We start from the raw sequence: 72,089 nt of genomic DNA on the forward strand, positions 1-72,089 counted from the left end.
TATAATATGTTTTAACCCATTGCATGGCCGGCCACTATCTAAAACTTGGGTAATTTGACATGCAAACCCATCATTTATACAACATGCATTAATAGGTCCTTATAGATTAACCTATCACATTACAAAAGTGTCACACATAAGTCCTATTAACTAAATTCACATGCAATCGACTAAATCGAAGCTTAAAACTTTCACACATTCATATTCACATATTTTAGACAATAAATATCATATTCAAATACTTTGGTGACTCGGTTTAGCGGTCCCGAAACCGCTTTCCGACTAGGGTCAATTTAGGGCTGTCACAAAATTTTTCTTCAAACAAGGGATACACGCCTGTGTGAGCAGGCCGTGTGTCTCACACATCCACTAGACACACTTGTGTCATCAGTCGTGTGAAAATATGGGGAACAAATTGACTAGGGTCATACGGCCAACCACACGCCCTTGTCTCTAGCCCGTGTGCCATTTAAAATGTCCATCACGCCCGTGTGTCAGGCTATGTGCTAGGTTATGTTAAACTAGTAGGGTATACTGACTTATGCCACACGACCAAGTTACACGCCCGTGTGTGAGGCCGTGTAGAGCATACTAACTTGCTTCCAATTGCAACACCAGGGGGTACATGGCCATGTACTATGACCGTGTGTCACACACAGTTGAGCCACAGGCCCGTGTGCTCTGCCCGTGTGGACTAAAATGGGCTAGTTACAAGCCACCTTTCTCGCCCAAAGGAAACACACCTATACAAGTGAAAATGATACCATTTCCATACACAATTAAACAGCCAAATCAATCTCAAATCATCACGTTATAAACCATTTCAATACAAATCTGTTCAAAGCTTGTATCACAATCATTTACTTAACTAAATCACATACCAAACAACAAGAGTCATAAGCTAAAATTCACATATATATCATATACTAAATCAACATACTTTATTAACCAATTTGGCATTCAAATACCAAACCAAAACCAAGCACATCTCAAGCTATTATACAACACATACCAAATGGTCTTGTGAATATCTTAAACCAACATTAAGCTTACCAAAATAACCCATATCGCATGGAAATATATATACTTTAAACTACATAACTTAATCATGCCATTTCAAATTACCAAAAACACTTCCAACAACCAAACCAGAGTAACCATAGCCTATACTTATCAAACCTTACATCATTATTAGGCCAAATCTCGTGGCTAAATACATATCAAGCACATATGCATCAATCACCAAAATTACTTATACTCAACAAATAACCACAAAACCTATACATGCCATATAACCAATATCACAAAGCTTATAAATACCAAATCTTAGTTGGATAGTATGATATGATCTCCGATGACTTCCAACCTGAACGAGCCTCCGAATCACTATAAACATAGAAAAGATAAGTAAGTTATAAAGCTTAGTAAGCTCGTATGATAATAACTCATCTCATCAAATTAGCACATTTTAAGCCATTATAAATACTATAATATAACTTGTATAATTCCACCTTTATGTCATGAATCCATTTACATAGTTAACCAAGAATTTCACAGGTTTATTCATTTCAATGCTTATACGGTTTGAATACTTCTTATCAATTCATTCACATTTACATAAGCTTAAGCAAATAGAACTAAACTATATTCAATTCAATAGCCATCACATTTATATATATAATCAATTAAACCATATTAATTCTCATAATTTTCCACTTACTCCTCATATGAAATTCATTTTTAACACTTACTTGTCAATTTCTGTCACGAGTACCTCGACTGAGTTATACAATCACTTGCAACCACTTTTCGTCAACATTTTCTGTTGAACCGCATGGAATAATTTTGGTAACTCAAGAATCTCGCACACTAAGTTCCAATACGTACCCGAAGCTATCTCAATTACACACACTAAGTGCCAACTCATAGTCGAAGCTATCTTAATCTCACACACTAAGTGCCATATATAGCTGAAGCTATGTAAAACCGCACACTAAGTGCCACAAATAGTCAATTTCTTATCGAACATAACTGTAATCTCGTATATACTATTTATGCAATATCAAAGCATTAAAAACATAATTATAATAATGCTTATTACATACGAACTTACCTTATTCGCTGTAATGATGAATTAGGTCGACTAATCTGATACTTTATTTTCCCCCATTCCAAATCCAAATCTCGTTTATCTCAATTTATATAATATCAAAATTTACTTATTTTTTCATCATTTCATTTAATTTAGCGCAATTTACACATTTTGGCAAAATTACATTTTTGCCCATTTATTTTATATTTTTGCAATTTAGTCATTCTCATATAAAATCAAAATTTATTCAATTTAATACAAATTCATGCTGGCTGAATATTACCCATTCTCATATCAGTCCATTGGTCGTAAAACTAACTACAAAATTTGACTTAAGCCAAGCGCACCTATCGAACAGTAGTATAGTTATGGTGAGACCGAAAATATCGTATCTACGAGGACTAAAAGTACTAGTAATTACTATTTTTTTATTATCTAGCCTAAAATTTAAGAGAATGTTTTTAAACTAAACTAATTATCTAATTAACTAAGATTACGACAGAGATGAAAGTTAGAAAATACTTTAGGAAAATTAATGGAGAAGACAATACCGAAGGAAGAATCCACCTAGACTTCACTTATTACCTTTGACTTAGACGATTTATTCGCTTGACTTATTCCGTAGAAATCCCTTATTTATGTTAATATCCCTTTCAAGACTAAAAACAACTGACTCTAGGTTGATTAATTGAAATCTCTTTCTAATTAAAACCCTTATTGTCGCATTAACTCGATCTATGGATTCCCTTATTAGATTTGACTCTAATCCGGTAGATTTATGTCATCCTATCTCTAGGATTGCATGCAACTCTGCTTAATTATCAATGATCTACTCTTAAATAGGGACTTTTCCTCCACTGAATAAGCACATCAAAAACCTGAATTAATATCCTGGAATATTAAAGCAAGGATTAAAATTCACAATTAAGAATAAGAACAAATATTTATCATATAAATCAAAGAGTAATGAGATTCGTCTTAGGTTTCATCTCCCCTAAGTATTTAGGGAGTTTAGTTCATAATAATAATGGAAAACATCTCAAAGTTTGGAGAGCAACAAAACATAAAGAAACCCAAAGAACTTTTAGGAAATTGGATGGAAATATTCAGTCTTGATGTAGATCCTGGCTCCGAGGTGATTCTGATGGTTGTTCTTGAGTATATTCTGCCTCCAACTCCTCGTGTCCCCCCTCATCCTCTTCTAGGGTGTTTATATAGGTTTTAGAATGTTTCCAAACCCTCAAAAGTGGCCTTTTTCAAGAAGAACTAGACTTGGGCTCAACAAGGACACGGTCGTGTGCCACGCCCGTGTGCAAGTGCTCAAATCCTGTGCAATTCTGACTTGGATTAATATTGACATGGCCATGGTACACGAGCGTGTGGCCTGCCCGTGTACCTCACACAAGCGTGTGGTTTACCCGTGTAGACGTGCTTAGGCTATGTGAAACACTAATTTAGGCCCAATTTGTCTGTTTTTGGCTCGTTTTTGGCTCGTTTCTTGCTCTTTTTGCTATCCTAAGCTCTCCTGAGTATAAAACATGAAATTAAAGGTTTAGGAGCATCGAGTTCACTAAAATCAAAGAAAAATCATTCATAAAAATGCCAAGCATGGGGTAAAAATATGTATAAATTACAGTTTATCAAATATCCCCACACTTAAGCATTTGCTTGTCCTCAAGCAAAATTCTCAACTCACAATCAAAATAAATTCTTCTCAACTTATAATTCTCATCACTAATGTTCTAAATAATTCACAAGTAATCATACATTAAAAATTTAACTAAAAGAACATTAAAGTTTCAAATAGTCAAAGTTGAGCATTTTAATCATAAAATTATCTTTAATTCCAAATTGACAAGGGTTGACATCCTCACTAAAGATTCACTCAAATCACTCAATGTGTTTAAGGTTCAATGATTAAGCACTCATTAGTCAAACATGGAAAGTTATTACCATAGGCTTGCATGAAAATCAAATCTCCACCACTATAAATGAGATGATACACAAATCAAAACGTCTTTGAAAGGTTGTAACGGGGCTTTGGGTTAAAGGTGTGGATAAAAGCTAAAAAAGACAGTTAGAATCGAGATTAAATTGATAAATTACCTAACTGAAAAAAATAACTGACTTCAATTGAATAAACATGAGCTTCTTTTCAGAATATAGATTTAAATACTAAAGTTCAAAAATAAAGAATTAATACCAATATGTACGTATGTATGTTTTTTTTAAGAACAAAATTTGTATAAGAGAGAATAATATGATTCAAATGAAAGAACATAGTCAGGCAATTAACCGAATCAAATCTCAACAAAAAGGGAATCAATAAAATGAGAAAAATTCTCAACGAATCAAAAAGTATGATATAAGGGTTAAAATTTAGGGTAAATTAAAAAATAGTTTTTTAAGCTTAAAAGGGTTTACTAAGGGTTAATTATGAGGGTAAGCTTTTTATAGGGTAAATGGGTTAAAACCTAAGTGCCTTTATCATTTTCGTATATCAAATCAAAGGTGTGGTCTCGACATGTATAATCCATGTAAGTTCTAGAATAACAAATCAATGTTGGCACGCTCACAACCAATAAAATCAGTGAGCAAGAAAGATATATGCTCTAAAAGGCTCAAAATCTCACGAAAATTATGGGTATTTGATGTCAATCCTGTAAATTCACGACTTCAAGATAATATCCCAATTCAGGGAAACAACCTAGAAATTTTACTTCTCAAAAGTTTCAACTTATCATACTTGATTCTTTAATGTCTTAAAGTTTAAACAATCAATGCACAGTTACCTATGATTTAATTTAAAAACATATCAATCAAAATTATAAATCAATCAAAATTTACCCTAATAATGATATGAGAAAATTATTTAAGAACAAGATAAAAATTTAGGGATTTCTGATAATCACATAAATAACCTCCCCACACTTAAGATGTACATTGTCCTCAATGTACAAGGATAAATAATAACAATATAAGCATAATATCAGAAGAGAGGGAGAGAAGGGAAACTTCTCTGAATATTTGGATGAAATCCTTGAAGGAGCGGAAACAGGTTTAGAGAAAATGATGTGTAAGTGACATGTAGATAGAGGTGAAAGTGGTGGTAGAGGTTAGGTTCCACAATCACAGTGCCCAGGGAAGAGGTAATCGTGGTGGTCAATGTCGTGGTGGCTATGGTCATGATCGAACAGGACAAAGCAGTCGTGGAGGATTGTTTGTTTATTCCTGAGTAGTACCCATTGACTGAACCTTTTGAAACTGCGATGCCATCAGTAATATTTTAGGGAGTTATATTGATAAGGTAGTTATGGTGAGTAATAATGAAATAACTAGATAAAAGAATATTCAAATTATACTACTAAGAGTTTTTTAAGACAATTAAAATTAAAAACCAAAAGGAATGCAAAAATAAAAATAAACTTAAAAAGAAAACAAATTGAAAATTAAATGGACTTAAAAGTCCTCGACGACAGCTAGATCGTGAGGTGGTGGTGCTGTGAAAATCTTGGCAAATTTGTTGTAGAGTCGCCTCGATGCTGTCGAATCACTGAGTGCAATATTGCTCAAAGCGATGAAGGTGATCTGAAACTTCAGACAATGAAGCAACCGCATGAACTGGTCGGTGACTCAGTGGTGGCTAAGAAGGTGGGTCCTCCTGAAATGCAGAGTTATCGTCAGGAACACCCTCGGCGTCATCCTCATCGGTAGCTCATGCAAGTCGGTACTGAGGAGGGTTGAACCCACGATGACACTCAATCATCCTCATATGGAGCATACTTTGGATGCCGTAAGGGGACATCTGGCCAATGAGAGTGATCGATGAAGACTATGCCACTGTATTTAGGAGCCCGAAGTAGCGTGCTAGACGAGTCATATATGGGCTTAGGCTGATGACTCCCTTCCGGTGTCGCTCGGTTTAATGGAAAAAGGCAAGGGCAATGAAGTAGGCAAGGTCAAAAATGTGCCCCTGTCGCATGCTCCACAGGAAGTATGCATTGTGAGTGTTCACTACACCAACGCTCTCTCGTCTCCCTTTTAATGTGTGTGCCAAAAAAGTGTGGAGATATCGCAGAGCTGGAGCTAGCGCCGATGCCTTGGAACGGTTGGGGTCATAGATGCTGGAAGTAGGCATCATGGTGTTCCAACATGATGAAAGTGCATAGTGGATGTGGCGGTGAAGGTCAGGAAAATTTTTGGCCTCTATGAACTCGTCCGTAAATAGTCTCAAGGCGACTCCAAATTCTGGGACACTCAGCTACCGTACTAGACTGCCAAGGCGGAATTGGACTGTTCCTGGGTTGTCATGCTCCACCATAACTATTTGCATCTAAAATGTCGACCATAGTTCCAACGTGAGCTCTAGGTATGTCGGCTCGACGATGTTAAAGAATCGGTCCCATGGGGCGGTGGCTAAGAGGGCTTGAACCGAACCAGCTAGATGGACCTACTCTAGTGCGGTCCAATCAATGCAACAGCCCACGCCTAGGGGTCGGGCCCATAGGATCTGGAATAGTTCCTCCTAGGGTCCCGGTGGAAATTGGAGGAATGGGTGTTGTATCTCAATGGTGGGACCCGAGAAAGATGTCACTCTTTTTCATTTCCTTGAGGTAGGAACCGCAGTTTTCTTGCCTTTTAGGTTTGTCATGATATCTGCAAATACGAGTTTTAATCATCAAAATAATCCCCAAATCAAGCAATCATCTTAATAGTCCAAAATAATAATCTTGCTCGTAAGATAATATGAACAAATATTCAAGTATGTCAAAACCAAGTGGTGATACTGTATATGAAACAAAGAGCCAAAGAAATAGAAACTAACTAATGAATCACTCAATATATAAGCTACTATGAATCTTATTTAAAACACATGGTCCTAATATCTATATAGTATATTCCTAAGTTCTACTTGAACCAATGACAAAGAAGGAACCTCAAAAATATTAAAGCAAGAGTAGTAGTAATAATAATAATACAGTCATATAGAACTTGAAATAAAGGATTGACAATGAACTAAGAAAATCAACATCAATATGGAAGATTAAAATAGTAAAACGGAGCTAAAAATGCAAGAAAGAAAATCGAGAGTGGTGGTCGATGATGGGGTGTGATGGTGCGCGGCATTGCGTGCGTGGTGGTCGGAGGGGGGGAAGAGGGGGAAAGAATAAAAATAAAGAAAAGTGGAGAAGGAGGATGGGGGTGAAGAAAATGGGAGAGTAGTGGAAAGAAATAGGGAATAGAAAAAAAGGAAAGAAGAATGAAGAAGGAGAAGGAGGGTGGCTGGTTGGAGAAGATGATGAATAGTGAAAGGGAGATTTAAATAGGAAAAGGAGAATTTAGGGTTACAGGAGTTTGAAATTAGGGACAACGGTCGTGTAAGCCTCTGTTTTGGGCCACACACCCGTGTGGTGTGTTCCTATCCCATGTTTATCGTGAAATCATAGTCAAGATCACACACGACTGCTTCGACATACCCGTGTCCCCAAGACGTGTGGTGCGCACTGCCATGTTATACGGCCGTGTGCATGTTCGTTCGCTTCTTCGACGCCCGTGTTCTATCTGACATGCATGTGTTCATGGCTCATGCTTATGGGTTGATGTTTTAAGTCAGTATCACACACGGCATTCAGACACGCCCGTGTGTCAAGACCGTGTCACCCACACGGCCACATCGTATGGCCATGTGGTGCTCTCTTCATTTCTCCCACGACCGTGTCCATCCAACACGCCCGTGTCACTTAATTAGGATTGCGCACGGCCTTTAAGCATGGTCGTGGCCTAAGCCCATGTTCTATTCTGATTTCAGTTTTTATTTTGATTTTGGGCGAGTTTTCACACAGCCTTAAGAACATCCATGTGACAGACTGTGTGCATCCCACAGCCGCCTCGCACGACCGTAGTGATTTATCGTAGCCCGTGTGTCATCCTATCTTGGGAAAAATGTTTGTCTTATTTTAGCACGATCATAGCCACGCCCATGTTTACTACCCGTGGGGAGCCCACAGCCTAAGGCACGCCCATGTTCTAGGCCGTGTGTGTCAAAAATACCTGTAATCAGATTATAAAGCAAACAAAAGAAAAAAAAACAACTACGTTATTTAGTGGGCTTAGTGCTCAGGTTGCCTCCCGAGAAGTGCTTGTTTAGAGTCTAAGCTTGACTCTTCTCTGTAGGAATGTTTAGGAGAGTTCATGGAGCCATAGCTCCTCTCTATCGTCTTTAAAATTCTCACCGTTATAAAGTTTGAGACGATGTCTATTTACCTTGAAAGTGCCTTGTGATGGGTGACTTACCTCTACTGTGCCATATGGAAATACAGTTTGGACTACGAAAGGACCTGACCATCGTGATTTAAGCTCCCAGGAAATAATTTGAGCCTCGAGTTATATAATAGAACAAGATTTCTAACTTCGAATTGTTTGCGTTGCTTTAAACGAGCATCATGGCGGTGCTTCGTTACTTCCTTGTACAATCGTGAGTTCTCATAGGCATTAACTCGCCATTCATCTAACTCGTTTAGCTGCATCAATCTCTTTTCACCTGTGAGGTTGGAATCAAAGTTCAGAAATTTTATAGCCCAGAATGCTTTATGTTCTAATCCAAACGGTAAATGACAACTCTTCCCAAAAATGAGTCTGTAAAGAGATGTTCCTATAGGAGCCTTAAAGGCGGTTCTATAGGCCCATAAAGAATCATCTAGTTTCTTTGCCCAATCCTTCCGATTTGACTCTACATTCTTTTCTAGAATCCGCTTAATCTCTCGGTTAGAAAATTTGACTTGTCCACTAGTTTGAGGATGGTAAGGGGTAGTTGTTCTGTGGTAAACTCTATATTTCTTAAGGGTTTTATCAAGTTGGGTATTGCAGAAACGGGTACCCCTATCACTGATAATTGATCTAGGTGCTCCAAATCGAGAGAAAAGTTTCCTTAGGAACTTCACCGCTACTCTAGCATCATTAGTAGGTAAGGCTTGGGCTTCCACCCATTTAGACATATAATCAATGGCTACTAATATGTATTTATTCCCAAACGAGCTAGGGAATGGACCCATGAAATCGATACCCCATACATCAAATATCTCACATGAAAGCATGTATGTTTGGGCTATTTCATCACGTTTAGAGATATTACCTTTGCATTGGCATTTATCACAAGTATCAACATACCTATTGGCATCTTTGAATAGTATGGGCCAGTAAAAACCTGATTCGAGTATTTTGTGTGCGATCCTAGTCCCACTGTAATGTCCTCCAGTTGGTTCTGAGTGGCAATGTTCCAAAATTTTTATTGCTTCTGTTTTTGTAATGCATCTTCTAATTACTTGATCTGCACATATACGAAAAAGAAAATATTTTTCCCAAAAATATTTTTTCACATCAGTGAAGAATTGATTCTTTTGCTGATGTGTCAACCGTTTCGGTATAATGTCAGCGGCTAAGTAATTCACAATGTCAGCAAACCAAGGTTCTTCAGAGACAGAGACAGCAAAAAATTGTTCGTCAGGGAACGAGTCATTTATCTCCTTTTCGTCAAACCCCTTGAGATGTGGGTTTTCTAATCTAGATAGATGATCTACTATAAGATTTTCTACTCCTTTCCTATCTTGAATTTCTAAATCGAATTCCTGCAACAGTAAAATCCATCTTATTAGTCGAGGTTTTGTATCTGTTTTAGTAAGGAGGTATCAAAGAGCTAAATGGTCAGTGTAAACGAAAACTTTAGATAATATTAAATATGGTCTAAATTTATCAAATGCAAAAACCACAGCCAACAATTCTTTCTCTGTCGTTGTATAATTTTCTTAAGCAGCTGTCAAAGTTTTACTAGCATAATAGATCGGTTGAAAGTGCTTGTCTTTCCGCTGCCCAAGAACCGCACCTACTGTAAAATCACTCGCATCACACATTAATTCAAAGGGTAAATTTCAATCAGGTGCAACTACAATCGGAGCATTAATTAATTTATCCTTAAGAGTATTGAACGCTTCTAAACAATCCTGACTAAAATTGAAAGGCACATCTTTTTCTAGCAAATTTGTTAAAGGCTTAGCTATTTTAGAAAAGTCTTTAATAAATCTCCTATAAAATCCAGCATGACCTAAAAAACTTCGAATAGCCTTAACTGAATTAGGGGGAGGCAGTTTCTCAATGGTTTCAACTTTTGCTTTATCAACCTCGATTCCCTTGCTAGAAATTTTGTGACCTAACACAAACCCCTCACGAACCATGAAATGACATTTTTCCCAATTCAGTACAAGGTTTGTTTCTTCACATCTCATTAAAACTCATTTTAAATTTTTAAGGCAAAGATGGAAAGAGTTACCAAATACCGAGAAATCATCCATAAATACCTCCATAATGTCTTCCACGAGTTCATCAAAGATGGCTAACATGCATCGCTGAAAAGTAGCAAGAGCATTACATAATCCAAAAGGCATTCGTTGATAAGCAAATGTACTATATGGACATGTAAACATCGTTTTCTCTTGGTCTTCAAGAGCTATTAGGATTTGGAAATAACCAGAAAGTCCATCTAAAAAGCAATAATACATATGCCTAGATAACCTCTCCAACATCTGATCAATGAATGGTAAGGGAAAGTGATCTTTCCTTCTGGCATCGTTCAATTTCCTATAATCAATGCAAACTCTTCATTCCGTGACTATTCGCATTGGAATTAATTCGTTCTTCTCATTGGCTACAACAGTCATGCCCCCTTTCTTAGGAATAACCTGCACAGGACTCACCCAAGAGCTGTCAAAAATAGGATAAATAATTCTGGCATTTAGAAGTTTAATTACCTCGGCTTTTACGACTTCTTTCATATTAGGATTTAAACGTCTTTGAGCTTGCACACAGGGTTTGTATTCATCTTCCATTAAAATTTTATGTGTGTAAAAAGAAGGGTTGATCCCTCTTATGTCAGAAATCTTCCAAGCTATGGCTCTTTTATATTCCTTTAATACTTGAAGTAATTCTTCCTTTTCTGTTGGCTGTAAGTCCAAACCAATAATTACTGGTAATATGGAATTATCTCCAAGAAGCGCATATTCTAGGTGATTTGGTAGTTGCTTTAATTCCAACTTAGGTGGTTCTTCAATAGAGGGCTTTAATTTTAATTCATTGTTTACCTCAATACCCTCATAGCTCTTCTGTCTCAATGAAGGCTCATTGGAATTCATTTCAGCTTCTATTTACCTATCGTAGAATCATCATCATTTACCTTCTCTCCTTGAGCAAGACACAGTTCCAACATGTCCTTATGTACGATTTCCTGCAAAGGATCTTGAGTAATATGATCAATAGAGTTAATAAAATAACAAGAATCATCTTGTTCCCTAGAAAATTTCATGGCATCATAAATTTTAAAAATAATCTCTTCGTCACCCACTCTAAGTACAAGTTTACCATCACCCACATCAATAACAGCCCTAGCCGTGGCTAAAAATGGACAACCTAAAATTAAAGGTACCTCAACATCTTCATCCATGTCGAGCACAACAAAACCAACAGGGAATATAAATTTATCTACTTTAACGAGTACATCCTCAATAATTCCCCTAATATATTTAACAGATTATTAGCTAGTTGGATGCTCATCCTAGTAGGTTTTGGTTCCCCAAGACCAAGTTGCTTGAACATTTTATAAAGCATTAAATTAATGCTAGCGTCTAAGTCAGCTAGTGCCTTTTCAACATTTAAACTACCAATTAAGCAAGGAATAGTCAAACTTCCTGGATCTTTTAGTTTGGTTGGCAGTTTATTTTGGAGTATTGCTGAGCATTCCTCGTTTAGTTCTACCGTAGACAATTCTTAAAATTTCCTCTTATTTATTAAAGCTCCTTCAAAAATTTTGCGTATGTAGGCATCTGCGAGATAGCTTCAACAAAAGGTAAATTAATATGTAATTGTTTAAAAATTTTGTGAAATTTACCGAATTGTGCATCCATGCGGTCTTTCTTCAACTTTGCTGGGTATGGGATTGGTGGTTTATATTCCCTCAACATAGGTTTTTCATTGTTTTTGGGTTCTTCTTCCTCACCTTTCATTCTATCAGGTTCTGGTTGAAGCTTCTTTTCAAATTCAGCTAGCACCTTCCCACTCTTTAATGTAGCTGCTTTTACATGTTCCTTTGGGTGGGGTTTGGTATTTCTAGGTAAGCTCCCTGGTAGTCTCTCTGAAATCATCTTAGCTAGCTATCCTATTTGATTCTTGAGTCCTTGAATTGATGCTTGCTGATTTTTAAGTGCGATTTCGGTATTCTGAAAACGAGTTTCTGCTACTGAGATAAATTTTGTCATCATCTCCTCAAGGTTCAATTTTTTCTCTAACTGGTATGGTTGTTGTTGGAAGCTGACGGGGGTGGTGGTCTTTGATTTCCTTGGCCTCCCCATGAAAATTTGGGTGGTTCCTCCAACCTATATTATAAGTGTTATTATAAAGATTATTTTGGGGTTGAGGATTATTATCCATATAGTTCATTTACTCATTCTCCATGTTAGAGCCGTAGGATGGATAGTCTAAATTGCTCGTTCCACCTCCATTTGCATTGCACTGCATTACTGGATGAACCTATGAAGAGCCAAGTAAACTATCAATTTTTCTATTCAAAAGTTCTACCTGGTTAGATAGCATAGTAACTGAATCGACGTTAAAAACGCCGGCTTCTTTTGTTTTCTTTGTCCTCATGACTTGCCATTGATAATTATTCAGTGACATCTCTTCTATAAACTCATAAGCCTCTTCAGGTGTCTTATTATTAATAGTCCCACCAGCAGCTACGTTAATCATCTGTCTAGTTGAGGGATTCAAACCGTTATGGAAAGTGTAAACTCGTCCTGCAAACCATCAAACTGAACAAACTGTTGTATCATCTGAATTGTGTTAGGTTTCAGTTCAAAATTATTTGCAGCGACAGCAGGTCTAACTATACTCGATTCAGTTCCTGTTAAAGTAGGTTTAGCATAATCATACATAGTACGAGGAGTAGGATCCTGATTTACTGGGTTTGCAGCAACCACAAGAGGTAACAGACTATTTTGATTATCAGCCATCTCCTCGGTTGTGATTAGAATACCGTCCTCTTGCCCTTCCTCTATGTATCGTAGGCTTTGCCTTATTTCTCTTCGATTTCTGCGAGCTGTGCTTTCGATCTCACTATCAAAAAGTAGAGGTCCCGACAGGTTTCTTCTAGTCATAAACTATAAAAACCTGCCAGAAGTAAATAAAAGAAAATTTAATAATTTAAGCAAAATTAAAAATAAAAGTAATTTGCAATAAAAATAAAAAATGGCTAAAGTAATAAAAATTAAGCATTCCTAATATCTTATTCCCCAGCAACGGCGCCAAAAACTTGATGGTCGTAAAAGTAACTACAAAATTTGACTTAATGCAAGCGCACCTATCGAACAATAGTATAGTTATGGTGAGACCGAAAATATCGTATCCACGAGGACTAAAAGTACTAGTAATTACTATCTTTTTATTATCTAGCCTAAAATTTAAGAGAATGTTTTTAAACTAAACTAATTATCTAATTAACTAAGATTACGACAGAGATGAAAGTTGGAAAATACTTTAGGAAAACCAATGGAGAAGACAATACCGAAGGAAGAATCCACCTAGACTTCACTTATTACCTTTGACTTAGACGATTTATTCACTTGACTTATTCCGTAAAAATCCCTGATTTATGTTAATATCCCTTTTGAGACTAAAAACAACTGACTCTAGGTTGATTAATTGAAATCTCTTTCTAATTAAAACCCCTATTGTCGCATTAACTCGATCTATGGATTCCCTTATTAGATTTGACTCTAATCCGATAGATTTATGTCATCCTATCTCTAGGATTGCATGCAACTCCGCTTAATTATGAATGATCTACTCTTAAACAGGGACTTTTCCTCCACTGAATAAGCACATCAAAAACCTGAATTAATATCCTGGAATATTAAAGCAAGGATTAAAATTCACAATTGAGAATAAGAACAAATATTTATCATATAAATCAAAGAGTAATGAGATTCGTCTTAGGTTTTATCTCCTTTAGGTATTTAGGGACTTTAGTTCATAATAATAATGGAAAACATCTCAAAGTTTGCAGAACAACAAAACATAAAGAAACCCAAAGAACTTCTAGGAAATTGGATGGAAATCTTCAGTCTTGATGTAGGTCCTGGCTCTGAGGTGATTCCGATGGTTGTTCTTGAATATATTCTGCCTCCAACTCCGCGTGTCCCCCCTCATCCTTTTCTAGGGTGTTTATATAGGTTTTAGAATGCTTTCAAACCCTAAAAAGTGGCCTTTTTCGAGTAGAACTAGACTTGGGCTCGACAGGAACACGGCCGTGTGTCACGCCCGTGTGCAAGTGCTCAAACCGTATGCAATTCTGACTTGGATTAATGTTGACACGGCCATGACACACAGGCATGTGGCCTGCCTGTGTGCCTCACACGGGCATGTAGTTTACCCGTGTGGACGTGCCTAAGCCATGTGAAACATTGATTTAGGCCCAATTTGTCCGTTTTTGGCCCGTTTCTTGCTCTTTTTGCTATCCTAAGCTCTCCTGAGTATAAAACATGAAATTAAAGGTTTAGGAGCATCGAATTCACTAAAACCAAGGAAAATCATTCATAAATATGCCAAGCATGGAGTAAAAATATGTATAAACTATAGTTTATCATCCATATTTTTCATTTATTTTAAAATTCAACCACTAAATTTTCATATTTCACAATTTAATCTAAAACTGACATTTTTACCAAAATTTACTTTACAAAACTTGTACATCTAACAACGACTTATTTTCCATCATTAACTAACAAAATACTCATGCATTTAACAATTTCAACATTCAAATACTTTAACAATTTTGAAATCAGAGATATGGGCTAGCTAGATTAAGTTGTAACGATCACAAAAACATAGAAATCATTAAAAACTGAGCAAAAATGGACCTACAATTTGGCTTAAAAGTTCTGAATGCCTCAAACCCTAAAATGGTTTCTGCCAACTTCAAATTTCAGTAGTTTAAAAAGATGGAAGCAACTAAAATTTGTTTGTTTTATTATAATTAACCTTTATTAATAATTTACATTTTTAACCTTAATAAACTTTAACAACTACTCCAAATGCCACGCCACTAACTTCCACTATCTTATAAATGGGTTAATAACCATATAAGGACCTTAACTTTAAGGTTCTATAGCTATTTAATACCTTTAACTAATAGAACACTACTTTTGCACTTTACACGATTTAGTCCTTTTTACCGAATTAAGCATTTAAACAACAAAATTTGTGACAGCCTTAAAACGACCCTAGTCGAAATGTGGTTTCGGGACCACAAAACCAAGGCATAAAAATAATTTAATATTTATTTTATTGCCTATAATGTGTGTTAACTCATGTGTGATATTTTTTATGCTTTGATTTAGAATTATAGATGTGAATTTCACTAGAAAGGACCTAGTAATAAACTTTGAAAGTATGAGGGGAAATGTGTGATGACTAATTAAAGGATGCATGCAAAACAATGGACTTGCATGTCAAATTTCCCCCCCCATAGCTAGTGGCCGGCCATGACAAGGATTTATGGGCAAAAATCATGTCATGAAACATGTTTGGTAAATGGGTTATGATGGAAAGAATAAAATAAGGGTTATGGAATAAACAATTAATGTTAGTAGATGAGAAACAAAAAAAAGTGTCCATCTTCCTCCATAGCTTGGCCGAATGTCCTAAAGGAAGAAAGAAAAATTTTGTTCATCTCTTTTCACTCTCTTGTTGGCCGAAAATACTAAGGTTAAGGAAGGAGTTTTGCTTCATACTTGGTTTGGAAGAGGATTAGGAAGAGGTTGGCTAAACTTGCATCAAGATTAAGGTATGTTTGAGGTTCATGCATGTTTTAGTTGCTAGCTTAATGTTCTTGTTAGCCCATGGTTCAAATCCTTGTTATGTCATGGGAATGAAATTCGCCAAAGTGAATGTGGTGTTAATGCCATTGCATGTTAAATAACAAGCTTGAAAGTGATACATGTGATGGAGGATTGAAGATTCTTAGATTTTCTTTTAGCATTTTTTTGAATGAGATACTAAGTTCTTTGTTTCACCATGACCAAATTGAAATGGTGTGGTGTTGTGGTATTCGCCATGATATATCCATAAGTATAATTCATGCATGTTGCATGGTAAGTAAGATTTAAGCTTTGGAAATGTGTATATATTTGGATATAAGCCACTTGAGAATTCGCCCTTGCACCTACATGAATATATGTTTGCACATGATGGATTGGTATGACATATATACTAATTCAAAGTGTATATTTGCTTGTGATGATGTGTTGATTATGAAGTAAATAAGAGATGTGCAATGAATTACGATATGTAATGTGTTAGTAGTAAAATGTATGCTGTTTTTTTTTTTGTGTGGTATTAAGTGTATATTCGCCACATGAGGGGTAATTAGTGTGCATGCATTCGGTTTGAGGCAAGCATATTGATGCCTATTCTTGGCTTAGAAAATTCGCTAAGAGGAATATTAACTAATGTGTTGAGTTCGATTTATGATTTCGTACATATACAACTTTGATGCCTAATGTATATAAGGGCCAAGTACTTTGAACTTCACGTTGATGTTTGAATGTATTGAATTGCTTGTTGTGATGTAAAATGTGCATGACCATTGTGTATTTGAGCTAAAGGATGGCCATATGACCATTTACACTCCTTGTCATATTCGCCATAAGCTATCATGATGAGATTTTAATAAGTTAAATTTGTGTAAATTAGCTCAAGAGCAAAGGGAGCTAAATCCGATAAAGGGAAGGAAAAGTAGTTGAATAGCCGTCGAAATCGCTCGACAACATCCAAGGTAAGTCTTCGAGTGATGACCCTACTTGAATTATATCAAAATTATGCTCCTTGTTTGTGTGGCCATTGAGCCGAAATAGTAAAGGTTGATAGATATTTTGTGTTAGAGCTTTAGTAACGAAAATGAACTATGGACGTGTCTTGAATATTGATATATATGTAAGTGAACATTGGAAATATATCCGGCTAAGACCAAGGCATTCGTATGAGTTGATATATCCGGCTAAGACCAAGGCATTCGTATGAAGTTGATATATCCGGCTAAGACCCAAGGCCTTTGTGCAAGTCACCAAACCGGGTTATGACCAAGGCAATCGTATGAGTCGCTATATCCGGTTAAATCCGAAAGTATGTGATTCGAAGTGAGCAATCTTGCTGTGAAAATTTCAGCTTATACACTTGTGAAAATTCCAGCAATGAGGTATGTTTGTATGTGCTTGTACTAATTGAATTCTTACAAGTAAGTATGCGCTAAGTTGATAAACGAGCTACCGGCCTTGGGCTAAGTTGTTCTTTTGTGTATGAACATAAGGGTCGGTGATGTGAAATAAGTATGAGTATGGGAATGTGAATTAGTAAAGTGGTTTAATTAGCCATGTGAATAAAATACCTTAGTCAAAGCTGATTTCATTGCTTGAGACTTACTAAGCATTAAAATGCTTACCCGCTGCTTTGGCTCTCTGTTTTATAGGTTTCGCTCGTTAGCTATCGGATTCGGGATCAAAGAAGTCAAGTCATCCACACTATCGAAGCCCCATTTTGGTACAAATTTTGGTTGAACTTTGAAATGGCATGTATAGGACCATCCTTTGTTGAAGGTCATGTACCTTCCGGTTTGTGTAAACTTGGATAGCCATGCGAAAATGGCTTATATCGCTTTTAGCATAGAACTATAATCGTTTGTATGTTGACCCTTATGAGGTATGGAATTATTTTGAAACGATTAGCCATTGGAATGGTTAATCATGATCACGCTTTGTGCTATGTATGTAAAAAGGGCCAATTGAATCATGGAAAGTATGAAATAGGTAAAGCCTACTAAAGGCAGATGCTGACAGCAGCAGTGACGTGGATGTGAAAAATCACTAAAAATAGTAGGAATGGTATTAAATAGCAAATAAATTATGTAAGTGTACCTTGATGAATCTACTTTCATATGGAAGAAACGAAATGGTCATATGAGTTATAAGTTAACAGATTTTAAAGTTCTTGTGAAATAGGGCCAGAACGGTTTCTGGATCCCCTGTTCCAACTTTGGAAAATCATTGTAAATTAACCAGAGATAATTAGGAGTCATTCCATATATGTGTAGATTCCTCTCTGAGTCTAGTTTCTATAGAAACAAACGGCACTAGTATTGAAGCCCTGTACAGGGAGATATCCAATTCGTAACGCACAAAGGTCAGTGTAGTCGATCCCTACAACAGGCGAGACTTTAACTAATAAACTGTACTAATTGGCTCGACCAAAAATTCTAGAAAAAAATATGTAGATGGACATATGAGTCTAGTTTCAGGAAAAATTTACGGAACTGATTTTCGAGTTGTAAAACTCAAGTTATGAATTTTAGAGCGACTAGTACTCAGATTGGCAGCTTGTCTGAAAATTGTCAATAAGTGGGTTGAAGTTCGTTAACACCTCGCGTTCGACTCGCGACGGTCTCGGGTTCGGGTGTTACAATTTTATTGGTATCGAGCTACGGTTTAGTCGATTCTAGGACTACCGTAATGCGTTTGGGGTCTAGCTATACATGCCATTTTATGTGATTATATGATAGTGTGGTGATTTCGACGTTTGAACTTGTGTTTATTTATAGTAATGGATCCCGATCCCAACCGAAAGCGATAGCTGATGATGTGGAGAGTGTGGCGCCTGCTCCAAGACAAGGGACAGCGCCGGCGGACTCTCAACCTGTTGCTAGCAATCCGAATGACGAGGCTAGACAAGCCTTTTATAGCGTGATGAATGATTGGTTCAACCAATACATTCGAACTAATACTACTGTTCCACAACCTCCATTCCCAACAAACACATTTCGCACCTACAATGCCTCCGTAATTGACCAAATAGGTCGAATAAGCCCCAGTTGATAGAATACGAAAACATGGGGCTACTGAATTTAAAGCTACGGATAGTGATGATGCCGAGCAAGCCGAATTTTGGTTGGACAACACGATCCGCACTCGATGAGCTATCTTGTACACCCGATGAATGCCTAAAGTGTACCATCTCCTTGCTACGTGATTACGCCTACTATTGGTGGAGTACTCGACTTGTTGTGCCCGCGAACAAGTAACTTGGGAGTTCTTCCAAACCGAGTTTCGGAAAAAGTATATCATCGAGATTTATGGACCAAAACGAAAGGAATTTCTCGAACCTAAACAAGGTTCCATGTCGGTTATCGACTATGAACGAAAATTCGTGAGGCTTAGCCGACACGCTGAGAATGCATTTCTTCGTAAGTCGTGATGTAAACGCTCAAGATGGATGAATGATGAGATAAAGTCGTATGTTGGCATTTTGGAAATGAGAGTTTGTGACTCTCGTCGAGCGAGCGATGCAAAGCCGAGGAGTTTAGTATGGAGAAAAGGAAAGCGAAGCGGGAGCAAGGGAGTTTCAGAAGAGGTATTCGGGAAGCCCTTCCAACAATCATCAAAGAAACTTAGAGATGGCTTAGGCCGATCTAGAGACACCGGGCTTTTCTAGACGAGATCGCGATCGACCCCTGTGACCACGAATCACTTGATCGCCAGAGTGGGAATGATCGACGAGAGAGGACGGAGTGCCAGATTGTGGCAAATGGCATTTTGAAGTCTGTAGATTCCGTGACCGCCTCTGTTACAAGTGTGGATCAGTTGACCACTTCATTAAAGATTGCCCGAGGTTGTCTCGAATGAATGTAGATCGAGTGGGAAACCGGTACTACCACCGCCGAGGTAGACCATCCGGAAATACGGCAAGGCTAGTGGTGGTCGAGAGGATCTAGAGATGTCTGCGACCAGATCCGAGGCTCGGCGCCAGCTAGGACTTATGCTATACGCAAGACGCGAGGATGCCTCCTCGCCGGATGTTATTACGGTACTTTCACTCTCTTTGATACTAATGTGATTGCTTTGATTGACCCCGGTTCTACTCATTCTTATATATGCGAAACCTTAGCATCCAAGAAGACTTTGCCTATTGAGTCTATCGAGTTCGTAATTCGGTGTCAAATCCTTTGGGTCGTTATGTGCTGGTCGACAAAGTGTGTAAGAAATGCCCCTAGTAATTGAGGTACTGTTTTCCGCGGACTTGATGCTTTTGCCGCTCGATGAATTTGATGTTATTCTTGGGTTGGATTGGTTGACCGTGCATGATGCGGTTGTGAATTGCAAAAGCAAGACTATTGATTTGAGATGCGCAAACAACGAGATGATCCGAGTTGAGTCTATGAACTTGAAGGGTTGCCGGTGTAATATCATCAATGTTGGCCCGTAAATATGTAAGAAAAGGTGTGAAGCATACCTTGCGTATGTACTTGATGATAAGGAGTTAGAATAGAACCCAAATCTGCGCTTGGTTTGTGAATACCCGGACGTTTTTCCCAAGAATTGCCGGGTTTGCCACTGTTCGGAGATAGAGTTTGGCATTGAGCTTGTACCAGGACCACACCGATTTCGATAGCTCCATATCGTATGGCACCAACGGAATTAAAGGAGTTGAAAGCTCAGTTGCAAGAGTTGATGGATAGAGGTTTTGCTCGCCCGAGTTTTTCACCTTGGGGTGCACCAGTGTTGTTTGTGAAAAGAAGGACGGAACCATGAGGTTGTGCATCGACTATCGCCGCCTTAATAAAGTGACAATAAAGAACAAGTATCCGCTACCACGATCGATGATTTGTTCGATCAACTGAAGGAGCCTCGGTGTTCTCAAAAATAGATTTGAGATCGGGCTATTATCGCTTGCGATCCGAGATTCGGACATACCCAAAACCGCCTTGAACGAGATATGGTCACTACGAGTTCTTAGTGATGCCGCTTGGGCTCACTAATGCCCTCGCGGTATTTATGGATTTGATGAATCGGATCTTCGATCATATTTGGATCGGTTCAGTAGTTGTGTTCATCAACGACATCTTGGTCTATTCAAGAGATGAGACCGAACATGCGGAGCACCGAGATTAGTGTTGCAAATTTTACGGGATAAGCGGTTATATGCTAAGTTTAGCAAGTGTGAGTTCGGTTAAGAGAGGTTAGCTTCTTGGGTCACGTGGTATCTCGTGATCGGGTATTCGAGTCGACCAAGCAAAATTTCAGCCATACTTAACCGGAAACCTCCAAGAAATATTACCGAGGTTCGAGCTTTTTGGGACTTGCGGTTACATTACCGACGGTTTGTAAAAGGATTCTCGATGATAGCCACACCCATGACTTAAACCGCTTCGTAAAGATGTCAAGTTTGAATGGACGGAAAAGTGTCGAAAAGTTTTGACCAATTGAAAACTCATTTGACGGAAGCTCCAAGATTAGTACGGCCCGAATCGGCAAAGAGTTTGTCATCTATAGTGACCTCCCTACTTGGGTTAGGTTGCGTATTGATGCAAGAAGGTCGAGTTGTGGCCTATGCGTCGAGACAATTAAAGCCACATGAGAAAAATTATCCACCCATGATCTCGAATTGGTCGCCATCGTATTCGCCTTTAAAGATATGGCGACATTACTTATTTGGTGAGAAGTGCCATGTGTATTCGGATCACAAAAGTCTCAAATATTTGATGACTCAAAGAGACTTAAATCTGCGACAAAGACGTTGGCTCGAGTGTTAAAGGATTATGAGCTGGTCATTGACTATCACCCGGAAAGGCTAATGTGGTTGTGGATGCCTTAAGCCGGAAATCACCGCTTGTTTTCTGAGCGATGAATGTACACTTGTCTATCCTACCCGACAATGTGTTAGTAGCAATTAATAGCCAAACCATTGTTGACTCATCAAATTCGTGAAGCTCGTAAAGTTGATGAGGAGTTGCGTGCAAAACGGGCTGAGTGTGTTCGAACAAGGAATCGGAGTTTCAAATTGATGATGACGATTGTTTGAGGTTCGAAGTCGTTTGTGTGTTCCAAAGAATTGAACTTATTTCGATAATTCGAACGAAGCTCATTGTAGCCGAATGGCAATCCACCCGGGAGTACGAAGATGTACAATGAGTTGAAACGCGTCGGTTTTGGTGGCATGGTATGAAACGAGACATCTCCGACTTTGTTGCAAGATGTTTAATATGTCAACAAGTGAAAGCGAGCACCAAGTGCCTTGTGGTTACTTCACCGATCACGATACCCGAGTGGAAATGGGATCGAGTCACAATGGACTTTGTGTCCCGACCGCCGTTGTCGCAAGTAAGAAGGATGCAATTTGGGTTATTATTGATAGATCGACTAAGTCGGCTCACTTTATCCCTCGCGTATGGATTTTTCATTGGATAAACTAGTGAATCGACGTTTCTCAGTTGTGAGATTACACGGGTACCGATTTACATTGTGTCGGATAGAGATCCGAGGTTCACCTCGCGATTTTGGAAGAAATTACAAGAAGCATTGGGCACCAAGTTGCATTTCAGACCGCCTTTCACCCCAAACCGATGGTCAATCCGAGCGATAATTCGGATACTTGAGGATATGTTGAGATGTTGCATCCTCGAGTTCGTGGTTCGTGGGAACGGTACCTACCTTTGATTGAATTCGCTTACAACAATAGTTTTCAATCAAGTATTAAGATGGCGCCTTACGAGGCTTTGTACGGGCGTAAATGCCGTACACCATTGTTTTGGACCGAGCTCGGTGAGAACAAAATTTTTGGAGTGGATTTGATTAAAGATGCTGAATGTAAAGTAAAAGTAATCCGTGAAAATCAAGATAGCCTCCGATCGTCGAAATCGTATGCGGATTTGAAACGAAAGGACATTGAGTATCGTGGGAGATAAAGTGTTTCTTAAAGTTTCGCCGTGGAAAAAGATACTCGATTCGCCGTAAGGGCAAGTTGAGCCCGAGATTCATTGGGCCGTACGAAATCTCCGAACGAGTTGGCCCAGTTGCGTATCGTTTGATCTTGCCCCCTGAACTTGAAAAGATTCACAACGTCTTCCATGTTTCAATGCTTCGACGCTATAGATCTGATCCGTCGCACGTAATTAGTCCATCAGAGGTTGAAATTCAAGCCGATATGAGTTATGAAGAAGAACCGATTCGTATCCTAGCTCGTGAAATGAAAGAGTTGCGAAACAAAAGGGTTCCGCTAGTGAAAGTGTTATGGCTCAAACACGGATAGAAGAAGCTACTTGGGAACCCGAGAACTCTATGAAAGAGCAATATCCAAACCTATTTACGGTAAGATTTTCGGGACGAAAATCTCTAAAGTGGGGAGAGTTGTGATGACCTTAAAACGACCCTAGTCGAAATGTGGTTTCGGGACCACAAAACCAAGGCATAAAAATAATTTAATATTTATTTTATTGCCTATAATGTGTGTTAACTCATGTGTGATATTTTTATGCTTTGATTTAGAATTATAGATGTGAATTTCACTAGAAAGGACCTAGTAATAAACTTTGAAAGTATGAGGGAAATGTGTGATGACTAATTAAAGGATGCATGCAAAACAATGGACTTGCATGTCAAATTTCCCCATAGCTAGTGGCCGGCCATGACAAGGATTTATGGGCAAAAATCATGTCATGAAACATGTTTGGTAAATGGGTTATGATGGAAAGAATAAAATAAGGGTTATGGAATAAACAATTAATGTTAGTAGATGAGAAACAAAAAAAAAGTGTCCATCTTCCTCCATAGCTTGGCCGAATGTCCTAAAGGAAGAAAGAAAAATTTTGTTCATCTCTTTTCACTCTCTTGTTGGCCGAAAATACTAAGGTTAAGGAAGGAGTTTTGCTTCATACTTGGTTTGGAAGAGGATTAGGAAGAGGTTGGCTAAACTTGCATCAAGATTAAGGTATGTTTGAGGTTCATGCATGTTTTTAGTTGCTAGCTTAATGTTCTTGTTAGCCCATGGTTCAAATCCTTGTTATGTCATGGGAATGAAATTCGCCAAAGTGAATGTGGTGTTAATGCCATTGCATGTTAAATAACAAGCTTGAAAGTGATACATGTGATGGAGGATTGAAGATTCTTAGATTTTCTTTTAGCATTTTTTTGAATGAGATACTAAGTTCTTTGTTTCACCATGACCAAATTGAAATGGTGTGGTGTTGTGGTATTCGCCATGATATATCCATAAGTATAATTCATGCATGTTGCATGGTAAGTAAGATTTAAGCTTTGGAAATGTGTATATATTTGGATATAAGCCACTTGAGAATTCGCCCTTGCACCTACATGAATATATGTTTGCACATGATGGATTGGTATGACATATATACTAATTCAAAGTGTATATTTGCTTGTGATGATGTGTTGATTATGAAGTAAATAAGAGATGTGCAATGAATTACGATATGTAATGTGTTAGTAGTAAAATGTATGCTGTTTTTTTTTTGTGTGGTATTAAGTGTATATTCGCCACATGAGGGGTAATTAGTGTGCATGCATTCGGTTTGAGGCAAGCATATTGATGCCTATTCTTGGCTTAGAAAATTCGCTAAGAGGAATATTAACTAATGTGTTGAGTTCGATTTATGATTTCGTACATATACAACTTTGATGCCTAATGTATATAAGGGCCAAGTACTTTGAACTTCACGTTGATGTTTGAATGTATTGAATTGCTTGTTGTGATGTAAAATGTGCATGACCATTGTGTATTTGAGCTAAAGGATGGCCATATGACCATTTACACTCCTTGTCATATTCGCCATAAGCTATCATGATGAGATTTTAATAAGTTAAATTTGTGTAAATTAGCTCAAGAGCAAAGGGAGCTAAATCCGATAAAGGGAAGGAAAAAGTAGTTGAATAGCCGTTTAAATCGCTCGACAACATCCAAGGTAAGTCTTCGAGTGATGACCCTACTTGAATTATATCAAAATTATGCTCCTTGTTTGTGTGGCCATTGAGCCGAAATAGTAAAGGTTGATAGATATTTTGTGTTAGAGCTTTAGTAACGAAAATGAACTATGGACGTGTCTTGAATATTGATATATATGTAAGTGAACATTGGAAATATATCCGGCTAAGACCAAGGCATTCGTATGCGAGTTGATATATCCGGCTAAGACCAAGGCATTCGTGCGAAGTTGATATATCCGGCTAAGACCGAAGGCCTTTGTGCAAGTCACCAAATCCGGTTATGACCAAGGCAATCGTATGAGTCGCTATATCCGGTTAAATCCGAAAGTATGTGATTCGAAGTGAGCAATCTTGCTGTGAAAATTTCAGCTTATACACTTGTGAAAATTCCAGCAATGAGGTATGTTTGTATGTGCTTGTACTAATTGAATTCTTACAAGTAAGTATGCGCTAAGTTGATAAACGAGCTACCGGCCTTGGGCTAAGTTGTTCTTTTGTGTATGAACATAAGGGTCGGTGATGTGAAATAAGTATGAGTATGGGAATGTGAATTAGTAAAGTGGTTTAATTAGCCATGTGAATAAAATACCTTAGTCAAAGCTGATTTCATTGCTTGAGACTTACTAAGCATTAAAATGCTTACCCGTTGCTTTGGCTCTCTGTTTTATAGGTTTCGCCGTTAGCTATCGGATTCGGGATCAAAGAAGTCAAGTCATCCACACTATCGAAGCCCCATTTTGGTACAAATTTTGGTTGAACTTTGAAATGGCATGTATAGGACCATCCTTTGTTGAAGGTCATGTACCTTCCGGTTTGTGTAAACTTGGATAGCCATGCGAAAATGGCTTATATAACGCTTTTAGCATAGAACTATAATCGTTTGTATGTTGACCCTTATGAGGTATGGAATTATTTTGAAACGATTAGCCATTGGAATGGTTAATCATGATCACGCTTTGTGCTATGTATGTAAAAAGGGCCAATTGAATCATGGAAAGTATGAAATAGGTAAAGCCTACTAAAGGCAGATGCTGACAGCAGCAGTGACGTGGATGTGAAAAATCACTAAAAATAGTAGGAATGGTATTAAATAGCAAATAAATTATGTAAGTGTACCTTGATGAATCTACTTTCATATGGAAGAAACGAAATGGTCATATGAGTTATAAGTTAACAGATTTTAAAGTTCTTGTGAAATAGGGCCAGAACGGTTTCTGGATCCCCTGTTCCAACTTTGGAAAATCATTGTAAATTAACCAGAGATAATTAGGAGTCATTCCATATATGTGTAGATTCCTCTCTGAGTCTAGTTTCTATAGAAACAAACGGCACTAGTATTGAAGCCCTGTACAGGAGATATCCAATTCGTAACGCACAAAGGTCAGTGTAGTCGATCCCTACAACAGGCGAGACTTTAACTAATAAACTGTACTAATTGGCTCGACCAAAAATTCTAGAAAAAAATATGTAGATGGACATATGAGTCTAGTTTCAGGAAAAATTTACGGAACTGATTTTCGAGTTGTAAAACTCAAGTTATGAATTTTAGAGCGACTAGTACTCAGATTGGCAGCTTGTCTGAAAATTGTCAATAAGTGGGTTGAAGTCTGTTAACACCTCGCGTTCGACTCCGGCGACGGTCTCGGGTTCGGGGTGTTACAAAATTTCTTTACGAAACTTTAACGTAATTAACCTATCATGATGTAGACCTTATTAAAATAATAAAATAAATATTTTGACTTCAGATTTGTGGTCCCAAAACCACTGTTCCATTTTAACCCAAAAACGGACTGTTACATAAGGTAAGTTCACCAAGTATTAGAAGATGTTTGTGTCATTTTTTGAATGCGGAAGGATTAGGAAAAATATCACCTTGGTTCAACTGTATCTTTTGCAGGATTACGCCTTGGATCATCCCTCTGTTGTTTGCCATCTCAATAATTTAGTTGTGTTTTTGGCGAACTATGTTCGCATGTAAGTTTGTCAAGTGTGAAACTGCGTATATATCTATTATTGACCGCCTCTATACGTATTAACGTCTAAAGTGTGATTATTGCAACTAAAGATATAATATTTAGGCGATGTCTGCAAGTATATGGGTTAGGTTATCATATAGTTACAACGAAATAGGTGAGTACTCCAAGGATTGTACCCAAGGAAGGCGAGTACTAAATTAATATTAACCTAAATGAAAATAGATCTAATTAGTACTTGAAATAAATTATATTACGATGAGAATAAAATAAAGAAATTATCTATAAATTTAAGGAAAGAAATAACATGTAGAAATAGTGACAAAAGAAATCTTAATCTTTAAACTCAACCAATTCTAAGCATGGGAGATTAGGTCGCTTCAATGATCATAACTAATTCCTATTTCAGGTTTCTACTCAATCAACTAGTCGTTATCCTAGCAAAATCTCTCGATCTTCCACTAAACTAACGGCTCGATAAGAACTACTTATCTCTCGACCTCACAGTCTAAACCGGTTTACGGTAAGGGGTTCACGAATAGGCAATAAAAATTTTGGGTTAATTCCTACCTAGATGACTTCCTAAGGTTGTCAGGCCTAGGGTTTTAGTTTTTCCTATCCCCAAATAGCTGATCCGCTAAGAAAACCCTACATAGTAATAATTAATCACATTTCCATTTACTAATCCCCCATAAGAGGATTAGTTCCTTATGGAATCCATAAACACTGTAAACTTGATAAATAAAATAAATATAAAGAATAAATCAAGAATAATGTTTAAGAGAATCCAAAGAGAGTTTGGACGAATCCAAAAATCAAATTCTATGTTGGACACAAACAAAACAACTAAAAATAAATCTAAAACCTAAAAGAAACTGAAAATTGAAAACTAAATTACAAGGAAAATTATACACTACAAAAATCGTCCCTAAATAAGTGTCTAAAGAGTCTATTTATAGAGTTAGGGTTGGCTGTTGTTCTTAGCCCTAGGTTCGCTGACGTTTTTACATAAAAATATATTATGTGAACCAAAATGCCCTTATCTCGTAATTCTTTTCCATGTAAGGCTGGTGTTGTGACATTTAGTGCCTATGTCACAACATTGAAGGCAGTTTGTTTGGCTCAAGTTCAGCTTCAGGTGTGTGTCGCAACACCAAAGGTAGCCTTGGAATTCTTGTATTCTACTCCTTACGTTACAACATTGGACTCCCGTGTTGCAACATGGCGACTAGTGTCGAGCTCTTATGCCTTTGAATGGTGTCCTACACACTCATTAAGTACGTTAGCCCTCATTTAGCCCACATTTGGCCCCTAAGGTCATAAAATGACTCAAATTACACTTTTCATTAAATTAAAACTAAATTGGAAAAAGTACTTAAAACATAACAGAGTTGCTCGTATTCAAGCTCTTTAAGTATGAAACTAGTTTAATTTGCTACAATGGATCACGACAGATCAGTCATGTATGAACAATGTTTGCATGCCTGTCTATTAAGTTAGATACCTAGTTAACTGCATTAGATGTATTACCTAAGCCAGTATCTCGTGTACGTTTAAAGTAAGCAGGAAATGATTTGATCTTGATTTTGATTTTGATGTCTTACCTAAGGCAATGTCTTACCTAGAAATTTTTCTCTTGATTTTGATGCTTGGATATTGGTTTCTTTTTTTCTTGAAATGTTATTGATGGGTATTTATATCTAGGAAATGATTTGCAATCGTTTATAGTTGTTTGGGATAATATGGAGCCATTTAGAATATTAATTGCAGTTACAGAATAGCATGTTTCGATACCTAAATTTTGGGTGTCAATTACTTGATTTAAAATTATGGTTGTTGGACTCTTATGTATCGAAACCTAGAGATATGTTTCGATACCTCTTGGTTGGGATTTGATACCTCTACTTATAGGTTCTAAAAAGCTTGGTTGCCCAAAAATTCTCATTGAATTTCTGTTTTTCGAAACATTTGGATATATATAGAACCTAGTTCCAAACTTGCATAAAATCAATTTTAAATACTTAAAGAAAAACATTGGTAAGTTAAAACGCATTTGAAGTAAATTTTGAGTAGTTTATAACTCCTTGAAAATGCTTGATAAAATTTTTAACTATATTTTCATTAAATGATGTAGAAAATATAATTTATAAAATTTCATATTAAAAATTTGGCACATCAAAGCTAACAAAAGCAATAGCAAACCTAGAGAAATTCTAGAAATTCAATACCTACTTAAAGAAAAAAAAATGAAATTTTATCATAACCCAAGTAGGGAATTTAAAAAAATGGTAGAGAATCTCTTTGAAGATGGAACCTAGGTAAGAATTTTGAATTCTGGTGGTGCTCTTTAACGATGAAACTTTGGTAAGATTTTTACTTCTTTTTTTTTTTTTTTGGTAAAAATGTGTTTCAAAAAGCAAGATTTTTGCCAAGAATTTTAGTGGTGTTGTTGTGTGATGATGGAGAATAATGAGAAGATCTCTTCGACGATGGAAAAGAAAGAAAAAGTTCAAATTTACAAAAAAAATTGCGATATTATATAAATTTTAATAGAAATTTTATATTTATTTCATTTTTATAAAATATTAAGTGTCATGTTGTGTGAGTGGTTACTATGCTACATCATCATTCTATAACGGAATGGGGTGATTTATTTTACAGTGAAATACTATAGGTATCAAATTGATAATAAAAATTTCGTAAGTATCACATTGTTTGATGAGGTATAGTTGAAGGGGAATTGGTATTTAACCCAAAATAAAAACAACCTTTTATTTATTTATTCCCCCATGGTCCCCCATGGGCAATGTCTTTTTCAAAATCAAAAGTATAATTAATCGCTCAAATGGTCCCTGGTCCCTCGGTTGGGCTTGGGCCCATCTCACCTGGCTCATGTCCGTGGTTCAGCAGACATCGACCATCACGCTCTCCCTCTCAAATGTCTTGATTAGTCTTTGTTGGCTTGTATTCATTCCCGTCGGAGCCATGTCTTAATTGCTCGCTGCTCCAACTATCCCCACTTCTCTATAATTTAATTCATCAATGTCAAATATATGAATGTATATTATAATCTTATCGGAAAACAGGAGGTGGCTATTTCACATTTATACCAAATACTGTCACCTGAATAACTTTTGGGTGAATTATTGGGGGAAGGGTGGAGTCAATTTGTTTTGGGTATTTTGCTTGCTTAATTCTTGATGACCCTCGATAACCTATGGCCCCATTGTTTGCTGTTGAATCAGGCCACGCACACGAGGACATTACCACATGTTTCCTGCCCACCTAGTTAAACCTGAATTACCAAATCAGCAATAAAACACCTTTTTCTTCTTATTATTATTATTTAAAATCATAAATAAATCTCCTAAGTAAGACACAGAAAAAATAACCCAGGATGATTTACGCCAATAATTGCCAATCAAAGCCAACAAATCAGATTACATTCTTATATTAAAAAAATTGTAAAAGTACCAGTAGCATTTGAAAAAGAAAGGAGAAAAAAAAGGAAAACCCTTGGCAGCTTTCATTAGAATGAAATCAAACTTTACAATAAAAGCATAAGGGAGATTAAAAGTAAATTAATTAATATGAAGTAACCAGCTTTGTTTGCCCCCATTTTCCTCTTCATTGTCTTCCTTATGCAGGATTGGCCTTCTTTTCTTCTCCTCAAAATTACTCTAGGAAATTGGATAAACTTGGCTTCTCATGGGGGCATGATCCCTTAAATCAGGGAGGACACATTACTAAGTCAAATACCTTTAGCTAGGTTAGCTCCAATGGTTTTGGAACCCTTGTGACAATTTCTTTTTCTTGTACTAAAATCTTCTTTCCCGGAATATCCTCATGGTAATTAACAACATAATCCGGTTTTGATCAATTCTATCAACCCCTGGAAAACTCCCGTTCATATCTCTGGCTTACTATGAAAGTACCCTCACAATCCTAGAAGAATATAGTACACCAGCGTTATTGGTAATGCTATCAACATCCCAAAGATAACCCTGAAAAATATTTACAAATCAAGCCGTCAGCTATATATATATATATATGTAGTAGTTAACAGCTATATATACTATGTTTGAATATATCCAGGTTTGTTTACTTACGCAGTGCTAAGAATCGCAGGGTGGACATTGTATTCCTTGGCGAACACAAATGGTACAATTCCTTGTGGCAGAGCCGCCTGTTGAATTTGAAACAAAATTTCGCTGACTAACAATCCTTAAAAGTCAAAGCTTTCGAAGAGGGTGAGGATTTTTCTTTACCTGAACGATGGCGACACGGAGGAGTGTGCCGCGCAACCCTACTGCAATCGAAGCGGCAGCCATGACAGCCGGACCAGTTAAGAACCTAACGGCCATGGCAAATGTAGCTACAGAGTTCCCACAAGCGATGATCTTGGGTTGCAGTGCCATAAACAGACCTTTTTCACCATATAGCACCAAAAGTTACGACTTTCCATAGGAAACCATGTGTCCCTAATCTATCAATCACCTACCTTCACTAACTGGTGGCCTAATTGGCGTCTATCACAACCAATGCCCACCGACCCTGGACCGCTTACTAACATCGCAAACAAGACCCCACATGTCGGGAGGTTAAATCCCATTTAAGTGTCCAAAGATTTCTTTCAATGTCAAACTTTTTTTTTTAAATGGTCCATGGTATCCCATTACATGGATTTTTGTTCCCATGGGATTGCCTGAATTCGGCGAAAGTATCATAAATAGTTAAACATAGTGTTGAGTGCACCAAATAGTGGTGTAGTGTGTAATTGTTACCGAGTTGGTCTATGAAATTTTATTTAGGTCAAGGCAGATAAACTTTCCTTTTTCTTTCTTTTCCAAATATTATTAGTTGAAGATAAAGTAAATAACGGAAATGCTCACCTAAGCTAAACATGGCCATTCCTAGTCCAGCATCTGACAGGATGGAGATAGACTTCTCTATTATTTTCGGCATACTCACATGCCACCTGCATTAATTTAAGTCCCCCAAAACCAGTAAATTCATTACATATGAAAATACCCAATTAAAATTTTAAAAAAAAAAAGGATTTATTGAATAATGTTTGAACCTTAAAATCAAATAATGAGCTGACCTGAAAGCAATTAGGGACCAAACCAGCCCGATGAGACTGGAATATGTATTGGGATTTCGGATAAGCTTGCGCCAGACCATGATCAAGATTAAGCGCGTCATTACACTTGCCGGCGGCATTTGTTTGCCTACGCCAGACTCCGGCCCTCCGGCGGCTTTAGGGTGCAACTCGGCCGTTGAACTAGACCCCAACTTATTGAGACCATTGGGTCCTTCCTTTTCTCTCTCTTCTTCCCCATCTCTTCCAGCAAAGCTGAAGTCCTCTCCATGAACGTCACCACTGCCTGCCATGCCTTCACAAGCTACGATCTATTATTAAAAAATTCCAGTAACTCCTAACCGAGCAGAATAATCTAGTTTACTTATAAATTTATTGTACCTTTGTTTTCCCCGTTTTGAGGGTGATCTGCGACCAACATCCTTATCTCTTTAGCACCCTGCTCAGACCGTCCAGATTGTTCGGACGCTCCGAAATCTGTACCACCAAAGACATGGAGACCTCCGCCTTCTGAAACCGGCGAAGCACTTGAACTCCACACAAACATGTGCAATTCCTTGGCATCATGATTCTCTTTATTATTCTCCTTCTCCCTAGGCTGCTGCTGTGGTTGAACTAGCTGCTGTTGTTGTTGTTGGGTAGCTTTAGCGTTCTTCGTGACGGATGAGAATTCAGGGTTTGGAGCAGGGTAGGATGAAGGAACAGTCTGTGCTGGATAAAATCCGAATCGTGGAGACATTACTGTATTGTTTTCTTCAAAATTGGATGGCCTTGGAGTAGGTCCTCTAGAGGATTGAACAGAGTATAAATCAGCTGGACCGAAATTGGAGTGTCTTGCAGGAAATCCTTGAACACCCATCATGGAGTAAAAATCGGAGTTGTTGAAATTGGAACCTCTTGGCGTGGGGTTCCTTGAAGAGCTCAAACTGTAGATTTCAGCACCGGTGAGGTTGGAAGGCCTGGGAGTCAATGCAGGAAGGGAACACGGCCCCAAAGACCTCCTGGAAGCATTAGATTTCCTGACCTTAACGTGTAGCTTGCCGTCTTCCCCGATTTCAGCGTCGGTTTCGAGGAAATCGCGGCCGTCAAGTGAAACCACATCGGAATCAACTTTGAAAGAAACAATGGAAGCTGCAGTTTCGGGAAACTGCTCCATGATGAGGATTTTGGCACCGCGGTACTCAAAAAGGAAAAGAAGAAGGGTGTACCAAATGATACACTGGAGAACCACGACTTGGACCATGAGCATCCCGGAGTAGGGACCGTACATAGCGATTAAAAGAGGAATGCCCATGACTAGAGTGTTGGGGAGAGTAGATAAAGAGAAAATGGTGATCATCCATTCCAGGCTTCCGTTCCTTGTTAAATTAGTCCACAATCCAAGAACGAAGAGCATGAGGAGCTTTTGAAGGGTGTCGGCTGCTATGAACCTGAAGTTCATGGCGTAAGGGTCATTGGTGGAAATGAAGTGGAAAGACAAGAGAGGAACGGCAAATATGGCGACAAAGCGGTTGATACCCGAGCACTGGTCGGGGGTAAATATTTTCCACCAACGGACGGAGCCGTAAGCCAAGATCATAGCAACGTACAGTGGGATCACCGCCGTTAAAACGGTGTAAAGATCGTTCCAACTAATCATCTTCCGATGAAGGAGAAGAAGAAGATGAAAGGGCAAAATGGGGATAGCAAAAACCGTTATTTAACTAACTCGAGAAGATCTCTGTTTCTAGGACAGGTGCCTGCTGCTTGCGTCTGAAAGAAAGACTGCAAAATTTTTGTGATATATAGAAAAGGTAATCAAAGTAAGGAAGTGAGGAAAGAGAGAAAATGAGAAGCCAGCGTATAATTTTAAAAGATATGCAACTTTTAATTTAGAGAGAGGGAATTATATAAGGGAAGGGAGGAAGGGAAAGAGTGAAAATAATATAGGAATAGGGGAGAAGCAGAGGACGATAGGACACTCAACTATGAAACTTGGGTTAACAATTCACCGCCTCTTCTGGTTAACTTAACTACAGAATTTGGTTAATAATAATAATAATGTACAGGTGGCTCTTCTAATGTGCCATTGGCTTTTTCCATGACGTGGACAGCCCTCATCTTCTTTATAATCTAAAACTGCACTAATAAAATTTATTTTTATTAACATTCCATCATTTTATTACTTTTTTAATTTAATATATAGATCATTAATTAAAATATATTTTTATATATGATTTTTATTCATCATATATTAAAAATGTATAATCAACATTTGAAATATATTTTAAATTTAGTATTCTTCCTTACTTAAATCCCACTAATTTAACAGATTATATTCTTTAAAAACAGAAAAATTAAAATACTGTTAATATCTTAAATTATTGTTGACAAAGAATCAATTCTTCTAAGAGAAGTTTCATCTTCAAAGAAATTGACTTGACATAAACAATTAAAGGTATTGTCCTTATTTTAAGATTTTATCCCTAGCCTCCACATAAAACCATGTACAGTTGTCGGAGGATACTTCAATCAATAAAGATAAGTAACTACAAAACTCAAATAAATGTTAATACAAAACTTATAAATAATAATAGAGATACTTAGAGACAGTTATAGTTTGAACCATCAACCTTAATATTATAGTATTGAATTTTTAAATATAAAATAGTTCCCTAGACATTAAAGCCTAATAAATTTAATAACTAAATTTTTTACTAGGAAAATTATCTCTAATACTCTTTCACAATCTATGAGGAATTGGTAAAAGTAAATAAAATAAAATTCTTGTTAGATGGAATCTTTGAAAAACCCTAGAATAAATTGCTGAAAAGCAAGCCCTCCTAAGTTAATTGTATTACCAAAAATCAATATTAAATTATATATCTCACTTTAGATAGTAAAATCTTTTTATTTAAAAATAAAAATTCATATAAATTTTAAATTCATTTGTTTATACAATATAAGTTTAAACTTACCTACTAACACACACATTATAATACCACATGAACAAACCTATGAATTGAACTCTAATACCATATTCTTGTTATATCTATTTTCACCCCTATTATATTTTCTTTATATGTAGTATTATTTTTTCCATTATATTTATTATTATACTTATTATTTTCACTATTGTTGTTCATTACTTTATTTTAATACCAATATTTATATCATTATTATTACTACATTTTCACCTATTACTTTTAAAATACACTCATTTTATTCTTTCCTCACTCACATCATATATTATTTATTTATATATACACATGCATATATACACTTTCATACATCATTTCTAAATTATTATCGGTATTATTACTATTAACGTTATTATTACCATTACTATATTATGATTCTTTAGTTTTGCATAATGATTGTTTATTACTAGTTCCTTTTTAATTTCGAATGTTTCCTAGCTTACTCATTATTTTCATTTTTCAAAAAAAGCGATATTCTGTGTTTGGAATTTCGAGAAAATCGTGCTCTAACTTACTGGGTTTCGATTTTTCTCATTTAACCTAAATAACGGAATATTCTTTTTAAAATCACGATACAAGTCTTAAAAATGCTTATTCTCGGAGATGCGAGGTGTTATGCCCTAACTTACTGGGTATGACATTTTGTTACCTCAAAATAAGATTTTTGCAAGTAAAGGCAATATTCGGTGTTTGGGAATTCGAGGAAACGTGCCCTAACTTACTGGGTTTCGATCTTCCTCGTTCACCTTAATTAACTGAATAACCTTTTGAAATACACGAATTTTTATATAAAAGGCAAGCCCGATCTCGAAAATTCAAGATGTCGTGTCCTAACTTACTGGATGTGACCTTTTATATTGTGAGACGAGGAGGTCCTTAACATTTGAGCATTTTCTTTACAAAGAGGGATCGTATTTTAAATTCTTTCAAGTTTTCAAATTTTCGACACTAAGACACTAATTAATCGACTAGGTACCAATTTTGGGCGTATCGAGGGTGTTGATCCTTCCCCGTGCGTAACCGACTCCCGAACTCATTCTCTGATTTTCGTAGACCAAAAATTATCGTTTTAGTAAATCTTAACCTTTATTAAAATGATTAACTTAAGGTGATCCGATCGCACCTAAAAAGATTGGTAGCGACTCCTGTTTTCGTTTTTTTAGTCGATACCCGTTTTTTCAAAAAAATGGTTACGACAAACTTTATTAAAAAAAATTATTTTTATTTTTTATTTTATTTTTCGTCTTTTTTAACCTTTAAAAATTATGTTGTTTGTCAAATCGCTTCAAAACAAAATGAATGAAAAATTAATATTTATTAACTTTGATGATGTGACATGTCATATGAATGTTTAATTAATTTTTAAAATTTTAAAATTAAAAAATATTTTTAAAAAAATTAAAATTGTTAAAAAGTATAAAAATTATATATATTTAATTTTAAAAATTAATTAATTTCTAACAGGCATAAATGTGGACTATCTCGTGGATGCCACGTCAGCAAAGTTAATAGACATTAATTTTTCCATCCATTTTGAAGTGGTTTAACAAGTAATACAAGTTCAAGGGCTAAAAAAAAATAATTAAAGGGTTAAAATGACTTTTTATATAATGTTGGAGGACAAAAGAAATTAGTATGATTTTACATTTTAGGATTCATAATGATAATCAATGATCAGAAATTAATGGAAGGATGGTTGAAATAGTTAATCTGTATTTTTGAAAAGGCTTAAACAACAAAATAGTACTTAAATTATACTAGTTTTCTCAAATTGGTATCTAAACTTTTTTTTGTCAGAACTGATACCTAAACTATTAAACGTTACCTATTTTACCCCAACTGTTAATCTCGCTAGAAAAAAATTAGCATCATAACTTGCCATGTAGACCTCTATTTATTTTACCCATTTTCTCATATTTTCTTTCCATTAAACACTTTTTTACCAGATTTTCTTACAATTTCTTATCAACCATACACTAAAAAAATCGTTTGCTTCCTTTTACAAAGCTCCATCATTTTAACATCTTCAAGCTTCCATTCAAGCTTCCACTCTTCTTCTTTCTTCACCCAATTCTTTCCTTATACAATGATATAAAAAACTCAAAAAAATCTTCAAGATTTCACTACCTTCATCTTCTGCCGTGCCCTGCTAATGGTGTCTGCAAAACGGCTTTTCAACATTGTAGCACACCCAACCTTGTTTGAATTAGCCGCATCTGTTGTAGGATTTCAAAGTCAAAAAAAAAAAACCAAAAAAAATTAGCCCTTGCGAATCATCTTGTAGAACCACCGCCTCTGGTCCCAGCTGAAAACCCCAAAAAAATTCTTTGAGTGGCTTTCTCGATAAATCGATGTTTTGCTAACTCTGATTTACATCCCAAAACTGTTGTTAACTATTAAAAATTTTACAGAATAGCTTGAGTAACTTGCTGGGATTTATATAGTTAAAATTTGTGACATCGTATAAGGAAAGAATTGGTTGAAGAAAAAAAGAAGATTAAAAGCTTTAAGATGGTAGAAATAGTTGAAGCTTGAAAATGATAAAATGGTAGAAGCTTTGTACAAAGAAGCAAACAAATGTTTTTTGGGTGTTTGATTGATGAGAAAATGTAAGAAAATCTAGTTTTTAATGAGAAGACAATATAAGAAAATGGGTAAAATAAATAGAAGTCTGCGTGGCAAGTTATGATTGGCTGAATTTTTTTAATAGAACTAACATTTGAGGTAAAATAGGTAACGGTTTAATAGTTTAGGTATTAGTTCTGACAAAAAAATATTTTAGGTACTAATTTGAGAATACTAGTATATTGTATGTACCATTTCGCTGTTTAAGCCTTTTGAAAAAGAGGAGTTATTCTGTTCTGTTACGCCGTTAGCTCTTACATTCCCATCCGCCACGTCCATAAAAGAAGAGTGTAATGGGTTGGGCCTCTCCGTCCACCAACCCGAAGTCAAACCTCACTTCAGTTCTGTCTATTCATTTACTTTATTATTTTACGTACAAACTTCTTTTTATAAAATGTTTTTATATTTTTGGAAGATTAGTTTTCAATGCCAGGGCAATGTATATATAATATACGTGTATATAATTTTATTATTTAATGAAGTATTTTATTTCATATATTTACCATAGGTAATCATTATTAAAATTAATATATACTATTAAAAACAATTAATTGCACAATATTAAGAAGTATCTATATACAATATTTTAAAGATGGACATATAGTAGATATATATATATATATTTTTTCTTGTCTTTATAAAATCGAGATAAATAAATTAATGTTATTATTAATGTTTAAACAATAATGTTATTTTGCCAATCATGCCATTGGCTTAGTGATAAGGTTATATGGGTTTTAAGTTGATTGGCATGAGATTTGTGGTTCGATCTTTGTGTTTGTAAACTCATTCCCTCTTTTTATTCACTTGTAATAATAATAATGTTATTTTTATTTTAAAATAAATTATTCATGTCTGTCATTATTATAGTAACACCTCTTTGAATAGTGCAATATTTTGTGTATGCCTCTTTTTGTACTTTTGTTGTCTAATAATAGAATTAATCTTATTTAAATACGATATAATTTAAAATAATTATAGATGTTAATAATTTAAATCTAGACAATTATTTGTCCACATTCATTCTAGATGAGTTCAAAATTGAATCTAAAAATATTTAAAATGTTAATAATTATTAAAATTTTCTAAAAATGAAAAATCAATAACTTTATAGAAATAATTTTAAAATATATTCGAATAATTTTTATTATATTTAAAAATATTAATATTTTTAACAATAATTTATATATACAAAATTTGAATATAAAATTTATTAATTCAAATTTTCAATTTGAAATTGAATATAAAAATTCAAATTGCAATTTGAATTTTAAAAATGTCAAATTGGAAATTTGAAATTCAAATATAATTTTTAAATTCAAAATTTCAAATTGAATTAATAATTTTATATTTGAATTATATAAATAAATTATTATTAGAAATTATTAATGAAAACCATTGGAAATTTTTATATATAATATAAAAATATTTGAATATATATTAAAATTATAGAATTTTTCAATTTTTAGAATTTTGAAGTAATTATTAATATATATTTTATAATTTTTAAAATTTTTAGTTTTTAACTCATCTAAAATAAATGAACTTGTAAAACCATATATTTAGGTTCATTCCAGTTGTAATTTTTATTAATTATTTTTAAATTAGTTTTTTTATAATTTTTTTGAAAATTTATTTTTAAAAAATATATTTAATTTTTAAATTCCACATCAGCATCCTACCACATCCTACTACATGTCATCTCCTAGTGTTGCCAAGTCAGTGCCTTTGACGATCAAGACAATCAAGACGATCAACTAACGGTTTCTGTTAACGGAAGAACCTAGTTGATTTTTTTTTTATCATTAAAGATTCGGTGCACTTTTTTAAGAGCTCAATTTACTTTTTTTATTTCTTACTAAGAGTTCTTTTTACCCTTAAGCCTTGAAGATAGTATTTAATAATAATAGTTAATTAATATATTCAATTGTTTAGTTCAAACTAATAAAACTTATTACTTATTAATAATTTTATCTATTATTAATAATTGATATTACTTATTCTTGAAATGTTGGATTCAACTTTATCTCAACCGTATAGTTTAAATGAATAAAACTTTATTATTTAAAAATAAAATATTTTTTAATGTTAATTTAGTAATACAATGAACAATAAAGGATATTCTCATCATTCAAAAGTTTCTTTAAACTTATGTTTTTTTATATATTATAAGTTATATGTCGAAACCATTTTAAAAGGGGGGTATTTTGAAAACGGGAGTCGCCACTAACCTTTTTAAGTGTGATTGGATCACCTTATAAAAAATTTTTTGGTCTACGAAATTATGAGAAAACAGGTTCGGGAGTCGGTTACGTACGAGGAAGGGTTAGCACCCTCGCAACGCCCAAAATTGGTACCATTGTTATGACTTCTCCATGGCCCTTTTCCATGTGGGGGATGGATGTCATTGGGCCAATATCACCAAAAGCTTCGAATGGGCATCGTTTCATTTTCGTAGTCATTGACTACTTCACGAAATGGGTAGAGGCAGCTTCATATGCTAGTGTTACCAAGTCGGCGGTAAGTCGATTCTTGAAAAAGGAGATTATTTGTCGGTATGGAATGCCTGAGAGGATTATATCAGATAATGCGTTGAATTTGAATAACAACATGATTGCGGAAGTTTGCAGCAAATTCAAGATCAAACATCATAATTCATCTCCATATCGCCCAAAAATGAATGGGGCAGTGGAAGCTGCCAACAAAAACATCAAGAAGATAGTGGGGAAAATGACTGAGACCTACAGAGATTGGCATGAGAAATTACCATTTGCACTATTGGCCTATCGAACGTCCGTCAGAACCTCTACTGGGGCAACTCTTTTCTCGTTGGTTTATGGGATGGAGGCAGTGTTACCTATTGAAGTGGAAATACCTTCTCTTCGAATTTTATCAAAGATAAAGCTGGATGAAGCAGAATGGATTCAATCACGGTATGATCAATTGAATTTGATTGAAGAAAAGAGGTTAAGGGCTATCCGTCATGGTCAGATGTATCAGAAACGGATGATGCGAGCTTATGACAAGAAAGTTCGTCCAAGAGAATTTCAAGAAGGAGACCTTGTACTGAAAAAGATTCTTCCCATACAAAAGGACTTTAGAGGAAAATGGATGCCGAATTGGGAAGGGCCGTATGTTGTAAAGAAGGCTTTCTCTGGTGGTGCATTGATTCTGACAAAAATGGATGGAAAGAGTTTACCCAATCCAGTGAATTCAGACTCAATCAAGAAGTACTTTGTCTAAAGAGAAGGGAAGCCGAGGTGAAAACCCACAAAGGGCGCTTTGAGACTTTTAAAAAAAAAATAGAGAGGCCAATGTGAAGACCCACAAAAGGCACCTTAAGACCAAAGGGGTTTTAAGTTGAAAACCCGAAAAGGCTGCTCAAATTTCGAAAAGCATGCAGTGACTTTGCCATACCGTATTTGACGAGAAGTGGAGTGTGTTACATACTAGAGCATCAACAAAGCACTTTGGATCTTCTAAACACATGTTAAACTCAAAACAGTCTTCCTGGAATTTGTATACAGAAGCCCAAGCTGTGATATGTTGGACATCTGTTTTTTGTCCTATTTACTATCTTTGGATTCTTTTTCTTCTCAAAGATATGTTTTCAGATTAATTTCCTATTGTATTCTTATGATTTATCTAACTATTCTCAAGATTAAATTATTTTTCTTCCATTATTCATAAAGTGTGTTGCATTGAAATAATGATTGATGAACTAAATATTTTTATAAACAAAGCTTTGCATATTACTCGGGAAATCTCTAGAGAATACAAGAAACTAAAACAGAACAATTATTTGAAGAATTCCCAAGAGTGAGGGTCAGAGGTACTCGAGGAAACTTCTTCTTCAGTCCAAAGGATGATTGAAAAATTCAAATAATTCAATCCTAGGAGAGGATCGTCTCCATCAGGTCGTAACATTCGAAGAATGGTACAATAGGACCAATTTGATTCAATGTATACGAGCAGAGTATGATTGATATTTCAAAAAAAAAAAGATGAAACTTGGATGGATGAATGAATAAAGGCGTCTGAAATAGGAATCATTTTCATAACATTTTGCATCATAATTAGGAGCATTTGATTCATTTTGAGCATGGCATCTTAATCATCGGGCATAAGCACATATGCATTCTATAGGTTACACCCTTTAAAGGGCAATATAGATCACCGATAGCAGATTTGGCGTCTTTGTGTTGTCAGAGAGCAGATCAAAGATAACAGATTTGGCGTCTCTGTATTGACAGAGAGCAGATCGAAGATGACAGATTTGGTGTCTCCGTATTGATAGAGAGCAGATTGAAGATGACAGATTTGGCGTCTCTATATTGTCAGAGAGCAGATCAAAGATAACAGATTTGACATCTCTGTATTGACAGAGAGCAGATCAAAGATGACAGATTTGGCGTCTCTATATTGTCAAAGAGCATATCGAAGATAGCAGATTTGGCATCTCTGTATTGACAGAGAGCAGATCGAAGATGACAGATTTGGCGTCTCTATATTGTTAAAGAGCAGATCGAAGATAGCAGATTTGGTATCTCTATATTGACAGAGAGCAAATCAAAGATGACAGATTTGGCATCTCTGTATTAGCAGAGAGTAGATCGAAGATGACAGATTTGGCATCTCTGTATTGATAGAGAGCAGATCGAAGATGACAGATTTGGCGTCTCTGTATTGACAGAGAGCAGATTGAAGATAGTAGATTTGGCATCTCTGTATTGATAAAGAGCAGACCAAAGATAGTAGATCTGACATTTGTATGCTTACTTTGAAGCAGATTGAAGATGGCAGATTTGTCCTCTCCGTATTAGGCAATGAGTAGATCAAAGATTTCAGCTTGGCGTTCCTAAGTTTGCAGAAAGCAGGTTGAAGATAGCAGATTTGACATTCCTGAGTTACAATGAAGCAATTTGAAGCTATCAGAATACCTTTGAGGAAGATGAGGATCAAGATTTTGAGACTTGGCCAGGCCGGGCAAATTGAGTCCTTTTATAATCTTTGCTCTATTCCTGTTGCACAGTAATGAGCAAAGAGGGACAGCTGTAATAGTCCAAATTTGCCCGACCCTATGAAATAAATAAATAAAAACAAAAATTAAAAAAATAATAAAAGTTTTTACAGTCCATTTACAAAACCCAAAAATGCTAGCCCATTTACATAGCCCAAATACCTAAACTACCTAATGCCCAATTACACCCAAGCCCATACTATAGCCCAAATACCCGAATGCTGCCCAAAATTCATTAGACCCAAAATACATAGGGCCCAAGTGGCCCAATTCGTTAACAGAAGATAGAAGGCCTAGGGTTTCTGAAACCCTAGGCGCCGCAAGCACCCCGACACTAGGTCTAAACTCGAGCCGCAATTGGTGCGCAAATCTCACTACCGACACCCCTATTGTCACCTCAATCAGCCGCCAGTGAATCGTCATCAGCGCCTGATCATCGTTGGTCTTCTTGTCGTCACCTGCAAAAAAGGGAAAGAGATACACGGCAAAAATGACAAGAAATTGAATAGAATACACCAAATTTGTACAGGGGCTATAAAAGCCAAATGTATTTCACTGTAATATACAGAGATTTTTACAGAAAAAAACAAATAAGCATACATACAAACAGGAGAAATATGAACAGTTTCATTGTGGAAAAGGTGATTCAATTACAATTTTTTTGATTTATTTCCTATTGTTCAGCATATACGAATTGTTATTTAAAAAAAACATCAATATTTAAAAGAAAAAGGTTACCTGTGATTCGCCTGGAAAAAGGTTACCAATGACGCCAAATCTGCTATCTTCAATCTGCTCTCTGTCAATACAGAGACGCCAAATCTGTCATCTTCTATCTGCTCTCTATCAATACAGAGATGCCAAATCTGTCATATTCGATCTACTCTCTGCTAATACAGAGATGCCAAATCCGTCATCTTCGATTTGCTCTCTGTCAATACAGAGATGCCAAATCTGCTATCTTCGATCTGCTCTCTGACAATATAGAGACACCAAATCTGTCATCTTCGATCTGCTCTCTGTCAATACAGAGATGCCAAATCTGCTATCTTCGATATGCTCTCTGACAATATAGAGATGCCAACTCTCTGACAATATAGAGATGCCAAATCTGTCATCTTCGATCTGCTCTCTGTCAATACAAAGATGTCAAATCTGTTATCTTCGATCTGCTCTCTGACAATATAGAGACGCAAAATCTGTCATCTTCGATCTGCTCTCTATCAATACAGAGACACCAAATCTGTCATCTTTGATCTGCTCTCTGTCAATAGAGAGGCCAAATCTATCATCTTCGATCTGCTCTCTGTCAATACAGAGACGCCAAATCTGTTATCTTTGATCTGCTCTCTGACAATACAAAGACGCCAAATCTGCTATTGGTGATCTATATTGTCCTTTAAAGGGCGTAACCTGTAGAATGCATATGTGCTCATGCCCGATGATTAAGATGCCATGCTCAAAATGAATCAAATGCTCCTAATTATGATGCAAAATGTTATGAAAATGATTCCTATTTCGGACGCCTTTATTCATTCATCCATCCGAGTTTCATCTTTTTTTTTCGAAATATCAATCATAATCTGCTTGTATACTATGAATCAAATTGGTCGTATTGTACCATTCTTAGAATGTTACGACCTGTTGGAGACGATCCTCTCCTAGGATTGAATCATTTGAATTTTTCGATCATCCTTTGAACTGAAGAAGAAGTTTCCTCGAGTACCTCTGACCCTCACTCTTGGGAATTCTTCAAACAATTGTTCTGTTTTAGTTTCTTGTATTCTCTAGAGATTTCCCGAGTAATATGCAAAACTTTGTTTATAAAAATATTTAGTTCATCAATCATTATTTCAATGCAACACACTTTATGAATAATGGAAGAAAAATAATTTAATCTTAAGAATAGTTAGATAAATCATCAGAATACAATAAGAAATTAATTTGAAAACATATCTTTGAGAAGAAAAAGAATCCAAAGATAGTAAATAGGACAAAAAATAGATGTCCAACATATCACAGCTTGGGCTTCTGTATACAAATTCCAGGAAGACTGTTTTGAGTTTAACATGTGTTGAGAAGATCTAAAGTGCTTTGTTGATGCTCTGGTATGTAACACACTCCACTTCTCGTCAAATCTGGTATGGCAAAATTACTGCATGCTTTTCAAAATTTAAGCAGCCCTTTCGGGTTTTCAACTCAAAACCCATTTGGTCTCAAGGTGCCCTTTGTGGGTTTTCACATTGGCCTCTCCATTTTTTTTAAAAGTCTCAAAGCGCCCTTTGTGGGTTTTCACCTCGGCTTCCCTTCTCTTTAGACAAAGTACTTCTTGACTGAGTCTGAATTCACTGGATTGGGTAAACTCTTTCCATCCATTTTTTTTAGAATCAATGCACCACCAGAGAAAGCCTTCTTCACAACATACGACCCTTCCCAATTTGGCATCCATTTTCCTCTAAAGTCCTTCTGTATGGGAATAATCTTTTTCAGTACAAGGTCCCCTTCTTGAAATTCTCTTGCACAAACTTTCTTGTCATAAGCTCGCATCATCCACTTCTGATACATCTGACCATGACGGATAACCCTTAACCTCTTTTCTTCAATCAAATTCAATTGATCATACCGTGATTGAATCCATTCTGCTTCATCCAGCTTTATCTTTGATAAAATTTGAAGAGAAGGTATTTCCACTTCAATAGGTAACACTGCCTCCATCCCATAAACCAACGAGAAAAAAGTTGCCCCAGTAGAGGTTCTAACGGACGTTCGATAGGCCAATAGTGCAAATGGTAATTTCTCATGCCAATCTCTGTAGGTCTCAGTCATTTTTCCCACTATCTTCTTGATGTTTTTGTTGGCAGCTTCTACTGCCCCATTCATTTTTGGGCGATATGGAGATGAATTATGATGTTTGATCTTGAATTGGCTGCAAACTTCCGTAATCATGCTGTTATTCAAATTCAACGCATTATCTGATATAATCCTCTCAAGCATTCTATACCGACAAATAATCTCCTTTTTCAAGAATCGACTTACCGCCGACTTGGTAACACTAGCATATGAAGTTGCCTCTACCCATTTCATGAAGTAGTCGATGACTACGAAAATGAAACGATGCCCATTCGAAGCTTTTGGTGATATTGGCCTAATGACATCCTTCCCCCATATATCTAACATTTATGACATTTCTTGACATAGTTGATACAATCTCCTTCCATAGTAGACCAATAGTATCCAAACCTCATGATCTGCCTTACCATTGTAAAGCCATTGGCATGTGTCCCACAAACGCCTTCATGTACTTCTTCCAAGATTTTTCTAGCTTCCACGGCATCAACGCATCTCAAAAGTACTTGATCTTTCCTTCTTTTATAGAGGATGTCCCCATCTAGTACATATTCGCAGGCTAACCTGTTCAAAGTTCTTTTATCATTCTCAATTGCCTGCTCCGGATATTCATGATTTCTCACATATCATAATATATCTTGATACCAAGGATGATATCTTTTTTCCTCTTCTTCGATGTTACAGCAATGAGCTGGAACATCCAAAATACTCATCTGAATTGGTCTAACATCCTCTTTTTTATTTGCTTTAATAATGGAAGCCAGTGTTGCTAAAGCATCTGCCTTCTGATTTTCGTCTCTTGGGAGATAATTGAAGGTGATGTTATCAAACTTCTCAAGTAACTCTAAAACCACCTTTCGATAATGAATCAATTTGGGGTCCCTTGTCTCCCATTCACCCCTAAGCTGATAAATTACCAATACAGAGTCTCCATATACTTCCAGGGTTCTAATTTTTCGCTCTTTGGCCGCTTGAATCTCTATGATGCATGCTTCATACTCGGCCATGTTGTTCGTGCAGTCAAAATCCAATTTATATGTAAATGAATAATTATCACCATTTTCCATTTCTTATCGCATTGGATGTGCCGTCAAAGTTCAACTTCCATGGATGTTCTTCAATAGTTGCGACATACATCAACTCCTTATTAGGGAAATCAAAGCTCAATGGTTCATAATATTCTAGAGCTCTGCTAGCCAGAAATTCTGCTATCGCGCTCCCTTTTATAGCCTTTTGACTTACAGAGACTATATCAAACTCTGAAAGCAGTACTTGCCATCTTGCCATTCTTCCATTTAGGGCTGTTGACTCTATCATGTACTTTAATGGATCAAGTTTCGAAATTAGCCAAGTCGTATGGTATAACATATATTGCCTCAACCTTCGAGTCGTCCAGATTAAAGCACAACACAACTTCTCAATTGGCAGATATCTCATCTCACCCTCTGTGAATTTCTTACTAAGCTAATATATCGCCTTCTCTTTTCTTCTTGAATCGTCATGTTGGCCAAGCACACATCCTATAGAATTACTAAACACTGATAAGTACAAAATTAATGGTCTATCTGGACTAGGCAGAGATAACACTGGAGCGTTTAACAAGTATTGCTTAACCTTATCAAAAGCATTCTGGCATTCCTCATCCCAAGTACCTTGGTTGTGTTTTCTAAGGAGGCGAAATATAGGATCACATTTCTCGGTTAATTGTGAAATAAACCGAGCGATATAATTCAATCTTCCAAGAAAACCCCGAACTTCCTTCTGGGTACGTGGTGGAGGCAACTCTCGTATAGCTCTAACTTTGTCTGAGTCAACTTCTATTCCCCCAATAACTTCCCCGACCTAGCTCCGAATATACACTTTGTCGGATTAAGCTTCAACTGAAACTTCCTCAATCTCAAGAACAACTTCCTCAAGACTTCAATATGCTCCATCTCTGTTCAAGATTTGGCAATCATGTCATCAACATACACCTCAATCTTCTTGTGCATCATATCGTGAAGTAAGGTCACCATAGCCCTTTGGTATGTTGCCCCTGTATTCTTTAACCCGAAGGGCATTACCTTGTAACAAAAGGTGCCCCACAATATTATAAAGGTGATTTTATCCATGTCCTCAGGATGCATCTTTATTTGATTGTACCCTGAGAAGCCATCCATAAAAGAAAACAACGAATATCCTGTTGTATTGTCCACCAAAGTGTCGATGTACGGTAAAGGAAAGTTGTCCTTTGGGCTAGCTTTGTTCAGATCTCTGTAATCAACACACATTCGTACCTTCCCATCCATCTTGGGGACAGGCACAATATTAGCCACCCATTTTGAATACTTAACCTCTTGTAGGAATCCAGCATTAAACTGCTTTTTGACTTCATCTTTTATTTTCAGCACAATATCAGGCCTCATCCTTCGCAATTTTTGTTGGACTGGCTTGCAATCTTGTCTTATAGGGAGACGATGTACCATGATATCAGTATTCAAACCCGGCATGTCCTCATATGACCATGCAAATATATCTTTGAATTCGCGTAATAGCTCAACAAGACCTTGTCTCATTTCCTTTGCAATATGTGTCCCTATTTTCACCTATTTACCTTCTTCCAAGACTACATTCTCTATTGCCTCTTTCTCACAGGGCAGGATTTGTTTCTCCTCTTGTTTCACCATTCTCAACAAATCTGGAGACACATCACAATTCTTGTCATCTTCAAAATCCTAAGGTTCTTCTAAACACATGTCTTGCTCAAAAGAGAATTCAGGATTTGTAATATCAGTGCTCATGTCATTGATATCTAGGGACCTGCGGGGTACGAAAGAATGTACAAAGAATGAATGAATTTTAAGCATGTTTATTTATGTGTTATGTATGAAATGAAGAAATTGAAAGAGTTTAAAAAGGTCAAAAGAACATTGATCGGTATAAAAGAATATTCCCTCAGATTGATAACAAAAGTCGTGTTTTATTGAAATGCAAATATCCAAACATGAGCCTATTTGACAAATGAAATCTTATTACTTCTAGGCTCTAGAGTAACAAGAGTGTTCTGAAAATTACTCTGAAAAATCTTTAAAAACTACAGGAAGTTCTTCTGCAGTCCAATTGTTTAAAGAGCTTCCCGATTCGTAAGGATGAATGCCCCAAAAATTTCTTCGTTCAGACTCTTCATTATGTACAGCATTGATGTGATAATTTCCTTTTTCAAGCAACCCTCTCTCAGGGTGAATTATCCCTCCTGATATAAAGGTTTGGGATATATGAGGAAATGTCATGAGTTCCCACTCTACTTCTCTTCCACTTAAACGTGCCCTTCTTCTTCCTTGACGCTTCTCTATTTCCTTCCTCCTCTACTTATGATCTGGCCTGAAACCCAAGCCAAAACGGTCTCTTTTCTCCTTTAGTTCTGGAACTTGAATCCCTCATTGGAGATATCTTCCCAATCCTTTTCCTGGCAAGGCTCCTTTTCCTATTGTCATCTGCAAACCCATTCTTGTAGCTCTAGATATCCTAGGTACTGACACCTCATTCCCCTCTGAAATAAATGTTGCATTAACGAATTCTAAGGAACGAAAAGAGAACTCAATGGCCTCCTCGTTTGCTTTTATATAGGGTACATCACTAGTAACTGTCGCTATAATATCTTCCTCCACATTTATGGTGACCAGCCATCCATCCGCTACTAACTTCAATTTCTGGTGCAAAGATGAAGGCACCTCTCCTGCGGAATGTATCCAAGGCCTCCTCAACAAGCAATTATAAGAGGGCTTGATGTCCATCACTAAAAAGTCTACCTCATATGTGTTTAGCCCAATCATCAGAGGGATATCAATTCTTCCCATGACGTTTTTTTCAGTGCCATCAAATGCTCTCACTACATTATGGCATGTTTTCATGTGAGAACTGTCTATGGGCAATCTATTCAATGTGGATAATGGTAAGACATTTAAGGCTGATCCATTATCAATAAGCACACTCGGTAATGTATACCCCCTACAGCGAGTGGTGATGTGTAAAGCTTTAGCTGATCTCATACCACCAGGTGGAATTTCATCATCATTGAAATAAATGAAATTGTCAGCACTTATGTTACTAACCTATCGATCCAACTTATTGACAGATATATCATTAGTAACGTAAGTCTCATTGAGCACCTTCATCAATGCTTCCCGATGTACCTCTAAACTTAGAAGCAAAGCCAATACTGATATGCGAGCTGGTTGTTTACACAATTACTCTACCACACTGCACTCACTGTGTTTCATGAATTTTAGAAACTCTCTAGCTTCTTCTTCCTTCACTGGCTCTTTAACAAGTACCTCAGCCCTATTCTCATTCTCAACATCAAAGGCTTTCACTTTCGTAGGCTCAATTCTGATGCCTTTTGCATCATAATGCTTCTCGCTACGTGTGTAGATACCTTCAACTTGAGCCTCCTTAGAAGTACTAGCTATATCTTTTTTCTCCAGTATTGTCACATTACAGTTATAACTCCAGGGTACCCTCTTGTTATCCTTATAAGGAAAGGAAACGTGTTTGTGAATAATGACTTTTGGTGCTGTTGGCGTCTCAACTTCATTATTCCTTGGTAAATGAATAATAATCCTTGGCCGGTTAATTCTTTGACTCTTTGGTTCACCTTCCAATGCACATACATGACCCTCATCTGAGCTAACTTCATAAAATTCCAGCTCCTTATTATTCATAAGGCTTTGTACCAAAGCCTTAAACTCGTCACATTTCTGGATTTCGTGTCCCTTTTCTACATGGAACTCGCAATAGTCCCTCGCTCCTTTATTTCCTTCTCCAGGGATTATCATTTCTTTTTTCACCATTTCTTCCTAGATTACTTTCATCGGCATTCTTACGTCAGCCACGTCTTCTTTGATCCTTCTCATATCAGTGTCCCCAATTGCATTTACCCCTTGATCACCAGGGTTTGGCAACGGGTTCTCTGTACTAGGGGTGTCGTCAAATTTTACGACCCCTATCTTGATTAGTCTTTCTACTGCCTTTTTAAAACCAGTGCAATTTTCAATTGAATGCCCTGATATCCCTGCATGGTATTCACATTTTGCGTCTGCATCATACCATTTAGGATATGGGGGTTGTAATGGTTTCAAATGAAAAGGAGCTATTGCATGTGCATTAAATAAACTTTGATAAAGCTCCTGATACGTCACCGGGATAGGCGTAAATGAGACCTTTTCAGAATTTTGTCTCGAACCAGATCCTTGCTTTTGGGAATCCTGTTGCCCAACTATAGTTGCTCTGGGCTGACTAATTGTAATTGCCTTCGAATTATAACTATTCATATTGTTTACCTCATTATCTTTCCTTCTTGGAGCCGATCTTTTAGCTGTTTCCCCCTCTATTTTGCCACCCTTTATGGCGTTCTCAATCATTTCTCCTGCCATAACTATATCAGTAAAGCTTTTGGTGGTATTTCCGATCATATGAGTAATGAATGGGGCCTTCAAGGTGTTAATGAACATCATGGTAGTCTCCTTCTCCAAAAGTGGTGGTTGAACTTGCATAGCAACTTCCCTCCATCTCTATGCGTATTGCCTAAAGATCTCATTAGGCTTCTTTTCCATGTTCTGCAAGGTGATTCTATCAGGAGTCATGTCGGTCACATGATTATATTGCCGCATAAAGGCTTGTGCTAAGTCTCTCCAGGAACCAATCTTCACACGACTAAATTGATTGTACCACCTAGTCGCTGCCCTAACCAAACTGTCTTGAAAACAATGAATCAATAATTGATCATTGTTTACATAGCCAGTCATCCGCCTACAGAACATAGTGATATGGGCCTTAAGGCAAGTAGTTCCATTGTACTTCTTAAATTCTGGCATCTTGAATTTATGAGGGAGCACCAAATTTGGGACCAAACTCAAGTCCTTAGCATCAATTCCCTGATGATTATCAGTGTTTTCTAATGCCTTAAATTTCTCCTCTAACCATCTGTAACGTTCCTCTAATTGCCTTGATGATTCGAGTCTCATATCTTTCTTCTCAGCTACATCTAAATCAGGGATGACTGGATTGGTAGGATTATCTCTTGGTTTAAATCCCAAGCCAGTTTGAAAATTCATGGGTATTCCAGCATCGACTTGCCCATGTTGGGACCTTATTGTGATGGACGACCTTCGGGGATATGCCTCAAGTTGAGTTGGCATATGAGGTAGAGTAAAACCAGGAGGATGATCCTCGTTATCTTCTTCAGTGATAGTCATAGGAGCCTTTCCTTTATCCGTTCCCCCTTTCAACAACTGAGCCATTTCAGCCATCATATTCCTTTGGGCTTCCAACATTTGATCTTTCATTTCTTGCTGGATCTTTGCTAATTGTTCCTGCAATTGTTCTTGCATTTCTTTTTGGATCTGCTCAAGTCTTTGATCCATATTCTTTGTCTTAGTGCATGTATCGTAAGGATGTGTTGCTTCTAGATTTTTCTTTTCTTACTCTCTCTTTCTCCTTAATAATTTTAACTAATTAGGGTCTTTCTATAAATTTGAATGTATATGATGCGATAAGATGCAAATGCATGAATGCAAAAAGATATCAATTCTGATTCAGTTTCTTTTAGAAAACGTTATTTAAGAAACAAAAATCTTTACACAAAACGGATTACAAATACGCCTTCGCCCTTAGGCCCAGAGTTTTAACCCTATCTAATAACAAAGCTAACTCTAGACCTCTATCTGACACTAACTTATGCTTTGTACTCAATACATTAGCTTGCGCTGCCAGGTCTTGCAAATGATCAACAACCTCTCGAATCTGTACTATAGCTTCTCCCATAAGGTAGTCCCTATCTCTGACTTGATCCTGAAAATGGTGAAGCTCTCCCTTCCAATATCCTTCTCTTGCCTCGAGCTGCTCAATCCGTAGCTCGCAGTTCTGCAATATTGCTTCCAACCCTCCAATATTGCGCTTCATTTCCTCGATCTTGTCTAGGCTTGCCTTTAACTCGACCGCAGAGTTACGACTTTGGTGATGATAAAGAGATTGTCCAAGCTCAGTCACATTAGTTTTTAATCCTTGGTTCTCCTTCTCTAGGGCCTGATTATGCTCCTGCATCTCTTGGAACTTCTTCTCCAATACTCAGCTTTGGCTCTTTCTTCTTGAACCTCTTGTTGCCACTGTTCTGAAGACTTCCCCAATCCAGCTCTCTTCATTGATAACTGTATCCTCTTATATTGCGTCTTCAAGTCATCTCGGTCTTCCTCAATCTTCCTTTTTTCTTTCCTCTCTTTTTCGACCTCAATTCTATGAACGTCGACGTCTAGGCTTAGGTACATCTTCTCCTCCTCAAGCCTTTCTATCTTTCTCCTGAGCTCTAAATTCTTCCTTTCAAACTCTTGCTTTATAACTTCTAACTCTGATGGAATCACTCGTAAACTCTCCTCCATCAATCGGGCAGCCCCCAAACTCGGCCTAGGGATGTTATCATTGATCCTCTTGCTAAACCACTCTTTGTACCCAAGGGTTGTCGTCAGACCTTCAGTCAGAATCTTCACACAATAAATTTTCTTCCAAGCCTCGAAAATCTCTCGCATCTTCTTCTTATAATGATCCCCTTTATATGAGAAATCACTCTGAGCTAACCCTTGTGTTGCCGGTATAAATTGCCCTGTTTTGTATTGCCTTAGGACGAGTAATAGTGCAAAACCAACGACTCCCCAAATTCCAGGAAGAGGTACCAATCAAAACTTCCACAATGATAAAGGACTTCGTTAGGAGCCATCCAAGGAGCTTTCCACATTACATCCTCCTCTCGGAGATCCTGCAGTATTTCCATCCATCTTTCCTCTGTAATGTCGTCCCTCCTCGGCGTTGCTGCTGCTTCCCTTAAGGGAGAATAATCCTCAAAGAACACTCGGCAAGGAACCTTATCAACCTTCCAAAAGTGACTCTGGAACCATACTAACAACAACTGTGCACATCCAATGAATCTACCTTCACCAGCTCTCCGACATGCATTCAAGGATCTAAACGTCTCGGCTAGGATTGCAGGCACAAGTGTGTTCTGTTTACTAAGTTGATCGAATAAATATGCAACTGCCTCATCTATGTGCCCAATAGCTTTTGGGAAAATCACCAAACCATAAATACTTAAGGCCAAAACATCAACCCTCTTCTTCATATCTGGGTGTGCCAATATCAGATCCCTCAAACTGGCCCATGGAATGCATTTACCATCACCTTTTTGTTGGACTCGAGCTGCGACCCACTGTTCACTCATCCCTGTGATCATCATTAATTTCTTTATGAAAGTAGGGAGATTAGCAGCCCTAACATAAACTTTGTTACTTTGGATTTTTGGACTGCGAAGCAAGGTCGTATACTCTTCCAAAGTAGGTACTAAGTCTACCTCTCCAAATGTAAAACAACTATAAGCAGGGTTCCAGAACTGTACCATGGCTCGAAACAGATACTTATCCACCTTGATGTCTAGCAAATAGGGAAGATCTCCATAATTCTGATAAAACAGCTGCTTAGCCTCGTTATCTCATTGAGCCCAAATGTCCTTCAACTCTTGAAACTCATTCTGTGTCGAACTGATATGAGTGAAGTCCCACAACTCTGACGTATACCCCTCAGTGACACTATCTCCCTTCTCTAACTGGGTTTTCTCTGACCACGTACAAACAGAAGTGTTGTCCTCCACTTTATCAAGATATTCGTTCCTCATTACAAAACTTTCTAATCTAGAAATCGAACCGTGAATCGATAACTTTAAATGTTGAATGACATGCAATGATAGCAAAATAAAATAAGTTAGTATCATATATAAACAAGCACTTATAAGGGTAGCTTTCTAAAGGCTATCACTATACTTCCTAGGGTAAGCGCTTAAAGTTCACTATATGTGTTTCAGTTCTAAAGCGAGGGTACCTGAACCAGCAGATTCCTCGATCCTCACCCATTACAGGCTCATATGGACCAAGTTCAGTTTAGGGGGACACATTTCCCTATGGCCATACGGAGATGAAAATCTCACGAAGACATAGGTTCGGATGTATCCCAGAAGCAATCCACGAGCCCATACGGAGGTGAAAACCTCACGAAAGCGTAGCTTCTCACTCCCACTTAAGGGTGCGACCACAGCGGTCATGCAGATACAATGTGTGCGGAAACAAGGTAACAAACATATGCAGCAAACACACGTTAAAAAGATCAATATTTTAAAATTTTCCAAACTTCTGATATTAAGATAGAAAATAATCAATTTCTTGGCTTGACTATCTTATTAGTCCCCAGCAGAGTCACCAAGTTTTCAAAACCATTTTAAAAGGGGATATTTTGAAAACGGGAGTCGCCACCAACCTTTTTAAGTGTGATTGGATCACCTTATAAAAAATTTTTGGTCTACGAAATTGTGAGAAAACGAGTTCGGTAGTCGGTTACGTACGAGGAAGGGTTAGCACCCTCGTAACGCCCAAAATTGGTACCTAATTGAATAGTTTTGTCTTAATGTCAAAAGTTTGAAGGAATTTAGAAATAAGATCTCTTTTATTAAAATCGTAATAATTTGGGTTGAAAATCAAGATTCCTTCGCTTCGAAAGAGTACGAACATCACATCCAGCATGATTGGACATGATATTCCTAAGCTTTCATAACCGAAATCATCTTGTGATTTACAAAATTTATTTAAAAGGATGCTTTTTAGACATTTAGACAAACGGGAAATCGCAACCCAGCATGTTAGGGCACTACTTCCCGAATTCCTAAATACTAAAAAAAAACATTGCCTTAATTTTTTTAAAATTCTTTTGGATGAAATATAAATTTTATGACAATGATGTATATAATATATTACAAGGTATCGATACTAAATAATATAAAATATATGATACATAATTTAACAATTCATGCAAGTATAACATAGAAAATGATAAATAATGACATAAATTTCATAATATGCATCATCATTTCATGCAGATATAACCATAGAAAACAATTATCATAACAATATAGATTACATAATACATACATAATAATATTTCATGCAAAATATAACATAGAAAACAATGAATATAACAATATAAATTACATAATATATAACAATATTTTATGCAAATATAACTTAAAATAACACAAATAATCAATTTTATGCAAATATGATAAACAATAAATAACATAAAAATAACAAATAGTTGGTGAAATAACATTAGCTTACTAAAACAATATTAAATAACTACAAAAAGATACAAAATTATAAACAAAATATGAACATATAAATAAAAATAAAGACAAGAAAACAAATACAATTTTTTAAAAAATAGATGCAGATTAAAAATATTTAAAACAATGTATAAATGATAAAGGAGAGTTTTTAGAGATGATTAATAAATATAAAAAAATACTACATGATATAATAACTTAATATATAAAAATAATAATATGTTAAATAGGAACAAAATTTTATAGTAAATTTTAAAAATATTAGATATTAAATATTTAATAATGATAATTTACAAACTTTTAATTACTATATACTAATAATAAATAATAAAATATAATATAATAAAATAAAAATAATGTAAGGGTTAATATATATAATAAAAGATATATAATAAAATTTATAAATAGAATATATGATAATATAAATAATATGGTAAATAATATATAAATAAAATATTATATACTATTTTTACATATAATTAAAAGAAAATAATACATATAGTATTTAAAATAAATTAAATATATAAAAAGGGATTAAAATTGAATTTAATTAAATTATCTGGGGTTAGTTACAAATAAATAGAAAAATTTGGGCCTAATTGAAACACGCACTAAAAGTCGAGGGACTCACTGGGTAATTTGACCCTAATCCCAAAATGACGTCGTCCTGAAATAGGCTTTATAATGGCCATTAGGACTAAATTGAAACAAAAATAAAAGATTAGGGCCAAATTAAAATTAAAATAAAATGAAATTGTAAATATTAAAAATACGGAAGGATCAATTGGGCAATTAGCCCTTTTACCAAAAACACGAGGATGCTCCCCGGGTCACAGGTCAACGCGCGGATCCTCTACTTGAACGATGCCGTTTTAGTGCTAAGCAAAATGACACCGCTTTTTTAATGCTATTTAAGTCAGATTTTTTACCCCAAAATTCATTTTTAGAACTGTTTCTAAAAAAAAAAACTTTGAAATTCTCTGAAAGAGGAGAAGAGGAGAGCCGTCCGGGCTCCGGCCTCTGGTTATTGGGCAGCACGCGCCCACGCGCCACACGCGCCGCCCTACACGACCATCGGATGGTCAAAAAACCTTCATTTTTCCAGGCGAATCACATGTAACCTTTTTCTTTTAAATATTGACGTTTTTTTTTTAAATAACAATTCGTATATGCTGAACAACAGGAAATAAATCAGAAAAATTGTAACTGAATCACCTTTTCCACAATGAAACTGTTCGTATTTCTCCTGTTTGTATATATGCTTATCTGTTTTTTTCTGTAAAAATCTCTGTGTATTATAGTGAAATACATTTGGCTTTTATAGCCCCTGTACAAATTTGGTGTATTCTATTCAATTTCTTGCCATTTTTGCCGTGTATCTCTTTCCCTTTTTTGCAGGTGATGACGAGAAGACCAACGATGATCAGGCGCTGATGACGATTCACTGGCGCGTTGACTGAGGCGATGATGAGGGTGTCGGTAGTGAGATTGGCGCACCAATTGCGGCGCGAGTTTAGACCTGGTGTCGGGGTGCTTGCGGCACCTAGGGTTTCAGAAACCCTAGGCCTTCTGTCTTCTATTAACGAATTGGGCCACTTGGGCCCTATGTATTTTGGGTCTAATGAATTTTGGGCAGCATTCGGGTATTTGGGCTACAGTATGGGCTTGGGTGTAATTGGGCATTGGGTAGTTTAGGTATTTTGGCTATGTAAATGGGCTAGCATTTTTGGGTTTTGTAAATGGACTGTAAAAACTTTTATTATTTCTTTAATTTTTGTTATTTATTTATTTATTTCATGGGCCAGGTAAATTTGGGCTATTACATTATATATTAAAATTTTAATGATTTAACTATTGAATTTATCGATATAATTTTACTTGTCATTCATGTAAAATTTTGAACCGATTTAATATATCTATCATATTGATCTAAATTACTTTATATATCTATATTTATTGAATGGTTGAAAATATTTTACATAAAATAAATAGTTAGAAAATTTTAATTTACTCCAAAATTGACATATGCGTTGTCTATATGAATGAAATATGAAATATGACAGTTAGATCGTTAAAATAGTAATTATACAAAAAATAAGAAAATGTGCAAAACTAAAATGTAAGTGGACATTGGGGTAAAATTTAGGTGGTTTTACACCCTTCCGTAATGTAACCACCCAAACTCGACCTAAATGTTACGGTCGAATTTGAGAGATTATATTGACCACCGAAATAGCCTAGTAAAACTACCGGAGTTTATAAAACAATCTTTTTAAAACATTTGCTTTCTTTAGTAAAAAAACTTAGCATGTTATCTTCTTTTCACTAAAAGATAAAATTTTCCAAAACGATGAATTTTAAAGTTTACTTAGCAAAAGTTGAGTTCCAATTTATTTACTTTTCAAAATCTCATTTACATGATATTGCAGCGGAAAAGTGATATTCATAATTGTTTTAAATAAGAAAAACCAAAAATTTATGCGTAATTAATTCAAAATCCATGTTTAAATATCCTAAAATCAAAATAAATGTCATGCGTGCCAAATAAACCCAAAATTTAAGTCCCATGCCACAATTCAAATAAAGCAATACAACTCCAAAATAATAGAAATTATAAATAATGTGTCTAAAATTCTTTATAAAAATAAACTATCCGAGCCGAGCCCTTCAGATGCTGTGTCTGTATCCTAACCTTGTGGGTTATCTATAAAGATGAAAATTGAAGAGGTGAGCTTAAGAAGCTCAGTGTGAGTCCAACCACAAGAAAATCGACGTAGAATAGTAGACAAAACATACGAAATAACAATTCTTAGAATAATCACAATCGTATAACAATTCAGAGTATCAAATTTTTAGATCAACATATCAGTATAATTTTTCAGGATTCACAGTTTTGCATGCACATGCTTATGAATTACAATGCAATTTTAATTTATCAGAAAGGATCCTACCCAAATCCTCTACACACCACAATAAGAGTTCTCTATAACTCATCCATGCGTTACACACAGCATTGTGTACAAACCACCACTGATTTTCAGTTAAACTACCAGTAAAAAAATTTGTGGGTAAACCACCAATATTTTCAAATAAAAAGTTTGCAAATAAACTGCCACTATTTTTGGATGAACCATCATTGTTTGAAGATTATTAAACTTGTGACAGCCCTATAGTGACCCTAGTCGGAAAGCGGTTTCGGGACTGCTAAACCGAGTCACCAAATTATTTGAATGTGATATTTATGGTCTAAAATATGTGAATATGAATGTGCGAAAATTTTAAGCTTCGATTTAGTTAATTACATGTGAATGTAGTACATAGGACTTGTGTGACACTTTTGAAATGTGATAGGCTAATCTACAAGGATCAAATAGTGCATGTAATCAAAAGGGAGGACTTGCATGTCAATTTTCCCCCCCTAATTGTAGTGGCCGGCCATGAGCATGGGTGGACAAAATGTTATGGCTAAAAAAACATGTCATAGACATGTTGGGTTAATGCATTATGTAAGGAAAAATAAAATAAGGGGCATGGTAATAAAATAATGAAAGGGAATATGATGAAAACAAAGAAAAAAAAAGTGTGTGGTTGTTTCCCCATTTTGCGAAACTAGAAAAAAAGGAAGGCTTCATCCTTTGGTTCATCCTTGGCGAAAATTTTAAGGAGGAAGGAAGAAAAGGGTTGAAGAGGTTCGCCATGCATGTAACTAGGCTAAGGTATGTTTGATGAGGTTCCATGAGATGCATGCATGTTTTAGTTGGTAGCTTGAGTTCTACCTAGCCCATGGTCTAAATCTTGCTAGGTGATGGAAATGACACTCGGCCATGGATGCATCATTCTTGCTTGGTGTTGATGTCATTTACATGCTAAAAATGAAGCTTTGTAATGATGCATGTGATGGTGGATTGATGACTCTTGAATCTTCTTTTTAGCATTTTTTTTGAGTGAGACATTAAGTTCTTTGTTTAACCATGACCAAAATCAAAATGGTATGGTGTTGTGATGCATTCGCCATGGTAGAAAGTAGAGGAAAAATATGGTTGTTGTTAGATGAAGTAGAGTCTAACAAATGAGCACATATGTGCATTAGTTGATATCTGGAGAAGAATCGGCTAGCACGTTGTGTGCCAAGGCCTAATATAATTTTGTATATTAATGAGTAATGCATGTGTTGAATTGATGGAAAGGAGAGGATGCTTTAATAGTGTATATATGTGTACTAGCCAAGTTTTGAACTTGAAACAAAATGGTGTTTAGTCAATACAAGTGACCATACTTGTAGAATGTATTAAGTGTTGCAATCGGCCTTAGCATAGATGTGTATGTTCGCCACATGAATGAGTACATAAGTTGATGTGTATGTTCGGCCATAGGTAAGCATATTGATGGCTTTATCTTAACTTAGAAAATTCGCTAAGGGAATATTAGCTAATATGTTGAATTCGATTCGTGATTTCGTACATATGTGACTCTAATGTCTAATGTATATATGGGCTAAGTACCTTGAGCTTCTCTTTGATGTTCAAATGAATTGTGTTAAATTGCTTAATGTGATTAAAAATGCGCATGACCATTGTGTATTTGAGCTAAAGGGTGGCCATATGACCTATTAAACTCCTTGTCATATTCGCCATAAGCTAGCATAATGAGACTTTAATAAGTTAAATTTGTTTGAATTAGCTCAAGAGCTTAGAGGACCACAGTTGGATAAAGGAAAGGAAAAAGTTATCGAATAGTCACAAATCGCTCGACCACATCCGAGGTAAGTTTTGAGTAATGGAACTTAGATTATGATTTGATTAGATCATGTTTTAAGCAAATCAAAATCATGTTCTTTGTATGCGCTATTGTCAAATTGCAAGTGTGATAAGTGTCTTGTGCTTGAGCTTTGGTAATGAAAATGAAATACGGATGTGTCATGATTTATTAATAAATGTGCATGGTTATTCGAATGATGTCTGGGCTAAGTCCCGAAGTCTTTGTGCTAAGTGACTATGTCCGGACTAAGATCCGAAGGCATTTGTGCGAGTTACTAATCCCGGGCTAAGCCCGAAGGCATTTGTGCGAGTTACTAAATCCGGGTTAAGTCCCGAAGGCATTTATGCGAGTTACTATAACCGGGCTATGTCCCGAAGGCATTTGAACGAGTAGCTATATCCGGTTAAACTCCGAAGGTACGTGATTTGGGAATGAGAAATCTTGCTGTAAAATTTCAGTTAATACGCTTGTAAAATCCCAACAATGAGGTATGTTTCGTATGTGCATTGGAATAGTTGATTCCCTTCGAATAATATTCGCTCAGTCGAGTAATGAGCTTCCAGTATTTGGCTAAGATGATCCCTTATGTATGAATATATGGGTTGGAATGTGAAGTAGGAATGATTTGAGAATATGTATATATGGAATCATCCGCTTAGTTATCTGAATGCTATACTTGCTTGTACTTAAATTCTCTGCTCAAAACTTACTAAGCATTTAATGCTTACTCCGTTTTGATTTTTGCATTTTATAGATTTTGGTTCTTCAGCTATCGGACTCGGATTTTGAAGTCAAAGTCGCCCACACTATCAAAGCTCCTTTTGGTATACTTTTGGTTGAACTTTGAAATGGCATGTATAGGACTACCCTCTTGTTGTTGGTCATGTACCCTTCGGTTTTGTGTAAATTTGGATAGCCATGCGAAAATGGCTTAAATATACTTTGATCATAGCATTATAATCGTTTTGTATGTTGTCCGTCGAGAGGTATGGAAATGTTGGTAACGGTTAGCCATGGGAATGGTTATTCATGATCACTTTTGGTATATGTATGACAAACTCTAGTTGATCCATGGAGGATCATGAAATAGGTAAAGTTTACCTTAAAAATAGATGCTGGCAGCAGCAGTGATGTGGATGTGAAAAATCACTAAAAATAGTAGGGATGGAATTAAATAGTGAATAAATTATTTCATCGAACCTTGATGAATCTATTTTCATAGGAAAGTAACGAAACGTTCATATGAACAGTATATTATGAGATGTTAAAGTTTTCGTGAGACAGGGCCAGAACGGTTTCTGGATCCCCTGATCTGACTTTGGAAATTCATTATAAATTAACCAGAGACATTTAGAAGTCATTCCATATATGTATAGATTCCTTTTTGAGTCTAGGTTCTATAGAAACAAATGGCATCAGTATTTAAGCCCTGTACAGGGAGATATCCAAGTCGTAATGCATTGAAGGTCAGTGTAGTCGCACCCTGTACCAGGGGAGACTTTAACTAATAAACTGTACTAATTGACCTAACCAAAAACTCTAGAAAAAAATCTGTAGATAGACATATGAGTCTAGTTTCAGGGAAAAATTACGAAACTGATTTTCGAGTTTTGGAACTCAAGATATGATTTTTAAGGTGACAGTGACGCAGTTAGCCAACTGCCTGGAAATTTTTTAAATGGACTGTAAGAGTAAATGTATTAAGTCGGTTAGCACCTCGTGTTCGACTCCGGCAACGGTCTCGGGTACGGGGTGTTACAAAACTGACACTCTTCCAATGACACCTTATACCCAACCCAATTGTTGGATCTGAATATAAAATGACACGTTCCTTTTCCGAAACAACTTACTTTTCTATCTTACTTTTTCGAAATGGAAACGTAGTAGTAAAATTATTTTTTAAAAATTTCGGCAGCATTTTTGCCTATTTTACGTAAAATCCCCTGCAAAATTTAGATTTCACAATATATCCACATTAAAACCTTCTCCAAAATCAATTCTCAACACTTCGATTTATCAAAACATAACAATAAACTAGATTTTACGCTTTACTATTTCATCAAAATATTAGTTACAAAATACTAGCAAGAAAATATAACGAAAATATTTAAATTCAGTTTAGAACATAATATCATACATCTATAAGCCTAGGTACATGCCATTTATATCAACTATAAAGTAAACTTTTCACCAAAATTTTTTAAGTTGACCTTTGGTTCTTCGGATGCTGCTAGAACGATCTATCGAATTTAACTACCTGAGTATGAAAAAATAGACAAAGCGTATAATCGAGCAATTTTATGCTCAAGTGGTACTAATATCATATAAATCATTACATAAGTATTGAACATAAATTATTTAATAGAAATAAATTAAAACTTGATTATAAGTATAATTAATAACATCACAATAAAAGAAAATTCTAATATTAATAAACTTTAATATTATGATATTGACAACTAAATAAAAAATAAGTTTTTAATTGAATTCAAAATGACGTAATTAATTTAATTCGTACAATATGAAATTTCAAATAAATTTAACTTTTGTTTTTTCTTTTCTTTTCTTTTCTTTCAATTTAGACCTCGCACTAAGGTTTAGACTCATAACCAGATACACGAATCCGCCACCCCGAGTTGTTCGACAATGATGGCTATCAAAGTAGTCCACGACCCTCTGGGAATTGGGATTGCCCACGACACTTTGGGACTTGGGGTTAATAATAATAATATCTGACTAGTTTGGGCTTTCCTCCCTTGACCCTCTAGGAATCAGGAAATTCTAAATCCTCCGATATAAAGACTCTATGGCATGTCAACTATATCTGATTTAGTCTAACTTAGTGTAAAAGAGTAAAAACCAAGTTTCATGATTTATTTCAATTCAATTCCATTTTCATATCATTCTTATTTCAGGTTCATTTCATGTTCAAATAATATATCGCCTAATGTAAAATTAGGCTTACAATACAAAACATACTATACATTTACTTGTTCAACTATTTGAAATCTTAATAATCAAATTCAACTCAAAATCATGAATTTACTAATTTTATCATTGAGATCATAGTTTTCAATTCAAAACACACTCTTTTAAATACTAATTAAATTATTCGAATTCATAAAAATAAAATTTATATAGTTAATCATAATAAAATAAATATCAAAAGCATTATGTAATGAAAATAAGATATTAACACAAACTAAAATTTCAATCGCTTTACTCCTTTTCTTCGTCTTTCTCCTTTAAGATGCTGCTTCATTTTTAGCTACAATAGGAGAAATTCAATATGAAACAATCTCATTTATCCATTCTAATACTAAAACTAATAATAACAAACTTAAATATGCATGGTTCATCAAGTTAACAACTTAAGTAGTCCAAAATTCGTATATCTTTCGACTTGATTATCCGTTTTCAATTTCGTCTTCACTAGAATATTCACTACTTCACAAGTTATCATTTTGCACTAATATTACACAAAGTGGCTAAGGTTCTCTACTTCCCTTTCACCATGGACAAATGTACTAAGTAGACTTTCTGGCCATTTTTATTTTATTTTCACACTTTCAACAAGTTAGAAATTATCTCCTAATCATTTTTCATCTAAAAAAAACTAACTTATTTCTCCAATATTTCAAAGTTTCCATCAATATCCTTTAATGGAAACTTCCAAAATACTTGGTAAAATCAAAATCTATTGGTACATATATGTAAAACAACCTTCAAAGATTCAAAATCTATGAAAAAATTGAAGAAAAATCATACTTTATGCTTGAATTTAAAGGAAAATAATGAAAGAAAACTTTTTTTCTTCCCCGTTAGCTTTCATGAAAAGAAAGAAATATAAGAAAGATGTTCACCTTTCTCTCCTTTTCTTTTCCTTTTTTTATGTAATATAATATTAATTAATAAAATATTATTATTTAATAAAAATACCATTTAAAAGCCATTATTAAACCATTGATTTTTTAAGTAATGGTAAAATTGTCATCAAGTCATTTCCATCAAAATACAAATAGAATACTTGCACTTTAGTTCCTATATTTTTCTAACTTATTCAATTTAGTCCCTAAACTCAATACTGAATTTTTAACTTAACCACATGCTCCTACTAATAATTCTCTATGTTTTCATGTTTGACAAATTCCTGCAAAAATGATCATAATTTCTTATACTACTATTTATCTATAGATCACTTATTCAAGAACTTCTAACTTAAATATTCTTTTCCTTTTTCTTTTTTAAAGTGGAGATGTTACAATTCTCCCCCCTTTAAAAAAAATTTCGTCCTTGAAATTTACTTGAAGAGTTGCGAATATTGTGATCTTATTTTATTCTCAAGTTCCTAGATAGCTTCTTCTATGTTATGATTCTGCAACAATAATTTTACCAAGGGAACTCGCTTGTTTTTCAACTCTTTTATGTCTCTTACTAAAATACGCACTGATTCTTTTTCATACGATAAGCCAAGTTGTACCTCAATGCTTTCCACTGACACAATATGAGATGGATTTGACCTATATCTTTGGAGCATCGATACATGAAACGCATTATGGATTCGGTCTAATTCTTGCAGCAAAGCTAGTCGATAAGCAACAGATCCAATTCTTTCTATAATCTCGTATGGTCCAATGAACCTCAAAATTAATTTTTCTTTTCGACCAAATCTCATACTCTTTTTCCACGAAGAGACTTTTTATAATGGCACAAAAGTTAGTGGAGTCGGAAATGGTGGGTTTCAAAATGTTGTTTTCCAATTATAGAATATGTGAATATTATTTATTAATATTTTCAAGGATATTACAATATTATATTGAGGTTTGGTCTAATAATTGTAATTATTTGGAAAGTTAGACAAGGTACAAGTGTATCGGTTCTAAAGTTTGTGATTTTGGAAATTGAGGTATTGGGACCTCGTTTTCATAAACCAGAATTGTAAATATTTTTATTAAATATTTATAGATTTATATTAGAGGGGAATTAAATTTTGGTTAGATAATTTCATCGAATTAATGTTTAATTTAAGTACATGGACTAAACGTGTAAGTGATAAACGTGTGATTTACTAAAGAATATTAGAACTTATTCAAGGGGACTTAAAAAGGGTATTATACCAATAGATTAATAGTGGACGATAATGTGGCTGTTTAAAATGATGAATTCTGTTATAATAATAATAATAATAATAATAAAAATAATAAATGAAACGAAACATATTTTAATTGATAAAATAAAGCTAGTGGAAGAAATGAAAGAATTTTCATATGTTCTTTTGTGCAAAATTGAAAAGGAGAAGAAGAGAAAAGGGGAGAACGACAATAGGGCTTAAAATTTTCAAACTTCAAATAGGCTAGTGTAATTTAGTCATTTTCTCGTAATTTTTTATGTTTTCGGAACCTTGACACCATAAGCTAGTTGACCCATGTTGAATTTTTCAATACTGTTAAAGATTTTAGATGTTACCATTGTTGAGTAGTTAAAGTTTTAAGGATTTATTTGATAGACTTTTAGGTTAGAAATGAAAGAAGACTAAATTGTGAAGTTAATTGTTGATTTTAAGTAATAGGGAGGAAATTGTAAAAAAATTGAAATATAGGGGTAGAAATAAGAATTGTAGAATTAAATTTGGCTTAGAGTGAAATTGATATTAAATTTGGGGTTAAATATGAAAGTTAAGTTAGTCCCAACTTTAGGGACTAAATTGAATAAAGTATAAAGTTGTATAAATTAGCAATTAAATGTGAAATTGTTTGTGTATTAATGAAACATACGGTTTATTTATTTTCGTAGCTAATGTCGACTCAAATTCCTCGAAAAACAAGGGAAAAGGCAAGGTCGTTAACAAATAGCTCGGAGATTACAGTTTGTGTTTCTATAATCTAAACTATTTAAAAATGTTGCTTTTATACATCGCATTATTTGGTAAGTATAAATATAAGGTGAGTTATTCCTTTAAAGTAATTTCATGAGATGGTTGGATCCATGTGTTCGAGTCTGAGTGACGTTAATAGGGGAAGTAAACAGTAAACTCAAGATAACGACTTGAGATGGTAATGATTTGAAAGTGGCTATGCTATTGAATAGCAAATGTGATAGAATAGAGTGAAATATAGAATAAAATGTGAATTGGAAAGTAAAGTAGTGAAGGGATATGTACTTAAGGAATGATGTTTAATTAAGTATGAAACGAATTTAACTATGATTGAGATAATATTTCATAGCATCATTTATCTTAATTTGAACATATAATTGTATTGTATTTTACTTTTATGTTCAGATTATAGAAATACCGCTGAGTTATACTTAGTATACGATTTTGTTTTCTGTGTGCATGTTAGGTACTTATCGGTTCAATAGTCTACTCAGCATCCAACGACCATCTTGTAACACCCCTTACCCATATTCAACGCCGGAATAGGGTACGAGGCATTACCGGACTTACATCGCAAACAAACATACAATTCCGCATCATAAATTTTCATCCAATTTAAAACCATTTGTATTCAATCATAAAGTCCCTAATACGAGCCTATAAGGCCCAAAACATGATTTGGAAGTGGTTCAAAACTAAACCGATAACTCAGGGAATTTTTACAAAACTTAGAAAATTTTTGCTATGTATAGGGGTCACACCCCCGTGTGGTTTGGGACACGCCCATGTGGGCAGGCTGTGTGGTCACACACGCTCGTGTCCCTAACTCGTGTAACTCTCTGTTTTGCAAAGCATGAACAAATTGAAGTCACACGTCCAAGTCACACGTCCGTGTGCTATTTCGTGCAGTTAATTTGATTTCCATAAAATAGGTGTAGGCTTCACACGGCCGCGACACACGACCGTGCCTAAGGCCGTGTCCCTCACACGGTTGAGGGACACGCCCGTTTCTTTACCCGTGTACTCAATTCTAAGCATTCTATTTCTCAAAATTAAAGTGCAGGGGACACACGGCCGAAACACATCCCCGTGGGATAAGGAGTGTGTCTTACACGGTCTAGACACACGCCTATGTATCTACCCGTATGGACAAAATAAAGGCTAATTACAAAGCCATTTTTCACCCTCATTTGCACATGCATATCCACCATCTTAATGGCATAAATCATGGCATATGTAGGCAACCAAAGCATCCATAAAACAGGGCCAAATCATGTCATTTCATTGTCCACACTCAACATATTTACAACATCATATTTTTCCAAACCCAATCATACCAAACTTATATCCTACAAGTTTCAATATGGCTACCAATAACATGCATAATTTTTACTCATTTTTCCTAGCATACCAATGAACCAATCTTACCCATTCAACAACAAAACCATTAAGTCATAGTCAACCATTTACCAAGCATTTATAAACCACATCATACAAGAGATAATTGCACATGCATGTATATAAATATATATGCTTACAACCAATTCCACCAAAATGAGCCAAGTTATATGGCCAAATACCACATCAAGCCTTTGAAAATTACAAAACCTATACATTTGGCCAAATTCATAATGACACATATAACAAAATTACCAAGTCCCTATACATGCTATATACTCAAAATATTAAGATCGTCGATACCCAAAATGACAGTTTGATAATGTGATGCGATCTCCGATGATCTCCAACCCGAGCTAGCTTGGTGACACTATAAACATGGAAAGTAAAATAGAGTAAGCTATACAGCTTAGTAAGCTCGTATGAAAGAAATAAGATAACCTTACCATGCATTAACATACAAGTAATATAACATAAGATAATGTAATTTACCATATTCTCATGATCATGATTCATTCCATCACAACTTACCTTGAGTTCATCATTTTGCCAATTTAATAATCATAAGTTTTGTGCACATACCTGTACCACTCATAATGGTTTCATACTCATTTACATCTTTGTCATACCGAAGAAACCACTCAGAATAATAATATCAGATACTTGGGAAAACCTTGCACACAAGGCGCCACATACGTAGCCATTGTTACCTCTATCTCATAACACATATATGCTCGTTCTAAGCCATTAATGGGCCTACTCACACAAGCTGTCAAGTAACCGTAACATATGCCGATATACTCAGCCACTGGTAGGACGTACAGATAAAACCCTAGTAACATGTCACTTGTATCCTAATCTATTTCTAAGGTTCGATTGGGATTTCTCGCTTGCCAAAATATCGTCGAATGTGTCCATAGAGTCATTTACACAATTCATGAAGTATTAAAGCATTTAAAATACAATTATAAAGCTTATTTAACATACGAACTTACCTCGGCTACAAAAATGTTAAAAGGGATCTATTCGTCAATTACTTTGTTTTTCCCCAAATCTAGACCCTGACTTCATTTTTCTTGATCTATAATACCACATTTAACTTATTTAATCATCACATTATTCAATTCAGCCCAAAAACACATGGAAAAATTTATATTTTTCCCCTAACTTTTCAATATTTTACAATTTTGTCTCAAGGCTCGTAAAATGAATTTCTTTCAATTTCATCACAACTCAAGCCTAGCCGAACAATTTTTGTACTCATAACAGCCCACATTTTTCATTTATTCACACTTTTCTACACATTTTATAGACTTTTACAAATAAGTCCCTATTTAACATTTTTATCAAAAATCACTTTACAAACGTTGTTTAACTAACAACGAACATGCATTTTCTACCATCAAACATCAAAATAGAAACATATTCAATTTGGGTAAAATTTTAGACTTTAACTTTCTTTCAAATTAGTCCTTGAAATAGCTAAATGAAGTTACAAGGATTTAAAAAATATAAAAATTATTAAAAATGGGACAAGAACGGACTCACAATCGAGCTTGAAAGCTTGGCCAAATCCCTAGCTATGTCTTCCTTGTGAATTTCGGCTATGGGGGGATGAAATTGATAAGATGAACAGCTTTTATTTAGTTAATTTTGTCCTTATTAGCCAAATTACTAAAATACCATTAATGCATAACTTTGAAATTTCATCGAACCATGTCCATTTTTGTCCATCCTGAGGTTTAATGGTCTAATTACCATTTAAGGACCTCCAATTTAAAATTTCATAGCAATTAGACACCTTTAACATATAGAACTCAAATTTTGCACTTATAGCAATTTAGTCCTTCTATCTAAATTAAGCACTCAATCGATAAAATTTCTTAATGAAATTTTCACACAATCATTCTATCATGCTATAGACCTTAAAGAAATAATAATATAAATATTTCCACTTCATATTTGTGGTCCTGAAACCACGGTTCCGATTTGACCCAAAAATGAGTTGTTACAACCTTTCCCCCTTAGGGATTTTCGTCCCCAAAAATCTTACCAGAAAAGAGGTTAGGATACTATTTCTCATAGCTTCCTCGAGTTCCCATGTAGCCTCTTCAACCCCGTGTCATTGCCACAAAACTTTCACTAGAGCTATGATGTTATTTCTCAACTGTTTAGCCTCTCGAGTTAACACTTTGATCGGTTCTTCACCATATGTCCTATCAGGTCGAATCTCAATCTCTATTGGGAAACTTTCATGCGAAGGATCTGATCAGTATCGTTGCAACATCGGTACATGAAACACGCTGTGGATCATTTCTAATTTGACGACAAAGCTAATCGATATGCCACTGGCTCTATTCTTTCAATAATATCATATGACGTAATGAAACGCGGGCTCAACTTGTCTTTGCGACCAAATCTAAGAATTTTCTTCCACGGTGACACTTTTAGAAACACTTTATCACCAACCTAAAATTCAATATCCTTCCGTTTCAAATCCACGTACAATTTTTATTTATTAGAAGCTTTTTTCAAACAATCACGAATTACTTTCACTTTCTCTTCGGTCTCTCTGACCAAATCAACCCTGTGAATCTGTTTCTCACTAAGCTTGTAACACCCCTTACCTGTATCCGAGGCTGAGCTAAGGTACGAGGCGTTACCAGACAAACATACAAACATTAAACTAAAATACGAGCCATAAAATTTTATTCATATTTCAAAGCGTTCATTCTCTTACACATAGTCCCTTATTTGAGTCTACGGAGCCCAAAACATACTTTAGAAAGGGTTTGGGACTAAATCGAGAACTTACGAAAATCTTGGAAATTTCATGCTTTAAGGCTCCACACGCCGTGTCCCAAAGTCAGTGTTCCATACAGGTGAGACACATGGTCGTGTCTCTGCTGTGTGGAATATACCTAGGCTATTTTCCAAGCTTTGGTCAACCTTGATCTCTTACACACTTATACAAAATCAAAAGCATATAACATGGTATTCATTTAATGATTAAACATCCTCAATTAAACCACAAACATAGCATTTGTATGTCATCATACATGTGTCTCTCATACTCATTTTACCTTGTTTATTATAGTACCACTTATACATTTATACCAAGATTATCATCTTACCAAATATCTTCAGCTTAATCATCAAGCATTCATATTTAAAGCTAGATCATATCTTTATAAAATACCATGATTCAGATGCACAGAATAACATGTTTGCCTGAAACATTTCAATTCAATTCCATACCCAACAAACATTACATTGAGACTAGTCATATATATATATATATATACATGTCATGATACATAACATTCTCTTTTTGTTTTCTTATAAACACATATCATTTATTTCATTATATCAATATTTCATATACCATAGTTTCCATGTATTCCACATATATTTATTTTCCTCCTCCTCCTCTCCATTCCACATCCTTAATGTATATAGCATTCTTGTAAGTACGATTTCACAATTTACTAATAAATGTTCACATCAAACTGTCCACACGAGTCATAGTCACTTAATTATTTATAATTCGAGCTACAGAGCTCCAAATTAAGATCCGTAAATTTCCCTTGAAACTAGACTCTCACATATCTTTCCACCATAAAAGTTTCATAATTTTTGCTTTAGCCAATTAGTACATTTTATTCATTAAAATTTCCCCTGTTTCACTTTCTGACAGTTCTGACCTCTCTTCACAAAAAAATAATTATCTCATAGTACAGAACTCGGATAATGTTCTTGTTGATTTATCTTAAAAATAGACTCATTATGTATTTTAAAAATATAAATTTGAGCCTCTAATTATTTTTGTCCAAATTTTTTTGATTTTCCAAAGTCAAAACAGGGGATCACGTAATCATTCTGAATGAGTCTCACAAAAACATAAATATCTCAAAATATAGAACTCCTTTGCTTTGTATGTTTCTTTTATACGAAAATAGACTCATTAAGATTTAATATGATATCTCATTCAGTCTCTTATTCAATTTATACTATTTTTGGTGATTTTGAAAATCACATCCTCCTCTTGTCCAAAACAGTTTTATTGCTAATTCACTCTTTCACACTTTCTTTGTATTAACCTCATTTTAACATACATATCACAAATCATTTTCACCACATTTCATACATCACAAGTATAGGCCCATGATCATAAGGTCACCATAAAATCATCCTCATGTATAACTTACTTGTTTATAACCTTACCACATCCTGGTCACTTAATGAACACATCATTCACATAACCAAGTTCCTGCACTTATTCATCACAAAACTCACAAAGCAATACATAGAGAGTCTCCCGTTAAACACTTCGGATCAATCCTCGATACTTGGTGGTTTCAGCACATAGCTCCACCCATCATATAG

General features: G+C 35.6%; 1 protein-coding gene across 2 annotated transcripts; it reads right to left on the reverse strand.

The window, feature by feature from the left end:
- Nucleotides 1–29,676: 29,676 nt before the first annotated feature.
- LOC108466946 (auxin efflux carrier component 4-like) lies at nt 29,677–34,017 on the reverse strand. Of its 2 annotated transcripts, none has more exons than XM_017767334.2 (6): nt 32,413–34,017; nt 32,035–32,335; nt 31,823–31,908; nt 31,199–31,356; nt 31,040–31,116; nt 29,677–30,934 (listed from the first exon to the last, which is right to left on the reverse strand). In XM_017767334.2, the coding sequence occupies exons 1-6, from the start codon at nt 33,668–33,670 to the stop codon at nt 30,868–30,870; spliced, it is 1,947 nt and encodes a 648-aa protein (XP_017622823.1). In that variant the 5' UTR covers nt 33,671–34,017; the 3' UTR covers nt 29,677–30,867. The 2 variants fall into 2 exon arrangements, with proteins under 2 accessions (XP_017622823.1, XP_017622824.1); XM_017767335.2 differs by having other exon boundaries at nt 32,035–32,326; nt 32,413–34,012.
- Between the last annotated feature and the right edge of the window lie 38,072 nt (nt 34,018–72,089).

This window comes from Gossypium arboreum, chromosome 2 (assembly GCF_025698485.1).
Source record: "Gossypium arboreum isolate Shixiya-1 chromosome 2, ASM2569848v2, whole genome shotgun sequence".
Classification (NCBI taxonomy): Eukaryota; Viridiplantae; Streptophyta; class Magnoliopsida; order Malvales; family Malvaceae; genus Gossypium; species Gossypium arboreum.

Coding starts and splice junctions, on each gene's coding strand:
- LOC108466946 (XM_017767334.2), bottom strand. CDS start 33,670: ATGATTAGTTGGAACGATCTTTACACCGTTTTAACGGCGGTGATCCCA. Junction 32,336..32,412: donor TCAAAACGGGGAAAACAAAG/GTACAATAAATT, acceptor AATAGATCGTAG/CTTGTGAAGGCATGGCAGGC. Junction 31,117..31,198: donor TCCGTGTCGCCATCGTTCAG/GTAAAGAAAAAT, acceptor CAAATTCAACAG/GCGGCTCTGCCACAAGGAAT.